General features: G+C 35.7%; 1 pseudogene across 1 annotated transcript; it reads right to left on the bottom strand.

Annotated features, from left to right (window-relative positions):
- Positions 1 to 38286: 38286 nt before the first annotated feature.
- On the bottom strand, positions 38287 to 39889 carry LOC149813280 (UDP-glycosyltransferase 75C1 pseudogene; annotated as a pseudogene). The gene has a single exon (XR_016428206.1). The product of XR_016428206.1 is annotated as a UDP-glycosyltransferase 75C1 pseudogene (transcript).
- Positions 39890 to 72089: the final 32200 nt, after the last annotated feature.

Below are 72089 nucleotides of genomic sequence, written 5' to 3'. Positions count from 1 at the left end.
CCCCTGCCTCTTTGTGCTTCTGACAGACAGGGGGGGCTCTGCCCCCCGCCTCTTTGTTTATCTGCAGGAAGAGGCCTTTGCCTCCTCCCGTCAGGCAGGGGCTGAGGCCCCTGCCTCTCGGGTCTTTCTAGCAGGCAGGGCGAGGCCCTGCCTCTTCTCGTCTGGCGAGGGCTTCGGCTCTACCGTTCGGGATTTCCGGCAGGGAGGGCGAGGCCCTGCCTCCTACGGTCTGGCAGGGGCCTCGACCTCTGCCGCTAGGGTTTTTCGACAGACAAGGGGCAAATCCCCCTTGTCTCTGTGTGTTTTTGACAGGCAGGGGGGTGCCTTTGTGATTTTTTGACTGGCAGGGGGGTGCCTCTGTGATTTTCTGACAAGCAGGGGGGTGCCTCTGTGATTTTCTGACAAGTAGGGGGGTGCCTCAATTTTTGTTTTGTTTTATTTTAATCTGTTTTAGCATTCAACTAAGTTTCTGGTGTGATTTTCAGCAGGTTTTACTGTTTTTTAGTAAATATAAGGAGCTTTGAGCATTGTGCTTGTAAAGGATTTTCGGTGAAAAGTAATTCAAATTAGGTAAATACCCGATGTGAGTAAGTGATGCAAGCGCATCACATGTTATTTAATTTATTAGATGCAATACTTTTTTGTTCACACACTCACTTAGTTGTGGATATCTAGGACTGTTTTGATGGAGTTTGGAGATCATGCTGAGCATGACTTTAATGTATGAGAATAGAAGTGTTCTTATTTTTGGAGTACGGATTCCATGCTAGGCATGGTAGTAGTTAGCGGGATATTGGAGTGTGTTTGCTGCAAGTACATGTTTGATATTGTTTTGATATGAATGTATTGCAATGTTTGATGTTTCTGTATCCATGCTTGCATGAAGTTATTTTCCATTTGATTATGCCTTTTATGTGAAATTGTATCATGAATTTTTTGTTCAAATGAATATATTTGTGTTATCATAGCATTATTAAGATTTTTTTTTAATTAATGATAAAAATATCTGTAATATTTTAAGACAAAATGGTTGTAAACCGTGAATGGATGTATCATAGGATAGTTGATAATGAGGTGTTGCATGAATATATGGATGGTGTTGACAGTTTTATTGAATTCGCAACGGCAAGTGTCAGTATAGTGGATCCTACCGGTCGGATCAGATGCCTTTGCACGATATGTAAGAACAATCGATTTGTAGAACCTCATGGCGTTAGACATCTCCTATACAGGAAGGGTTTTGTTAGTAGTTATCAAAATTGGACGCTTCATGGTAAAAGATTTTAGAATAATTATGATGTAAGGGTGGATGTGGTGCACGATAATCCATATGTGGATCTGATATTTGATGTCATAGGACCGAAAATGGGTTCTGTTGTAGGACATAATGATGCACCAACTGGAGTAGAGGAAGAAGCAACAAACGATGCAGCTAATATATTCTATGACTTACTTAGAGATGCTGATGAACCACAATGGAATGGTTGCGAGAGTCACACTATCCTGTCTGCAGTTCTTCAACTACTAAATTTGAAGTGCAAGTTTAATTTGAGTCAATCATGTTTTGATTGTCTGTGCTCTATTGTAAAGAGTATGTTGCCCAAAAATAAAAAAATGCCACAAAATCTCTACTGTGTGAAGGTTATGGTCAATGCTCTAGGTATGGGGTATCAAAAGATAGATGTTTGTCTCAATCACTGCATGTTGTATTTTAAAGATCAAGAAAAAAATAGATCATGTCCATCATGTGGACATCCTCGGTTCAAGCCAAAGACAAAGAGAAATGGTAGCACAAGGTCAAAAGAAGTGTCGTATAAGTCACTCTGCTACTTCTCTCTCACCCCTAGATTGCAACGTCTTTATATGTCTTCGAGGACAGCTAAACAAATGATATGGCATGTAAATAAAGTTTGACATGATGAAGACAAGATCACACATCCTGTTGACGCAGAAGCTTGGAGGCACTTTGATCGTACTCATCAGAACTTCGCTTTGGAAGTGAGAAATGTTAGGTTAGGTTTATGTACAGATGGATTTAATCCATTTGGGGGTAGATCAACCTCATACTCGTGTTGGCCAGTATTTGTCACCCCATACAACATTCCTCCAAGCTTGTGTATGAAGCGTCAAAATATTTTCTTGTCTCTATTGATCCCTGGTCCGACGTCTCCCAGCCAAAATCTTGATGTATATTTGAGGTCATTGATTGATGAACTAAAAATACTGTGGGATGACGGTATTCTAACGTACGATGCCCATAAAAAACAAAACTCCAATATGAAGGTTGGTGTTCTATGGACAATCAGTGACTTCCCTGCATATGGTATGTTATCTGGTTGGAGCACACATGGGAGGTTAGCATGTCCGTACTGCATGGAGGATACAAAATCATTTAGATTGACTCATGGAATGAAGCCATGCTAGTTTGATTGTCACTGTTGATTTCTACCCAACGATCATTCGTTCTGATGATAAAAGAATGTGTTTCGAGCAGGCACAACTGAAATGGAAGGTCCACCAACAAGGTTGTCTGGCATAGAGATTTTAAGAAGATTGTGATACTTTTCATGTGGACTGACAGATGCACGTAGGGCAACGCTCTTTATTGAATTTGAAAAGGATCACAATTGGACAAAAAAATCTATATTTTGAGAACTACCATATTGTCCAACCTTATTGATACGACATAATTTAGATGCCATGCATGTAGAGAAAAATGTGTTCGATAATGTATTCAATACAGTAATAAACGTGAAAGAAAAAATGTAGGATAATCTGAAGGCACGTATAAATTTAAAAGTGGTATATAAAAGATCAGAATTGGAACTCAAAGAGTACAATGGCAAAGTACTGAAACCAAAGGCAAGGTATGTGCTTGGTACAAATCAAGTAAAGCTGGTATGTCAATGGTTGAGACAGTTGAGATTTTCAGACGACTACGTTTCTAACATTGCTCGGGTTGTGAAAATAGATGATGAACAGTTATATGGGTTGAAGAGCCATGATTGTCATGTCATTATGCAACGATTGATACCCCTAGCATTCCATGATATGTTAGACAAACCTATATGGGGGGTACTTGCGATCATCGCAAAAATTTTCCTCTTGTATTTTCTCTCTCTTCCTTTCTCTTTTCCTTTCCAACCTCTATTTTCTCCTTTTTTAAGGAAGAAAATAAAAAGAAAGAAAAGAAGAGAGAAGAGGAAAAGAAGAGAAGAGAGAGAGAGAGGAACTCTTTTGCGGGGTCTCACTTGACCTTGATTTGAAAATATTTAGAAAATAACTCGCCTCTATTTTGAAAATATTTGCCGGAAAATGGGGAGACGGGATTCGCTCGTCGGTACGAGATTCGACCGGTCCTGGCGTCTTTACCAGGGGTAATCGAACCAAGGGTCGAATTTATGCCTTTTTGCTTTGCCTAAATATTATCTAAGAATTTATCCTAAGTCTAAAATGCACAAAGAATCATGCTTGTGCAATGCAAATGTAGAAATGTATGCTTTTGAGAAAATATTTTGGAAATTTGAGATTTTTCAAGTGATTTTTTTGAAGTGAATGTGATAAGGGAAATGAAGAAATGAATTTTTAAATAGTTGAATTTGACTTAGAACTTGAGATAGATCTGAAAAGATGTTTGAAGTTCTAAGTCTTTGAAGTAATCAGAGTTGAGAAAAGAATGATTTTGAAGCTGAGATAAAAGAAAGAGAAGTGAAGTTTCAAAGTCAAGAATGGACTTTGATTTTGAATTTTAAACTTGGATTTTGGAGAGAAAATGAATATTTGTGATGGAATTGAATTCCAGATTCAGAGTTTTGAGATCAGAATGGGATTTGAGAAATCCAAATTGAGTTTGAAAAATTGGATTTAAGAGATCTAGATGGAATGTGAAAATGAATTTGGTTTTGAAATCTGGAAATCAAGATAGAATTGGATTTGAAATCTGGAATTGAGAATGGAATTGGATTTGAAATCCGAGATCCAAGATGGAATAAAAATTAAAAATTTGAATCCTAAATGGAATTGGATCTGAAGTCTGAGATCCGAAATGAAGTTGGTTTCTGGAATCCTAAATGGGATTGGATCTGAAGTCTGAGATCCAAAATGAAGTTGAATTCTGGAATTTTAAATGGAATTGGATCCGAAGTCTGGGGTCCAAAATAGAGATTGAATCTGAAGTCTAAGATCCAAGATTGGATTGGATCTGGGATCTAGAACCTAAAATGGAATTTGGATCTAAAGTCTGAGATCCAAGATTGGATTGGATCCAGAATCTGGAACCTAAATTGAATTGGATCCTAATTTTGGATTTAGAAAGCCTAAATGAGACTTTTGAAGATGGATCTGGGTTTTTAAAATCCAAATTGAATTTAAAATTTAGGAAGAGTCAAATCTTGGGATTTAGAATCAATCTCAAAACCTTGATTTTGAACTAAGAAGCATTTTGAAGATGAAGAATAATTTTGAATTTGAAATCAGAAGATGAATCAGAAATTTCAAAGTTAAATTGAACTTTGAAATTGATTTTGAGATATTGATTTGAACTTGAATTTGGTTTTGAATTAGAAATTGAATTTTGAAGATGAATTTAGAATTCCAACGTTTGAATTGGACTTTGAAATTTGTTTTGAATTAGAATTTGAATTTTGGATATACAAATGAATTTCAAAGTCAAATTGGACTTTGGTTTTGAAATTTGAATTTGGAATCAGAAGATGAATCAGAAATTTCAAAGTTAAATTGAACTTTGAAATTTCATTTGAATTAGAATTTGAATTTTGGATGTACAAATGAATTTCAAAGTCAAATTGGACTTCGAATTTAAAGTTAGAATCTGAAGATGGTATTTGAATTTACAAGAGTTGAAAAATTGATTTGAGAAGTGAAGAAGATATTTGAAGGAAATCACTTGGATTTTGAGAAAAAGATTTTTTTTTTAAAACATGATGTAATTCTATCCTAAATGATGAATGAATTTAAGGAATTTGAATATGGATTTTGAAAAACATATTTCATTCTTTAGGTGAATTAAAATAAGATTGAAGATATAATACATCCCTGACTATGGTCATTGAATGTATAATATAATAATCTATATTTAAATTCAGGTGAAGAATAAAACATATTTTGATGCTTTTATAGAGTTTAAAATGAAATTAACTCTCAATATATCCTGACTATGGCCATTGATATATATATCTTGAGTTAATTTTAAGTTAATCCCTGATAAAAGAAGAAAATATTTAAAAATATGATGATTTTTTAAGAGGGATCTAGTGTGGATCCAATGTTATTCCATAAAAGATGAAAATCCTAAGTTTTGTTCACATCCTGACTATGGCCATTGATGCAAATCATCAACTTAGGATTTAATCACCTCTTATAAAAAGGGTGCACGTGGCATTCCTGAATTTTCAAAAATAAAGGAAAATGATGAAACAAATGATACTTACATACTCATTCATTCTATCTAAGACTGGAAATGTAAAGCTTTCATTAATATCTAGCTTATTACAATGTTGGAATTGGAAATATCAAAATTTCTAATCTAAGGAAAAGGATTCAAGCTTTTCACATATTCCTGCAAAACAGAGTTATTATTAAGCAGAATGCAAAAGAAAAAAAAAATGGAAAAGCACTATGTTTTAAAAAAAAAAAACATGCATATGGTCAGACCTAAATTAATGAATGAGTATGTATATACTTCTACCTAAGGGTGGTGTTTATACTAAAATGGAGAATACACACGAATTTACCCAAGGCAGTGTATGGATAATGTACTTAAAGTAGGGGGATTTATACTGACGAGACAATGCACATGCATCTAAGTAAGATATTTAGTATATCTACTATGTATTGGAGTGTTATGATGTATCTTAAATAATACAAGGCTTAGATATGTACATGGTATGGTAAAGCATATGAACAAGTCATGAAATGGAATAGGAGGAACATGGTACTGTAGCAAATATAATGTGAGAAATGATTTTACAGATAATGGGAGTGAAGAAGCCTCAACAACCATTGGGTTGCTGTGCTAGGCAATCACAAGGAGCCGCCGCAGGTAGTATATAGCAGGAAATATACGCAGTGAATAGGAGGCACTAAAAAAAATGGATATAGTGAATCTGTAGACAGATGGGGAAGGAATGCACTGGATGCTGAAAATACATTTTACAAGGTTAGCCTAACCGATAAATATGTTGTATAGTGTGTGTGCTTAAGTGAAGGAATGGAGTGACAGTGCGTGTTACGGCAGGTTTGCAGTGATGAACTGTGACTTTTGCAGTATGTGAAAAAGAGGGTATGATGCAAGTTGTTACAGATATGCAGCAGGAGGCAATTAGTATAACAGTAAATATACTAATTGTTGTGCTGGAGGTGGGGTGTTGTGTGAAGGAGCATCAGCAAAAACCCCTAGACTTGACATAGCCTGTGAAGATGGGGGTAAGCATGCAGCTGGGGTTGGAGTTGAGATGGGTGGCGTAGATGGAGTGTGCTAAAGATATAAGGGGCGGTGATATATGACAGTGGGTAATGTGTTGCGAGGTCCCTATGACAGCAATGAACTAGTTGGGGGTTTTGCACCATGGTGATCTACTTGATGTTACATACCCAACATTAAGGAACAATCAGTCTTGAGACAGCAGTTATAACTTCAGCATCTGTTACTGAAGCTACTGGAGAATTTCCAGTTTGTTTGACATGAGTGACAGCTACACTATGTTGGGGCTGACAAGTGAAGAGATGAAAACAGTAAAAGGGGCTTTACCTGGCATCCAGACAGTAGACCGAAAAGATTTTACAATAGCAACACCACTAGATTTCCTTTTCCTGATTTATGCTTCTGTTCGACTCTCTCTCCTATTGTTTCTAGCAACAATGTACAACATGCACAAAGCTCAGGTTTTCACCTGCATGTTATAGTATATTTCTGCAACACAAACCATAAGAAGACATCATGTGACCACCCTAGAGCTATTCCAAGGGTGGTAGCTTATCCTGTACCGCAAATCATGTTTTACTTTCATAGCCACATTCACTTGAAAAAAAAAAAACAATGTGATCAGAACTTTCTTAAGGGACCCTACTAGACATGATCCATTATAAATCTACCCAATAATATCTCATCTTTAACTAAATGAATGACATGACCAATTATTGCACTGAAACTCAGGTGTTTGCTCTAAGAAGTGGTTGTGGTATTTAATGCTCTAAGCATGACATTCTAGATTTTGATGGACAAATTCAGAGGGGATACGCTTGAGCGTCGAAGAGACACAAAAGACACCTGTTAGAGCACGCTGAATAACTTGACAGAAAATCAGGGAAAGCAATAAATTGAGATGGGCAAAGGCAATTCAGCAGTCAAATTTCAATATAAACAGCAGATAGAGCAATTCTGAGCACTACATACTATATATTGGTTGATGAAACACAAGTTTCTTAAACTACAAAAAAAAAACAAAGCAGCTTGGCTTAGAAGCACACTATCATCAACAAACTAAAGGTACCATTTTAAGACCAAGAAACCGAAAAAATATTCCTGCAACCTTTGAATCATGAACATGGGGAGCCAAGGGAGAGGTGTACTTACAGGAAGTTAGCAGGAAGGTGAAGTGAAGAATTATAATGGAAGTGTTATATATTACAAGAGTGGATATTGTAGTGACAAGTACGATGATAGAAGATGGACACTGGGCTGCAGCTGACTAAATGCTGATTCCTCATAAGCTTTGAATGGTTGGCAACCCAATGTAGTTAGCTTAGTAATTTTACTGAATATGCTATAAAACATGTTACAACAACCTCAAACGTTTGTTTGCATCAATGCTTTCAAAACCACGACATTCAATGAGAGAACAAACATATCAATGATATATATCACAAACATTGCAAAGTGCCATACCACCATGGCTACGAGGGTCATCTCGAAATAGCTTTAAACAAGGGTTGCCAACGGAACCTCGTTAAACTTGGAGTCTTTTGTGATTGATTTCTGTAAATTTTTAGAAACGAGATACAGGACACAAAGGAAAATAAAGATCTCTAAGAGAGAATTTACGAGCAACCTTCCAAATGACGAAGAGATTCTGATAGACATCGAGATAGAACCCGCCCTCTTTCTTTTTTTCTTTTTCTTTTTTTGTTTACATGATGCAAATTTCCTGTATATACATGCAATTTCTCATTTCACCAACAGAATGTTGTCAGGGGAGTACTGAGTGAATGGAGTTTCCACAGGAAACCCACAACTTACGCACTGAAAATTCATTTCCTTAAAAGAGCTTATCCTTTTCTAAACACTTGTCCTGCACCCTTACATCATTATCCACCATATGCTCAACCACCTTTTTGTTCTAAATGCCATCCATATAGCAACAGAGGAAGATAAAGGAGGGTAGATCAGCAAATGGACTTTAATAAATCCATGGGCACGTCGATTAACAAATTAATTTGTCAAGCTCTGGACATTAAGGTAACAGGAATATACAGAGGTAATTTCAGACATTAAAGGGGAATGGCAATACCCAGGCATGCCATTGTCGTCTTCTGAAAATATATTTGAATCGGGAGCATCAGCACTCATCACGAAAGCATTCAAACAATCAAATTAAGCCTCCAACAGACCCCCAACAGGCTAGAATCGGTTCAGAAATTGGCTTTATGTCAGAGATCGTTTGATCTGTCTTCTCAAAAATACTTATATAAAAAAAATGACAGACCATCATCCAACCAGTCCCTTTGATCTCGAAATTTCATCCCCGAACTTGTTACAGAGAATGCAAAGCAAAAGGATATAAAAGCATTGAGACGTTATGAAATGGGAAACAGGAAATCAAAATGTTAATGGCTAATGAAATCATATTTCGAATCTGAATGCAGACAACAATGCTAACAGGGAATTGAAAACTCTCAGAAGAATGGAAAAAAAAAAGAATAAAAGGATAAAAGCATATATCGAAAATCAGCAGACGAAGGATTCAAACGGAGGCTACCATCAGGATAAAAAAATATAGTTCTAGTTATAAAAAAATAAAAATAAAAATTGTTGGGATGCAAGCATCCCATTGATATCGCACGGGATGGGCCGATCCTGCTATATGCAGGTCGACCTCATCGATCATGCTTAGTAAAAAAAATCATAAAACAACAAAGAGAAAGTAAAGATAAAGGGGAGAATGCTGGAAAAGAAAATCAGAGAATATCAAAGGGGATAATTGTGGATGGGATTATGCAATGGAAGGGTGATAATTGTGGATGGGATTATGCAATGGAAGGGTGATGGTGGATGAGATTATCGACCCCCTGAGGGTCGATTTTATAAGAGGTTGCCGTTAGGCCCCTCTCAGATTGGGTCCCCCATTTTCCATCAAATTTCCTAAAAGGAGGCCTTAAAAAGATTTTTTTTCTAAAAAGTGTTTTCAAAACTAAATTTTCAAAAAGGTGCCTTTTAAAAGGCTATTTTTGTGTTTTTTTTTCGATTTTCTTATTTGTTTTGGTTTTTTTCTTGAAATTTTCTTTTTTTTTTTGTATTTTTGAAAACAAAATTCTAAAGCTATGGGATTTCTAAAAAGTTTTTCAAATATTTACAAAAAAAGAAGGCTTTTTGAAATTTTGAGGTTATCTTTTGGAATTTTCTTCAGAAAATGGGTTTATATCCGGATTTTGAACAAATATTCGAGGTTTAAACCTCGAACCAAGGAATATAGAGTCTCGAATCCAAATGGACATTGGATCGACTATCTGAGCATTATAGAATTTATTTTTGGTATTTTTGTAAAATTTAATATGAAAATTAGATAGTGAGGCTCAGATTCAGATTTTAACACTGGATCTGGATCCGAGATCGAGTCAGATATGTAAATGAATTTAATTTAAGTAAAATCTGAGAAATAAACTGGAATTTAGATTTAAGACTGACTTAATTACTCAGAAAATGGAATCAGGGGCAAAAAGGGAATATTTATAATACTTTTGAAAAATTTGGGGTGTTCACAGTACTGTCTGAGTTGAGTAGATTTTTTAGAACATTGTGTGACACTGAAGTTATAGTATCTGAGGTAAAGAATCTAGATGAATCTATCGTAACTACTATTTGTCAGTTGGAGAAGATATTTTCACCAGCATTTTTTGATGTTATGGAACATGTGGTCATATATTTGCCATATGAACTTAGGGTTGGTGGACCTGTGCAATATCGGTAGATGTACCCATTTGAAAGGTATATGCTTATTTAAATTTTTCTTTTCAATACTATTGAGAAATTTATTTTAATCTGAGATGTATATTGTTGACAGATGCATGTTTGACCTCAAAAAAAAGGTTCGGAATAAAGCAAGAGTAGAGGGCTCTATTTATGAGGCATACACCTTGGAGGAGATTTCAAATTTCTCATCTATTTACTTTGAACCTCACATTCCAACACGTTACATATGCCCACCTTGTAATGATGATGGAGAACAATTAACTGAAACTGATAAATTGTCTATATTTCAACCACTTGGACATGCATTTGGCAGTTGCCGGTCAAAACTCTGGGAAGATCGAGAGCAAGACGCAGCACAAATATATATATTTTTCAATTGCTCAGCAATCGACCCATACATTGAGTAAGTATAGTTAATACGTAACATTAAGTTCTATACGTGTGTACATGGTTCGGTAAAATATGTTTATGTTAAGTGTAGACGATTTGATCTAGAATTGCAAAGAAAACTTTCACAACTCACTGATGCAGAAGTACAGAAAGAATATGAAAATAAATTTGTGGCATGGTTGAAAGAGTTGGTAAGAACGATTGTATACATTTTTTCCTCTATACAACAATAAGATACTTGTCGTGATCATAGTCCTTGTTTGTACTTGTAGGTCCACCATGGTGATGTTAAAAATCAAGAAATATGTGATTTATAGAATGGTCCGTCTAAAGTTGTGCAATGTTACAACGGGTACATCGTAAATGGTTATCATTTTCATACAAAAGACTACGATATCAACAAGTTAACGATGAATAGTGGCGTGTGCGTCAAGGGTAGCAGCTATGGTGAAAATGAACATGACTACTACGGTGTTATAGAAGAAATAATGGAGTTGACTTACTTAGGCACAAATAACAGGTTAACTTTTTTCAAGTGTCAATGGTTTGATCCCACAGCAACTAGAGTCGACAAAGTCTCAAGCATTGTGAAGGTGAATGGTAAGTCAAGGTTTGGAACATATGAATCATTCATATTAGCCTCACAAGCTCAACAAGTGTATTATACATCATATCCGATTACAAGGAAGTCAGATAGAAATGAATGGTGGGTAGTTTGTAAGGTGAAGTCTAAACTATACCTCGAGTATGATCAGTTATAGGAAGACAAGATTGATGAAGAGGATGAATACTATCAATCAGATGATATGTATGACTTCTCTTATGGTCACAATGCCGCACATGGTATGCATGTCATAGCTCCATTGGTTGATGACACATGCATGGAAGAATGCAATCCAAATGATATACGAAATGGATGGACGCGAAATGAAGAAGAAGATGATGATGATGAAGAGGAGGAGGAGGAGGAAGAAGACTATGAAAGTAAGACAAGTGATGATGAGTCATTCACGAGCTAGTGAAATACAACTTGCAATATAATTTGATCTGAATGATCTAAATGATTAGAATGATTTGAATGTTTTGAAATGTAATATATTCATTTGAATATATTGAAATGTGTTGCATTGTTTGAATATCTTGCATGAAGTTTTTTTCAATTTGATATGAATGATCTAAATGATTAGAATGATTTGAATATATTGAAATGTATTGTAATGTTTGAATGTCTTGCATGAAGGTTTTTTCAATTTGATCTGAATGATTAGAATTATTTGAATGTATTTGAAATGTATTGTATTGATTTGAATATATTAAAATGTGTTGCAATGTTTGAATGTCTTGCATGAAGTTTTTTTCAATTTGATCTGAATGATTAGAATGATTTGAATGTATTAAAATGTATTGTATTGATTTGAATATATTGAAATGTGTTGCAATGTTTGAATGTCTTGCATGAAGTTTTTTTCAATTTGATATGAATGATCTGAATGATTAGAATGATTTGAATATGTTGAAATGTATTGCAATGTTTGAATGTCTTGCATGAAGGTTTTTTCAATTTGATCTAAATGATTTGAATGATATGAATGTATTGAAATGTATTGTATTCATTTGAATATATTGAAATGTGTTGCAATGTTTGAATGTCTTGCATGAAGTTTTTTTCAATTTCATATGAATGATTAGAATGATTTGAATGTATTGAAATGTATTGTATTGATTTGAGTATATTAAAATGTGTTGCAATGTTTGAATGTCTTGCATGAAGTTTTTTTCAATTTCATATGAATGATTTGAATGTATTGAAATGTATTGTATTGATTTGAATATATTGAAATGTGTTGCAATTATTGAATGTCTTGCATGAAGGTTTTTTTAATTTGATCTGAATGATTAGAATGATTTGAATATATTGAAATATAATGCAATGTTTAAATGTATTGCCAGTACATTTTAATTTGTTAGAATATGGTTTGTGAAGGACACAGTCATCGAGCACCCAGTGGTAGCCAGTCTGAGCCTTCATCTTCACGGGCTCCTTCAGTAGGTACATCATTTAAATAATTATATATTTGATTAGTTAAATTTTACATTATATGAATTTCTAACTCATTGTTCTGTAGGTGTTGTTTCGCCTACACATGACCCACATACGCCAGATGTAAAGTCTTCTCCGTGTGACACACGATAAGTAATTCAAATAGTGTATATCAATGGTCGACCGTAAGTATTTCATTGTCACTTGTTCAATATTTAACTTATAAAAAATGTATATTGACGATCGATTGTTAATGTGTATCTTTTCATGTACAGTGCGAGGTTTGAGCAGCAAGAAGTAATACGATGAATTACGAAGTTATTACTACATCATCTTTCAGGACCGGTAGTGCAATGGAAAGAGTACCCGAGAGAGGTGTTGGACAACTTAATTTCCTTATTCATGGTATGCAATCATTTATCATAACAAGCAGTGTTTTATTGAAATATGTGCTAACGTTCTGAAAGTATTTATAGGCCTCCCATCGCTTTGCGAGTGCAAACGAGGAGAAGGATGCGAGGGTAGTGTGGCAGAAGGTGACTGTCAATCGATTTGCCGACATGCTGCACAATATGAAGACTGCAGCAAAAAAAACAGCTGGTGGGATAGATGATCCACTGCAGTAGAAGGGCCATGGGTCGGCTACTGTCAGGAGAGATTATTGGGAGGGCATGTGCGACAAGTGGGCGAGCAATGATTTTCGAAACCGCTCAGCGAAGGCTGCACAAAATCAATCAGCGATGCCCGATGTGCATCTACATACAGATGGATCTAGGACTTTTGACAGCCACCAGAAGAAAATGGTAAGTCATTAATATATATATATATATATATATATATATATATATATATATATATATTGTCAAATTTGTGAGTATTTCTGCATACTTATTAATCAATTTTTTTTATCATGTCACATTGCAAGAAGCATAAAAAGGAAGCATTGTGCCTTACAAGGATGTGTTTGTTGAAACACATAAACGTAAGAGCATGGGAGATTTTGCATCAGAGAAGGCGAGAACGACAATGGTATGTATTTATTGTATTAATAAATATTGTAATATACAAGTTACTTTGAATTATGTTATCATAAACATTGTAATTCTTAATTATTAATTCATATTCTAATTATTATTTTATAGGAGTCATACGAGCAGCAAATGATACAACGATATGGCGATGACTCCACTCAGCATCCGTCTTTTGATCCTGCAGCATGGGTGACTGCTACACGTAAACCCAAAAAGGGTCGTGTGTTCGGGTTTGAGAGTAACATGAACACCACACCAGTCATTGCCTCCTGCAGCCCAGGCTCACAGAGTTCTCCCACCAGCATCAACTCTCAACGTCCTATTGACCTTGTTGTGTCTTGGGGTGGTGTTTATCAGCGTCTTGAGGACAAAATGCAACATTTTTTAAATAAAGTCATTCCCAACCTTGTCCGTAATGAGTTGTGCAACTTTTTCAGGAAAGTAGAACTTCACCTGCATTCAACATGAGCTCAGGTACCCATCAGGTATGCATGATTGAGTTGCTATAATTTTTTTCTTATAATTTTGTTAATGTCTTTCAGTTTATTACTAGACTATTTGTAATTCAGCCATTTACTTTATTGCATTAAATTAGATGGATTGCATATAATTTATTTCATTATGTTTTGTTTATAAATACTAACATTTTGGTTCTCTTTTGTAGGATGATGGAAATGATCAGCGTAGAGGAACTGATGGAGGCATTGAGGAAGGGGTAGATCGAGAAAATGAAGAGGATGATGCCCAAAATCTTGGCAAGGATTAGATTTTTTTGTTTAATTTGTTTGACAAACTTGTAACTAATTATAACTTCGCAAGGACTATACTTGGTAGTTAAAGTTTGCTTAACTTAGCATTTCTATTTAATTTGTATGCATTTTTTATTTGTACTGTTTTTTTATAAGCAGGATATATGAATTGTACGAGAAATTTTTCTCGATTTTCAAAATATTTAAAAAAAAATATTTAAAATTTTTATAACAAATTAGTGGCGGAGTAGCGACGGATAATATCCATCGCCAATTTGAGGTAGTCGTCGATTTGTGGCAGAATTTAAGTCACCGCTAATTAGCGACGGATATTCATCCGTCGATAAATGGTAGTGACGGAAATAGCAACAGATTAAATTTCGTCGCTTAACCAAATCGGACTCCGTTTAACGATGAATTCCTGACGTACATGATCCATCGCTAAGCTATTGCAACATAGTGACGGATTGGTGGCAGATAAATTCTGTTGCAATTTAGCGACTAGGGTTATGCGATGGATGATATCCGTTGCTAGTCCATCGCAAAATTCATCGTAAACATATACAGCGACAGATTAGCGACGGATAGCATTCATCGCCATTACGCATTTTTCTTGTAGTATTTCAAATGAAGTCAAAAGATCCATAAAAACATCCAACATTTTTCAAGAGGCACATAAACCCTCTTACACAAATTTTCTAGAAGGCTCTTTAGTGTGGATCCAAATCCACATGGGCCCAATAAATGCATTTTCTCAAGGTAGCCAATGTAGATCCAAAGTTTGAATTTTTGATCCCTTTCAAGATCCAAACTTGAAAATTGGAACTTTAGCAAAAGAATGGACCCAAGGTCCAGATCTAAAGCTGGATTATAAATAAAAACTACCTTTTTTTCAAATACAACCTCTAGTATCCAAAGTTAAGCTTAACGGATATCAAAACTATCCAGAGCTGTAGAATCTGGCACCCTAAAAAAATTAAAATAAAAAAATAAAAAATACAAACGGGTGATTCCAAAAGATACAAAAATGAAACCACATAACAAAATTAATTTTCTAAGATGGATGAACAAAAGTCCCAAAAAATTAAATCATGCAAAATGATCAAAATGCCCTTAAGATCCATTTGGACCCAAACACGTCGAATTATGCTTGGATCTTATGGGGTAAGATTTTCCAGATCAGGTCTTAAATGAAGGATCGCTCTCCTATTCCATGCTAATATCTGGATGCTCTACATCATCCTCCCAGGGTTTGGAAGGCTTCATCCTTGGAGATGGGTCTTCCTCAAGCGATCCTTGATTGTATCGTTCTAAATGCTTGACATTGAATATATCTGAAGTCTTGAAATAATTAACTCTCTTATAGTTTTTTATGTGCTTGTTCATGAATATCAAGTAAGAAAGAAATATGATCCTCGACAAAATTTAAAACATGATCAACAACAAGAATATGAGCTACATTTATAAGAAAATATGGGTTAGATCCAAACAAAATAGAAAATAGATTAAAACCAGTGGATCTATTAACAGACTTATTATATGCAAATTCAGTTTGGGCAAGTATATAGGGCCAAGACTTAGGTTTATCACCAACTAATGCTCTCAATAGGTTACCTAAGGATCTATTCAGACATGTTTGCACATACCCTTCTACATCATCTCTCATTTGTGGCCAATAGTAACCGCGCTCAAGGAATCCTAGGTTTGCTCCTGACCTAGATTACCAGCCCATAAAGTATCATGGCACTCCTCAAGCAACTCGCGGCGAAGGCTTTCCATAGTGGCATGAAGACACATCTCCCTTTAGTCACGAGGAGGTTGTCCCATAGCTAGAATCGTCGAGTCTTTCCCGCATGTGCCAAAGAGACAAGGTGTTGCACTATTGTGTTTTGTTGCATTCCTTCATGGATGTGGTCCAGCAATGCGCCCTCCAAGTGAACTTTGGAAGGCTCTACCCTTACAGCCGCCAGTTCTGCCTTGCAACTCAGGGTGTCAACAACAACGTTGGTCTTTCCCACCTTATACTCCAAAGCGAAGTTGAACTCAACTAGAAACATTTATCATCGAGCTTGCTTGGGTGTCAGCTTCTTCTGCGTTTGGAAATAGCTTGTGACGACATTGTCCGTCTTGACGATGAATTGGGAACCCAAAAGATAGTGTTGCTAGGTTCTGTGGCTGATCATGCATACATTTTAGGGTTTAAATTATATTAAACTGTGTATGATTTCATAGAAAAATATATTAAAATCCCAAGTTTGTTGTTAGTTTCGAGAAAATGTGTAAAAAAAAATAAAAATTAAAAAATGCTTGAAAAATGAGTTTATTTTGCAATTTAGTTCAAAGTTTATCATTTGTAATTAAGTTAGAAGGTTAGGTTAGTAAAATAATGAAAAAATGTGTTTAGAATATGTTTAGTCTTAGTTTTAATAAAAAATAGTGAAATGAAGTTTTTTAGCAAATAAAGTTTTGTTTAGAAGTGCGGTTTTTAGAATTTTCTAGAAATTATTGGAGTTGTGGTAATTTTACCACAATCCATTTTAAAAGCCCACTTAAAGGAGGGAAAGAGTGTCTTCTCTTCGATGTGCATGAGCCTTCTCTTCTTCCCCTTCTTTCTCCTTTGAATCCTCTTACCTCTTCTTCTCCTTCTCTCTTTTCCCTCTCTTATTCTTCTTTCCCTGTTTTCTTCTCCGGTGGAGTGACACAGTCCGGCGAGGGCACAAGGAGGAGGAGTCCAACCTTCTCTTCTCAACCAAAACTGTAAGTACTTCTTCTTCTCTCCTTCTTCCCTCTTCTCTTCTTTGTCTCTTATTCTTTCTCTCTTTTGATCTCACGTAATGTAGTAATCTGTTAATTCTGCATTTAGATCATTCTTTTACCATTGCATGTAGCATTTCATCTGCTTTTCATTGTCTTGATTCAACACTTGTTTTGCATCATACATCTGTGTGTTACCTCATTTGCATTTGCTGTGAAAGTAATCCATCATCCGGCAACCTCACGCAGACCTAATCATCTATGAATGATCTTCTGATTTGCATACAATCAGAGAGCCAGAGTGTAATGTGAAATCCAACGTCTGAGTTGGTTCACTGCCTCTGCTCCGACAGATCTCCTCAGATAAGCGATGAAATCAGATTGAATCTGTCAGAGATTCAAGCTTTACCGTGAACAGCAGACCTGTATTTGTCGTTCAGATCCAAATTACCGGACTTCTCATATTCATCGTGAGTTGCATCTGCATTGGCCGGATTCCTCTTGATTCGACAGATTTGCTTTCTGAATCTGCTGGAATGTGCCTCAAATCAAAATTGCCTAGATCGGACTTACGGCAGTTTACCGAAGTCCTACTGTAGTTGCTGGAAGCCTCTGTTACTGGAATACCTTTTCTTCACCATGAAAATTTGTTTCACGGTAAAGTGGTTCAAAAGATCTGATTGGATCTGATCAAGATGGATTTGGCATCCTTAAATCTATCATGAAAGTCCAGGCCGACTGGAATCACCCTTTATTTGCCAGATTCCCTTGCTTCAGCATTGCCGAAATCCTTTGTCCACCGTGAAAGCCTAATCCGGCAGCCTCCGTGAAAGCATCCATCGGGCTCCTTTGCCTCTGCAGTGAAAACAGATCGGAATCTGCTTCACGGCAGCTGTTTCGTTTCAAAGCTTTAACGATTTTCTGTTTTAAGAGAAAGTTGTTTTTACAAATCGTTTTCAATGGAAATTTGTTTTTACAAATCATTTTCAAAGGCAGATTATTTGTTTTTACAAAACGGTTTGTAACGGCAGATTGTTTTGAAAATCATTTTTTACGATAACTTGTTTTTAAAAAAATTCCTAGTAACTTTTTTTTAAAAGACTTCACGGCAGCCTTCTTTTTAACATTTTTCATTTCACGGCAAGTTTTAAAATCAAATTCATGGCATTTCTATTTCGCGTTTTATGGATTGCACTTTAAGTATTTTTTTTAGGCATTGCATTTTAGGAAATTTTATTTAGATTTTTACGTCATTGCATTTTAGGCAATTTAGGCATTTTTGATTGTCATGTTTTGCATATCTTTCATTTCGCATCATTTTATAGTATTTTATATATTTTTTAGTATAGCACTATTTGTTTCATCTTTCGTGTTTTGCAGGAAAGCGCAGAGCGAAGGCAAGCAAGCGAGATACATGGTGGCATGCATCTGACACGTGACACGAGGTGCGAGCGCAGAAGACTCTTTTACTTTTCTTTTAGAATTAGGAATTTAATTCAATTTTTGGGTTTGTAATAAAAGTATTATAAACCCTCTGCGTCGGGTATTCATTTGTTGTAATAGTTAATTAGTTTTACTTTCCTCATATTTTTCTTTAGTTTGGCAATAAAGAATAATTAATTACTTATTTGAATATAAAGTATTCCTCGTTCCCTGAGTTAAACCCAGTCCCTACCACTAGTGAGAACCGGTTTTATATTTGGTGTTTGGTTTTCACATTGCTTTTTCATATAAAAAAAAATCTTTTCAAAAATCATTTTTTCAAAAAAATAGACATCAAATTTTGGCTCTGTTGCTGAGGAACGGCGAAATACGACTATTCACTTTATTGCCTAGTGTTTGTTTACATATTTTAGGTTGTTAGTTTATTTCAGTTGATTACTTAGGATTGTTTAGTTTATTTTTCGTATTTAGATTTTAGAACCACGTGTTTGCACAACATAGAAGCTATTTACTTTTCCTGCACAGCCCACCTATAGGATTCTCTTAGAGATGACTGTGCACATAGATTTCATTTTTTTTAATCCATGCTATGTGCAACTACGTGGTGTTTTGTTTATTTCCAGTTTTCAGTATTTGCTTTTGTTTACTCGCTTTGTGGTTTGTGTGGTTTGGCTGCTAGCGCGTTAGTTAGGTAGAAAACCCAAAGTTAGGATGTGTGCTACACTGGTCTACTTCATGGTGTATGCAAGGGCGATGCTCGCTTGACCCCGAGCTTGTCAAGCCGATTGAGGACCCAGAGTCCCTTATCAGGAGAGCCCATAGATCTGCAATCATGGCTGAGGATCAGTAGATGATTCATCCTCTTTGGAAGTACTTCATGCCTAATACCTATAATCACGCCTCTTGCATCACGAGACCTGATGTAGGAGCGAACCACTTTGAGATCAAGGCCAGCATTATTCAAACATTACCTTCATTTTACGGCCTTAGCAACGAAGACCCATATCATCATCTTGATGAATTCCTTGAGATTTGCTCGATTGTACAAATCAATAATTTTGTGGATGATGCATTGAGGTTGACGTTGTTTTCGTTCTCCCTCAAGGATAAAGCCAAGCACTGGCTAAAGGCTCTCGACACGGTTCAAATTACCACTTAGGAAGGAATACAGCGCGAGTTCCTCAAAAAGTACTTTTCAATTGGTAAGACAAATCAGTTTTGCAAAGTCATCACCAGTTTTTCTCAGATAGAGGGAGATCAGTTTCACGAAACTTGGGAGAGGATGAAAGATCTTCTCTGTAAATGTCCCCACTACCAGGTGCCTCATTGACAACTGGTGTAGTATTTTTATGATGACCTGACCGAGAAGGACAGGCAAATGATTGATTCATCGTGTGGGGGCACATTCATGCTCAAGAGTGAGGACGAGGCTTGGTATTTATTTGAGACCTTGAGTGAAAACATGATGCATCATGCTTTGTCTTCACGGCTCGATAGGACCACATCTGTGTCTAGTGGTCCTAAGAAAATAGGAATTTCCGAAGTAGGATCTGAGTTAGATTTGCATACCAAAGTTGAACAGTTGACTAGGAAATTAGATCAATTCCTAGTAAATTCTTCACAAAGTCTAGTAGGAAGAGTGTGCGAGCTATGTGCTAGCCCTGCACACTATATTTCAGAGTGTCCGGCAGCACCGCTTTATCCTGAATTCGTTCAGGAGCAGGTGAATGTTGCCCAAGGTTTTGCTAAACCCATGCATGATCATTGGGCACCCACATATAACCCGGAATGGCAAAACTAATCCATCAGCCCTCCTAGACACAGCATACACAGAGTAACTTTTCACAATGTTACTCGTGTCCCATAGTTTTGAAATTCCACTAGAGGGGCGGTGAATAGTGAAATTTGATAATGATCGATAAAATAAAATAATTAAGCAATAAGGCACAACACATAAAACACAGAAGTTATACTGGTTCGGTCAATATCCAGACCTACATCCAGTCCCCAAGCAAACCACTTGAGATTCCACTATAACATCTGAGTTACCGGATAAATAGTACAACACCCTCTTCCCAAGAGGTCTTCTTCTCTCAACAGAGAAGGGGCACACCCTCTTCCCAAGAGGTCTTCTTCTCTCAACAGAGAAGGGCAACACCCTCTTCCCAAGAGGTCTTCTTCTTTCAACAGAGAAGGGCAACACCCTCTTTCACAGAGGTCTACTTCTTTAAACAAAGAAGGAATACAGTGAATAACAGAGTTACAATACTTCCTATAGAACCTTCAGAATGATATGAATGCACGAATGAAGGATTCTAAGAATGTTCTGTTTGTCACTCAGAGGATACTCTTTGTCAAAGAGCTGGACTTGACTTTTTCTCTTTTCTTCCTTTTTCTTTTTCTCTTTCTTTTTCAAGGCTCTCTTTTCAAATCACGAATAGAACTTTTTCTCTTTGTAAGCTCACACGTCTATTCCATTCCTCTTGTTTGAATAGTTTATGTGTGTGTGTTTATATAGCTTATAAAAAGTAGTCGTTACATTTTGGAATTGTAACTTTTTGAAATGTGAAATGTTATGTCATTTCAAAAATATCTTTTAGAGAAGATCGAGAATGCCTTTTTCCAGAAGAGTAAAATAGAGGTCACACTAGTCGTTGTATTGTTTTTAAGTAATACATATTTTATGTAAAAAGTCTATTTCTTACAATAGTACATTGAACGTTGGGTTGTAGTTTTGTCTTTATTCTAATTAATGATTTGAGGTACATTAGTACTTCTTTGCTTTAAATGAGTGTAAGTACTATGAGTGTTTTGAGATATTTATTTGTACATAGTCATGTCAAGTGTTTTCTTTATGTTGTGTATTTCAAAGTCTCCAGAGAGAATGAGGACCAAAAGGAAGGTCGACATTCTTTGAGAAGGATATTTAACAAGGATTTGTTACAGAAGGCATTTAATGCTCTGTAGAGAGAATGATGACTTCAAGTAAGTCGACATTCTATGGTTATGAAAAAAGGTAACTAGAGAGAATGATGACTTCAAGTAAGTCGACATTCTATGGTTATGAAAAAAGGTAACTAGAGAGAATGATGACTTCAAGTAAGTCGACATTCTATGGTTATGAAAAAAAGGTAACTAGAGTCCTTTTAAAACCATATTTTATTTGTTTTTCTTATGTGTAGCCGATTTATGTTTTTGTCTTTTTCTTGTATTAAGAAAACATTTCATTAGAGAAGATAACTAAGGTCTTTTAAAAAACATATTTTATTTGTTTTCTCCATGTAGTCGATGTTATGTTTTTGTCTTTTTCCTACATTCCTTTTTTCATGTTGTCTTGTATATAGTGTAAGGTACAATGATTATATGACAAAAAGTTTTTTTCATAAAAGGTTGTAAGAAGGTACACTTATTATATGACAAAAAGTCTTTTTCATAAAAAGTTGTAAGAAGGTACACTTATTGGTTTTCAAAAAAGAAGCTTTTTGAAACTATCGTATACTTTTATGATATAGAATGTATGAATGAGTATGTAATATGCAAAATGCAAGATCCTGAAGGTTCTGTTACATATGACTCTAAAGAAGAAAAAATCTTCATCTTGAGGTAGCCGATATCTTCATTTGAACTTTAGGAAAGCATGGCTCATCAAGCTTTTTCTTCAAGGAGTATGATTGCACCATAGTTGTACTTGAACAGGAAGTCTCCATCCTTATTGGGTGAGATATCTTTGCATCAAATACTCGTTAGATTTAAGGCAAAACATATTCAGTCATAATATAACATTATTTCAAGAGAACATATTATCATATCATACAAAATCAAATAAGACAGTGTATCATATTATGTGACATCAAAACCGAGTTTCTCAACATTCTCCCCCTTTTTGATGATGACAAAATATGCTCCCCCTGTCAAAAAGACATTATGCATAGAAATAATAATATGATAAAAAAGTGAAATAATGTTTGAAGAGAGAATATTTCTCCAATAATGGAGACAGGTTTTCTCCCCCTTTGTCATGGACAAAAAGGAGGGATCAGAGTAAGAAAAAATTATTACTGACCGAAAGTATTTAAAAGTTATTACAGACCAAATATAATAAAAAAATGAATCTTAGTCAGAGTCAGTGGTATTGAGCTTGCGGCGACGGCGACGTGAATCTTGGCCCATTGTCAAGGAGTCAAAGGCTTGTTGCAGAGAGGCTTGATTCCTGAGAAGTAGAGCCTGGGTATTTTGGATGTCGACGAGGGTAGAGAAGATGTCGGGGTCAGAGCTTGCGGGGGGATCAGCTTCACTGGTGCTTTCATCATCAGAGTGATCTCGAGGGGACCCTTCCTCTGGGAGGTATGAGTCATCGAAAGCATGATCAGACCGGTGAATGATGTCTTGGTGGAGAGGCACCTGGAAGTGCTGAAGGATATGGGTGATGAAGTACCCGAAAGGAAGAGAGTGGAAGGCTCGAAAATTGATCATGTTATTGAAAATGATACTAGACCAGTTGATGGGAAAGTTGCAGAAGATTGCATATAGGAGAAGGGAGATTTCGTTTGCCACTAAACCCTTGGAAGGAAGCTTTGGAAAGACATTGGATGAGAGGATGTGTGAGAGGATTAGAGCATGAGGTTTGAGATTGCTCGTATGCCATGGGAAATGGGTGCAGCGAGTGGAGAGAAGGACTTTCTTAAACACAGTTCGATCTATCGGAACTATGTTAGGAAGCTCAATGCCATAGGAGGAAAGGTTTAGAATGCAGCCTAGTTGAGAGATATTGAAGGAGATGAGTTTTCCATGTACCATGGATGTAATGGTGGTGTGGTCACGGTCTACAGAGAGGTTGGTATAGAAAATTTTGATGAGATGAGGATAGTAGGTCATGGAGTTAGTCGTTCCTAAGATGGGAACAAAATCTTGAAGAGAGGTATGGAGATCAAAGGATGTGAAGGCGTCGAAGTTGACTAGTTTGCCAGTTTGAATTGGCAAGGTGCTAATGTACTGAAAGTGGTGAATAAGGTCGGGGTATCTTAGATCTGCGGAGGTGATCACATTGGTAGAGGAGGAAGCCATTTTCGAGTGTCTTGAAAATGAAGCACTAGGAGAGAAAGGAGCTAGAACCGAGAGAAAGTTTGTATAAGGATAGAAAAGTTTGAATGGAATGGTAAGAGATGAACCAATTGATTAAATAGAAGGAAGAAAATAATTGTTGATATGAAATGAATGACATTGGAAGTGAGTAATTTTTAGATTTTAGTCAAATAAGGAAATCCGTGAGGAGTAAGTTAATAGACTTGTGAATGACAAATCAAATCAATGATGGAGGATAGTGTATTATATTAGATTGAGGAGGACATAGTTATTGAAATATATAGATTTTACTATGGGTGAGTTTATCGACTAGTGAGAGAACCCATTAATAGAGTATGGGGTGTCATGTTGAATAACAAAATGATTGATCTTTGAGAATAATGGCCTAACAAGACAAACAACTTGTTATTCTATGTGAAAGGATTCTAAATTCGTGAATGGAGAGTTAAAGACATAAAAAAGATGATGTGGATATCTAGAGAGGAAAGAAAGAAAATAAAGGACAACATTTACTTGATTTAGATATGACATAAAGTAAAGATAGAATAAATAAAGGTTCTCGATTTTAGAGAGATATACAATAAGAGAGAGACAAGGTCACGGATGGAAAGAAAGGTCATAGGGTGATCATGTGATGTTGTACTTTGAAAGATATGACATTTTAAAAAAATGTTTTATGATTAATATTTATAATTTTTTAAGAGTATACGTGGATATGAGAAGGACATATTTGGACTTAGACTAGTGGTGAGAGAGATGATGAGACAAAAAGGAGAAAGATTTAAAAAATATATAAGAATTGAAATAAGAATAGACATGTAGGAGTCGGATTCAAAAATGTATAATAAAAAAACGTATTCGAGATAAGAAATGAGGAGACAAAGAAATATTTATGAATGAAGAGTAATAAATGTGAGTTGTCATAGAGAGAGGTGAGATGACATATATGGATTTTTGTGAAGGATAAAGAAGTAATAAAAAAAGGTTGATGAAAGACATGAGGTTATGATTGATATGAATTATTATTTATATTCTTAAAGAAACTCGACAAGGTTAGGTTAAAACAAGAGTTGACAAGAATGGAGGCTTAATATGTATATGAAAGAGATGATAATAGATAGTTTCTAGGGCTATGATATAACATATGATATAGTAAAAAATAATTTACGTGAGAATATAGCAACTAGATCTTTTAAAAGAACTAAATAGTCATTCGATTTTAACTAATGAAGAGTAATAAGTTCTCATAAACTAAGTAGGACCATTTATCGTAAGGAAAGTTTTTATAAAAGGACAAAAATAATAAAGGAGTAGAGTGATGTGAACATTGTTATGATGGCTTTTAATATAATTAGTTCTTATGGATATGAGAGAAAGGAGATAGGACAAGGAGTTATAATGGATGTGTACTTGAAAGATGACAAGTTTGAATGACATAAAGAATGTGTCTTATAAGAATACGTGAATATGGAAACTGAGTTTGACTAACTAAAAACGATAATAAGGAAAGCAATTTAAAATACGATTTAAACAAGACTTATAAGAAGTATTATATTAAGTGTAATTAATTTATAAGTCACTTAGTTTGCATATTCCTAGTTCCCTTCTAATTCGTGTGAAGTCTTCATGTTTTAATGGTTTAGTGAATATGTCTGCTAACTGTAGATTAGTGGGTATGAATTCTAGTTTAATTATGTTGTTTAAGACTTGTTCTCTTAAGAAGTGGTGTCTTATTTGAATGTGCTTAGTTCGTGAGTGTAAAATAGGATTCTTAGATAGGTTTATAGCACTTGTATTATCACAAAAAATAGTTGTATTTTCAACATTTAAACCAAAATCTTTTAATGTTTGTTTCATCCAGATAACTTGAGTACAAGCTAGGCTAGCAGCAATGTATTCGGCTTCAGTAGTTGATAATGATACACAATTCTGTTTCTTACTGAACCATGATATCAGTGAGTGCCCTAGCATGTGACATGTTCCACTTGTGCTTTTTCTGTCAGATTTACTTCCAGCAAAGTCAGCATCACTGTATGAGATTACATCAAATGTAGAGGATTTTGAATAGAATAATCCAAAATCAACTGTGTCTTTTAAATATCTCATTATTCTTTTTACAGCTTTAAGATGTGATTCTTTTGGATTTGACTGGAATCTAGCACACAAGCAAACACTAAACATTATATCTGGACGGCTAGCAGTTAAATAAAGAAGTGATCCTATCATACCTCGGTATACCTTTGTATCAACAGTCTGACCATCTTCATCTTTGTCCAACACAGTAGTAGTGCTCATAGGAGTGGATTTTGAAGCAGTTGAGTTCATGTTGAACCTCTTCAGAAGTTCATGAGCATACTTAGATTGATTGATGAAAACTCCATCCTTGGTTTGCTTAATATGCAGTCCAAGAAAGTAGGTGAGTTCTCCCATCATACTCATTTCGAATTCCTTCTGCATGGACTTAGAAAAATCTTCACAGAGAGTGCTGTTAGAAGATCCAAAGATGATGTCGTCGACATAGATTTGAACAATTAGGGTATGATTATTCACTACTTTGACAAATAGTGTAGAATCTGTTTTGCCAACAGAAAAACCAGTTTTTAATAAAAAGGTTTTAAGTCTTTCGTACCAAGCACGAGGTGCTTGTTTTAAACCATACAAAGCACGTTTGAGTTTAAAAGCATGATCTGGGTATTGTTCATTTTCAAATCCTGGAGGTTGTTTTACATAGACTTCTTCATTTATAAAACCATTTAAGAAAGCACTTTTAATATCCATTTGAAATAATTTGAAATCCATATAGCTTGCATATGCTAAGAGCATTCTAATAGATTCAAGTCTAGCAACAGGAGCAAATGTTTCATCAAAGTCAATACCTTCCTCCTGGTTGTATCCTTGAGCTACTAGTCTGGCCTTGTTTCTTATAACATTACCTGTTTCGTCTAGCTTGTTTCTGAAGATCCATCTTGTCCCAATGATTGGATGATCCTTTGGTCTCGGCACAAGATCCCAAACGTCATTTCTTTGGAATTGATTCAGTTCTTCAGTCATGGCTAGCATCCAGAACTCATCAATGATGGCTTCATCAATCTTCTTTGGTTCAAGTTGAGAAATGAATGCCATGTTTGCAATCCGTTCTAGCTGAGCTCTAGTTTGAACCCCCTTTGTTAGTTCTCCCAAAATCTGCTTTTGAGGATGATCTTTGATATCGACAAAGGTTCTTTGGTGATCATCTTCATTAGACTTAGCTGTGTTATCTAAAAATAAATCTGTACTTTCAACATCATCATCATTAGTTTGTATATGAACAGATTGATCAATAGATTCACAAAAACTAACATGCATAGATTCTTCAATAGTATTATGACACTTATTGAAAACTCTGTATGCTTTACTATGACTTGAATATCCTAAGAATATGCCTTCAACAGATTTAGCATCAAACTTATCCAGGCTATCTTTTGTGTTTAGGATAAAGCATTTACATCCAAAGACTTTGAAGTAGTCTATTCTTGGAGTTCTGTCATAGAATAGTTCATAGGGAGTTTTATTTAATAAGGGTCTAATGAGAACTCTATTTGTTATGTAGCATGCAGTATTAACAGCTTCTGCCCAAAAAGATTTTGCAAGATTATTGTGTTGGAGCATAGTCCTGGCAGATTCCTGAAGGGTTCTATTCTTTCTTTCTACTACACCATTTTGAGGTGCAGCTCTAGGAAAGGCAAAGTTATGAGAAATACCATGCAAGTTACAAAAATTTTCAAAGAGTTCATTTTCAAATTCTCCTCCATGGTCACTACGGATTTTAACAATAGAACATGATTTTTCGTTTTGTAATTTTTTACATAAGATTTCAAACTGACAAAACGTGTCACTTTTGTTTTTCAAAAATATTACCCAAGTAAATCTTGAGTAATCATCTACAATGACAAAAGCATATCTATTTTGATTAAGGCTAGCTACCCTAGAAGGACCAAAGAGGTCCAGGTGGAGAAGCTCTAAAGGTCTTTTACTTGAAATGACATTTTTTGATTTGAAAGAAGATTTTGACAATTTTCCTAATTGACATGCATCACAAAAATAATCCTTTTTAAAAGATATGTTGGGTAACCCACGTACTAACTTATCTTTAGCTAGTTTAGACATGTATTTAGAGTTGACATGGCCCATTCTCATGTGCCATAGATGTTGAGTGTCATTATTAGCTATGAGGCAATGTTCTGTGATGTTTTCTAGGTATAGTTCATATATATTATTCTTTCTTATACCTTTTAGGATGATGTTTTCATTTGTGTCAGCTATGAGGCATGCATCATGATTAAAGCTAACATTATAACCTGTGTCACACATTTGACTGATACTTAGTAGGTTATGTTTTAAGCCTTTAACAAGGAGAACGTCTTTGATAAGAGGTTTGTCTATGTTACCAATATTTCCAATACCAATTATCAAACCTTTGTTGTTATCTCCAAAGGTGACGGTTCCTCCTTCTTTATGGTGAAGAACAGCAAAAAGGTCTGGATGTCCTGTCATGTGCTTTGAACATCCACTATCTAGTATCCATCTGTTCTTCTTCTTTGGAGCCTGCAAAACATTAAGTAAATCTTCTTTTTGGTACCCAATCGGGTCCTTTTTTGTTAGACTTTGGAACCCATATCCATTTGGATTTGGGTTTGTCTATCTCTTTAGAGGAGTTAAAAAGATTATCAATATAATACTCCTTATTTGGTTCAGATGAACTTTTCACAAACGTGGTCTTTTGATTTATACAAGAAGGTTTTTTGAAATGAGAATAGCCAATCCCATTCTTGTAAAAGGAGACCTTCTGAGAGGATAAGAGTTTATCCAAGTTCTCTTTACCTTCAGTAAACTTGAAAACCGTTTTCATGAGGTTCTCAGTTTTACTTTTTAGCTCTGAAATTTCTACTTGCATATTTTTAGTTTTGGAGCTAGTAGAAGAAATTTCAGATATAAGTAAAAGATTTTTCTTTTTTAACTCAGAATTTTCACTGCTGAGTTTTTCATTCTCTTGAGAAAGCTTTAAATTTTCAGATTTTAAAACTTTATTTTTGAAACTCAATTTTCTAGATTCTTCAAATAGATCTTGAAAAGCATCTAGAAGTTCTTCAAAGGAAAAATCAGAGATTTCACTTACCGAACTTTCGTTTGCCATGAAGCACATATTTGCAGTTTCGGCTTCATCATCACTTGACTCTTCACTAGTGGATGGTTCTGAATCATCCCATTGAGCATGCAGAGCCTTTTTCTTGAAGAACCTCTTCTTTGGTTCCTCAGTCTTGGACTTTCTTTTGAGAAGTGGACAGTCACATTTTAAGTGGCCTGGCTTATTACACTGAAAGCACATGGGATCTTCTTTAAGATCTTTTCTTTCCTTGTGCCTGTTTGGAAGCCGGTTCCTTCTCATGAAGCACTGGAATTTTCTGGTAAGTAGCGCAATTTCTGATTCTTTATCTGAGTCTTTATTCTCAGATAGAGCTGGGAAAGCTAGAGTTTTCTTTACTGGTTGCTCTTCTTCCCTTCTTTCTTTCATGTGGACTTCATAGGCCATAAGATTGCCTATTAAGTCGTCCAATGTAAGTTTAGATAAATCTTGAGCTTCTTCAATAGCAGTAGTCTTTTTCTCCCAATCAGTTGTGAGAGATCTCAAGATTTTCTTCACCTTTTCAGTCTGGGAGTATGTTACACCCAGAGATTTCAGATCATTGGTGATGTTGGTGAATCTGGTAAACATCTCTGTGATGGGTTCATCTTTGTTCATTTTGAACAACTCATATTTTCTAACAAGAGATGATATTTTGGCTTCTTTTACTTTGTTGGTTCCTTCATGAATAACCTCCAAAGAATGCCAAATGTCATATGCAGATTCACATATAGATATTTTGTTGAATTCATTCTGATCAATGGCACAATATAAGGCATTCATAGCCTTTGCATTTAGGTTTGCCATTTTCTTTTCTTCATCAGACCATAAGTTATAGTCTGCGGATGGAGATGTGTATGGATGCTCAACAATTTTCCATACAGCAAAGTCTATGGATTTGAGAAAGATAGCCATTCTGCACTTCCAATATCCATAGTTGGAGCCATTGAAGAAGGGAGGACGAGATGCGTGTTGACCTTCAATATCACGAGCATAAGAGGTAGATGTCATTTGTGCTGGAAGACTTGTTACGTCGAAACCAGCAAACCTGCTCTGATACCAAATGAAATTCCACTAGAGGGGGGTGAATAGTAAAATTTGATAATGATCGATAAAATAAAATAATTAAGCAATAAGGCACAACACATAAAACACAGAAGTTATACTGGTTCGGTCAATATCCAGACCTACAAACAGTCCCCAAGCAAACCACTTGAGATTCCACTATAACATCCGAGTTACCGGATAAATAGTACAACACCCTCTTCCCAAGAGGTCTTCTTCTCTCAACAGAGAAGGGGCACACCCTCTTCCCAAGAGGTCTTCTTCTCTCAACAGAGAAGGGCAACACCCTCTTCCCAAGAGGTCTTCTTCTTTCAACAGAGAAGGGCAACACCCTCTTTCACAGAGGTCTACTTCTTTAAACAAAGAAGGAATACAGTGAATAACAGAGTTACAATACTTCCTATAGAACCTTCAGAATGATATGAATGCACGAATGAAGGATTCTAAGAATGTTCTGTTTGTCACTCAGAGGATACTCTTTGTCAAAGAGCTGGACTTGACTTTTTCTCTTTTCTTCCTTTTTCTTTTTCTCTTTCTTTTTCAAGGCTCTCTTTTCAAATCACGAATAGAACTTTTTCTCTTTGTAAGCTCACACGTCTATTCCATTCCTCTTGTTTGAATAGTTTATGTGTGTGTGTTTATATAGCTTATAAAAAGTAGTCGTTACATTTTGGAATTGTAACTTTTTGAAATGTGAAATGTTATGTCATTTCAAAAATATCTTTTAGAGAAGATCGAGAATGCCTTTTTCCAGAAGAGTAAAATAGAGGGTACACTAGTCGTTGTATTGTTTTTAAGTAATACATATTTTTATGTAAAAAGTCTATTTCTTACAATAGTACATTGAACGTTGGGTTGTAGTTTTGTCTTTATTCTAATTAATGATTTGAGGTACATTAGTACTTCTTTGCTTTAAATGAGTGTAAGTACTATGAGTGTTTTGAGATATTTATTTGTACATAGTCATGTCAAGTGTTTTCTTTATGTTGTGTATTTCAAAGTCTCCAGAGAGAATGAGGACCAAAAGGAAGGTCGACATTCTTTGAGAAGGATATTTAACAAGGATTTGTTACAGAAGGCATTTAATGCTTTGTAGAGAGAATGATGACTTCAAGTAAGTCGACATTCTATGGTTATGAAAAAAGGTAACTAGAGAGAATGATGACTTCAAGTAAGTAGACATTCTATGGTTATGAAAAAAGGTAACTAGAGAGAATGATGACTTCAAGTAAGTCGACATTCTATGGTTATGAAAAAAAGGTAACTAGAGTCCTTTTAAAACCATATTTTATTTGTTTTTCTTATGTGTAGCCGATTTATGTTTTTGTCTTTTTCTTGTATTAAGAAAACATTTCATTAGAGAAGATAACTAAGGTCTTTTAAAAAACATATTTTATTTGTTTTCTCCATGTAGTCGATGTTATGTTTTTGTCTTTTTCCTACATTCCTTTTTTCATGTTGTCTTGTATATAGTGTAAGGTACAATGATTATATGACAAAAAGTCTTTTTCATAAAAGGTTGTAAGAAGGTACACTTATTATATGACAAAAAGTCTTTTTCATAAAAAGTTGTAAGAAGGTACACTTATTGGTTTTCAAAAAAGGAAGCTTTTTGAAACTATCGTATACTTTTATGATATAGAATGTATGAATGAGTATGTAATATGCAAAATGCAAGATCCTGAAGGTTCTGTTACATATGACTCTAAAGAAGAAAAAATCTTCATCTTGAGGTAGCCGATATCTTCATTTGAACTTTAGGAAAGCATGGCTCATCAAGCTTTTTCTTCAAGGAGTATGATTGCACCATAGTTGTACTTGAACAGGAAGTCTCCATCCTTATTGGGTGAGATATCCTTGCATCAAATACTCGTTAGATTTAAGGCAAAACATATTCAGTCATAATATAACATTATTTCAAGAGAACATATTATCATATCATACAAAATCAAATAAGACAGTGTATCATATTATGTGACATCAAAACCGAGTTTCTCAACAAGTTTCACAGGTCCACCCCCAGTATAGTCTGCCTTCTCCTCAAGAGCCCATATCGAGCACATCGTTTCAGGAGAAGATGTTAGCAGCTTTTTCTGACATTAAGGTCACTCTTTGTTCCCACACGCAGTTAATAGCCAAGCTAGAGACTCAAATGGGACAGTTGGCTGAGACCTTCAGCAGGCAAAGCAAGAAAAATCTATCAAATGGGACAGTTGGCTGAGATCTGCAATCATGGTTGAGGATCAGCCTATTGTCATCCCAAAGAGAGAGGATTCCATGTCATTTGACATGCACTCCATAGATTCACACCTTGCGCAGGTCAAATCTGTTACATCCCTTCAAAGCGGGAAGGCGTGTCACCCTATTCAGGAATCAACTCATGAGCCCAATGTCATACCCACTGACGAGTTGATCTCTTCCATTAGGCCTCAGGAGAAAGGGCAAGGCCTGTAGTGTGCATTATCATCATATATTCATCGAGCCCCAGTCTCCCAGGCATTAGGATCATTGATTGCTTTTAGCAAGCAAGATGGGTATATAAGACTCTAATTATGTTTTGATTATGTAATAACATGAAATATTTGTAAAAACAAAATCTTTAATTACCTACTAGTGAAAATATGTAATATTATGCATACATGATAGAGATGTTTGTGGGTAGCATCGCTGCAAACCCTCATGAGACCTTACTCGTCCACTGAAGTAACCCAGGGGTTGAAAGGGCTAGTTGCATAAGCTAAATGCAACCGTGATTCCTACGAAAGTGAGTTAGTGATAGTTGTATTTCTTGCATTTTTCTAGTTTGCTCGATAAATTTGGTTGTATTTGGTTTTCTAAAGTCCGTTATGCTGGAATGCTTCCATGTGACAAGGAGTTGAAACTTTCAAACCATTATCTTGTCTCTCCTCTAAAGATAGATAGGACATCTAGTAAATATCTGGTGTATTATGGCATCCACACTTTTGCTTGCAGTGAGACTATGAAGTGTGGTCATGTGACATTTCTCAAGAATGAGAATGCTGAGATAGATGAATTTTTTTCTTTTAATGCTAGTGACTTATTTTTCTGAAACTATATTTGAATTGTCGCATGGAAAGCATAATGAATATTTTCTTGCTGATGAATATTGGTTCAAAGGCAAATCTTTTCGGTGGGCAACAGAGGCAAATAAATCATTTGAGATGTTGAAATTTAAATTGTGTTCAACTTTTGTTTTAGCACTTCTTAGTTTTGATTATGTGTTTGAATTATTATTCGATATTTTTAGTAGAAAATCATTTTTTTATTTGATAAGTTAGTTGATAAACTATTTTCATTACTTGTAGATGATCTAGATTTTTCTAGAATTTTGTTAGCATCATCTTGAGGTCAAATTGTTAAATACTCTCTTATTGATGAAATTTTGTGTATAGAAAAACTCCTGCATATTTTAGATTATTCTTTGCATTTTAGTATTTTTGTAGAAGTAAAAAGTAAAGATAATGTCAGCATGAACAACACCCATTTTATCTATTTTAAGTATTTTTGAAAAGTCTACAGGTATTATGGCAACTCAACTAACAAGGAGCAGGCTTCAAGGATGATCATCATCTCTTGAACATCATTGAAAGTCCCATTAACCATATATACAACATAGATATTAACATCATAATTAGTTTGCTATAGGGATCTCATATTGTCTTAATTACTTTTAACAAAAGTAGCTGCTCTATGCTTTGAAGTTCTTACATTTGCAATAATCCCCATGGTCGCCTTCCTCCTTAACACTTTCTTTCTGCATCAGCCATCTCACAATCATGTTCCAAAAGGATTTGATGTCCTGAAAACATGGACCTGGATCTTTGGAAAACATATATCACCTACTTGTGATGTGGTAATCCAACCTACTCAATCTATCATGGAATAAAAGCTGATCACGATAGCCCTAATGTAGCAACAGCTCAACGAACATTTACCAAATAGTCAAGAAAGCATGAAAATGAACCAAAAAGATCGCAGAACATATATTGCAGTTAGGGGTGTCAATGGGTATGGTTTGACCCAGATCCGACCTGTACCAAACCCTATAGGGCCAGGGTTTGGTGATAAATAAAAAGGTCGGATTAGAATTGGGGTCAGACCCAAAGGATCCAATTAATATATGGAGCCGGGTATGGTTTGTGAAATTTTATACCAGACCCTGAACTGACCCGAGTTCCAACAAAGATCCGCTATTTTTCATTGTAAAAAGACTAACAAAAATTATTTTACTGTGTATATGGTTCGGGTTTGGTTCATGTAATCCTTATAGGATCCGGGTATGGTTTCTCTTTTGATGGATCCGATTGGACCCGGGTTCAAACCCGGTACCAGCATCTCAAATCAGGTCTGGGTCTGGTTCTACATGGGTTTGAACCAAACCTGACCCGTTGACAACCCTAATTGCAGTAAAATGCTACAAACAAGATTGGGATTGTGATGGGACTATCGGTTCTGGATTGTGATGGCCATCATTTCTTCTGTACTTCGGCTCATTAACATTAAAACTATGTCAATAATTATAGCTCTACATTTGTTGAAAGGGATACAAATGGGTCGGATTCAATTCGATGTAGGTCATATCAAGTCAGACTAAGCCCCAAGGGGGGTTGTCGTAGTGGGGTGGTGCCTTGGCTGCTAGACCGGTAGTCAATGTTCGATTCTCATGGGTGCCGCCCCTCTGCGCAAGCCAACGTGTAGCATAGGCCCTGAGGGCAGGGGTCCTAGCCTCGGAGTTTTACGCTGCTGAAACGTCGACCATAGGTATGGCAAGCTAAGCAAGTGCGACCAGGTCTTTGTGCCGGGTGTGGTTTCTTTGGGTTATAAATCCAAAAAAAAAGTTAGACTAATTATCCCCCCACCCCAAAAAAACAAAAAAAAATCATATTTTCTTCACTTGGATTAGGTATCTGTATTGGAGTCAAATGTAAAATTACTTCAACTGATCTCAAATCTGATTATTAGAATAAAATCCAAATTCCTCTAAAAAAAAGAATAAAATCCAAATTCAACTGAAATCCATTAAGATAATTCAATTTGGTCGGAACCAATAACTACTATCATCTGAACTCAATGTTTATATCATTTATTGCACTTAAAAAGTGAGGTAAATAGATCCGGTCCAGTGTCACAAATATCATTTTCTAAATGCTATAAATAAGAAAATTCTCTGAATAGTAAAAGAAATTGTGGTTAGGGAAATTCTCTGTGATAATTAAAATAATTAATATTAAAAGCAGAAAGAAACTAGAACAACTTGAAAGGCATTCATGAGAAAAATCATGATATATTCAAATGACAATTATAAGTTGAGCCTTTCTTTAGGATCACTAAACAAATAACCTGGATTCTTTACATCAAATTTAACATGGCACAGGGTTACATAACAAAGGTCATGTGCCCAGCTCACATGCATAGGACCCACACAGGTTGGCAATGAAGTGAAAAATGATTATAGCACAGAAGGAAGACAACCTTAGACACTAGTCTGGATTATTCACAGGCAGACCTATCTGCAATCTGAGTTGAAAGTGTACGTGGGATTCTGGATAGTTTTTATATTTTATATTTTTATTTTTATTTTTATTTTCGACAAAATTGGATCCACCCTTGGATGGGCTCGGATACAGGCCAAGCTTGACCCATTTTGGATCTTCTAGTTATTGGACTGAAGGACCTGCCCCATTGGGACCTCTTTGGTGGCGCATGAAATCTAAGGGGGAACTTCTTCGTCCTCCCCAACATCTTTTCTCTCCTTTGTTGATAAAACCCCTTTCTGAAGAGGGGTTTAGGAGTTTTCTCTCATTCGCTAAGTTGTATCCCTTGTAATCTTTTCCATGAGAAGATGTTGGAGGAGAAGACCTCTCTCTCTATCTCTTCATTGGTGAACCTCGTGTAGGCACTACTGTGTGTGGAGCGACTGTTCAAGAAGGTGGCTGGCTGCGTGACCCTTGGCCTGGTTGAGCTCTTGTTGGAGTTGAGAATGAGCCTATTGGCCAGAGATCCATTGCTGGAGCTAAGGACATCTCTACCTTGGCCGACCCCTTTTATTTTGTCTATGCGCTAAATTTTCTTTTGTTTAATCCGTAGCTTGTGGTTGGTTGTCAAAACCTTATTTTGTTAAAATCATATATATATATATATATATATATATATATATATATATATATATATATATATATATATATATATATATATATATATATATATATATATATATATATTTGAGTTGCTTGATAAATGGTTTGCTGATTTATGTTGTTTCTAGAAAATCTGATTTATGTTATTAAGAATCTCGTGTTGGACCGGTCCCCTAAATGGACTGTTTTTACGTATTTTCAAATTCATTCATGTTCATAGTTGATTGAATATCTCTTGTATGGAATCTGGTTGTTAATTTGATAATAAAGTATTGCTAGATGGGGTTTTCATGTTTCACAAAAATTTTGTTTTGATTCATTCACATTAAGGTAGTGTTTTTGTGTATTTAGTAGGTGCTCACCAAGTGTTTTGCAAAATGCCTATCAACTAGCGTTGTTTGAATTTGATATTTTTAGAGCTTATTTAGATTAATTTCAGTATCTTCATTGCATGTATTTGGTGGTTGTTAGGATCCATTTGGATACCCAAACCGTTTCTCTGAAATCAGCCTAATCTTATTTTAGTTTAGGTCTTATTAATGTACACGTGTTTGTTGCGTTGATTTTTGTTGCCGTAGGATATGTTGTATTAATTTAAAACATTAATTGCTTATGACTGATCGTGCATCACTTCTGTTAGTTTTCAAGTCTTTGTCTTTGCGTTTGGGAATGCCTCGGTGGACCATGTCCCCTTAGTGTTTTGCGTCAGAAAGCGACACACATAACACACAAGCCTGAAGATGAGGATGGTAAGGTCCTCGAAGATCCATTAGTCCATAATAAGATATATTAACAAAAATGGATATAAATGATAAAGCGAAATAGACTATGGCCCAAAATAAATAGACCCACATGGTTGAATCTGGAGTTAGCATGAAAGCTCTAGCTAGTGGATTAAACGGATTAAATATTAACCTGATGTAAAAGTATATATTCATTGTTCCGGTTCTGAATATGAACTTGTGGGAGCCTTACTGGATCCATTTATCTATACTTGGTATACACAGATTCAAGTTAAAAGCATTCAGATCAATTTATGGCCCAACTGGGACTTGTAATTTATAAGGTTGCGAACAGATGGGCCAGATCATGCTGATCCAACTCAATCTAAATTTTGAGAAATGAGTGAATCCGGATTCACATCTCAATGCCATCCAATATTGACGTAGAGGTGAATCAGGATATCCATAGTTTGTATTGTGTTATTGGATATGGCAAAAATAGTTGAAAATAAGCATTTTATGTGAAAAAAAAATATGAATGGATCTGATTTCATCAATAAAGATTCAACGCAAGTTATTAATTAATCTGGAACTAAATCTGAATCGAAAAGGTACGACCACAAACCTCGCAATCTGATCCGATTACACATCTGGGTCTTATTTTAAGTTCATGTCAAGGAAAAATATGTTAGGCCCACATTGGAGGTCTGACTGAATCCGGTGCATCTTCTCCATACCCAGGCTCAGGTCGTGTCTACCTGTAACCTGGTCAGTAATTTATAATCTACTGGGTCCAATAAGGAGATTTGTTGGGTAAAGCAAGCAAGTAAAAAATGCCCCTCCTGGACCTGGAAATTTTCAATGTGGCTTAGAAACAGAAGTTTAACAGAGGCAACGGGGTTCTACTTGAAATTAGATCCAAGATTTTTTTTTTTTTTAATGACCTGGACCCCTTACCGAAGTAAGGAAATCCCCAGGTGGCACCACCCTACCTTACGTGGCCTACCTCTAAAAGCTAGAGACACACCCACGTGCGATCCAAGAAAATTAGGGATTCAAACCAGAACTCACTCTGATAAGTAAGAGTTGACTCTTGGCAGTGCATTAACTTACTCCAGCGGCGAGTGGCAGCAAGTCTTGGGAGAAGGTGCTAACCCCTTTCATCCCATGTTCAACTCTCACCTTCTGCCTTTCACTGATAGGGTCCCCGTAAGGGCTTGCATACGTGTCGGTGACCTAGCTCACATGGAGATTACCTGCTTTGGCGAAGAACTTCGTCGTATAAAAAAAGACTGCATCAACCAAAGCAGGCTCAGCTTGTTTGGTAGCAGCTGTTAATTCACGTCACCATTGGGACGTTGCAAGTTCAAAACCTAATGGTGTAACCGGTGGGTCTGCCTAACCCCAACTTGCCTTTAAAAAAAAAAAAAGAAAAGACGACTGCATCAACTTGAACCCTATGAACACGTGTTCAAACCTCATAGCTTGCCAACAATGAACTGATATTATATAAAAATATTTTGAACAATCACATGCAAATTATTATTTTCCTTTAGAGTGACATAAATCTGTAGAAGAGCAAGATAAAATGGTGGATTCATCATGATAATCCCATGATGTAGCTCAGAACTTTAAGTTGACACTGGGATCTCTGATACAGGGGTTGGAGGAGGTTGGAAAGCATCTTCTTCCTTATAGGATAATTCTAGGCCATCGATGAAATCTTGGATGTTTCGATCGGACGAACCACCTTCATCTGCAGCAGCCCTAGCTTGGTCCCTCCATTCCATTGCATTCTTCCTCATCTCATTCCCAGTCTCCCCATCCATTACCAGGCTCACACACCTCTTCAATTCCTCCCTCCCCATGATTCCACCTTCACTCCTTTTTGCATGCACACCGGTCCGCCATACTTGTGAGACCAGCTTGGAGTTGGTCGGTTGGTCACTCCATTGAGGCACGCAAACCATGGGCTTCCCGCAAACCAATCCCTCGAGTGTCGAATTCCACCCGGAATGGGTTACAAAGCATCCTACAGAAGGATGCGCCAAGACTTCCACCTGACTGCACCATTTTATTACCATCCCTCTATTGGCCATCGGCATATCTTTGAAACTATTAAGAAGACCTTGGTAATCTTTTGGGGGTTGCACTATCCATATGAAGTAGTGCCCTGCCTCTATCAACCCATATGCAATCTCATCAATTTGAGTGGGTGATACCGTTGCCATGCTACCAAATGATAAGTACACCACAGAAGCAGCTGGTTTTGAATCTAACCAATCGATTATGGAGCTGCTTTGTTCGTTCAGCAAGTCTCCACCAAAGCTAGAATCATTGAAATCTTTTTTACTAACAAACGCCGATGGAATCAACGGCCCGATGGTGATGGGATTAATGCCAAGGTCTTTCATGGAAGATATGATATCAGCCTCGAGAGATGTGAAGGAATTGACAAGAACCCACCTAGATTTAGATTCCTTGATCCCTTCAAACATGTGACTAAAAATTGGCAATGAATGGACAAAAGCATTATTAGGAAAGAGAAACGAAGGTAGAGAATCAGAAGTCAAGGGCAAAGGAAATCCTGGGATTTCGATTTCCTTAGAAAGGTCATGGAAGAGATGGGGAGATTGAAGCAAAAAATGGTAGTAGATGGCGAGGAGGGAGACTGGTTGGATCCAGAGGAGCGCGGCGGGGATACCGAATTCGGAGGCGACATCAGCAACCCAAGGAAGAAGGAAGTTGTAGACTATGCAGTCGACTGGTTGGCCAGAGGATGCAAGAGAGTGGAGAAGATGGGCTAGGGAGAGAGGGCCGTGGCGCTGGAGTTGCTGAGGGTAGTTTGGCTCCATGATGTCGACGGTTGCAGGGTCATATCCGTCGGAGATGGGAGCAAAGCAGACACCCTTGCTGTTTTTGGTGGCAGAAATGCTGTTGTGGGCATGAGTAGCAGTGACAAAGGTAGCGTGAACACCGCGCTGAGCTAGCAGCTTGGCGAGTTGGAGGGTTGGGTTTATGTGGCCTTGAGCTGGGAAGGAGACTAGGAGGACGTGAGGCATTTTGGTTGTTGGGTATTTCATGTTAAGCTGCGATGCTGCTCCCCTTTGCCTTATATATATACACGAGTCACTAGAATACGACAACTATTGTGTAAACAGTGATTTTCATGAATTTTTTGGTTATTTTCTTTTGAATCTAATTGTAAGAATGTGATCTACATGCTTGGTGAACCTGCTCTTGAATCATCTCATTTTGAAGCAGAAATGAGATTTTTTAAAGCTTTAAAATCAATAGCTCATAATCTTCATAAATATTCAAGCATTCAAAAATGCATATATATATATATATATAGAGAGAGAGAGAGAGAATCACTAGAATATAAGAACTAATGTGTGAACTGCAAATTTCATGGATTTTTTGTTCTTTTCTCTTGAATCTAACCGTACAGATGTGATCTGCATGCTTGCTCTTATAAGAACCCGCCCTTGAATCGTCCGATTTTAATGCATAAATGAGTTTTTTTAAGGTTTTAAAATCAATGGCTCATAATCTTCATAAATATGTGTTTATTCAAAAATCATATTTTTTCATCAAAAATACACGATTCAATAGTTGATTCCTACCAAATTCATCTTATCAAGCATATCCACATGATTGGATTTAAAAAAAGTGTTGAAAATGCCCATACTTCTAGTTCTTATATTCTAGTTCTCATATCTATATTGTGGTGGAAATGCCCATATTTTTAGTTCTCATATTCTAAATGACCATATATATATATATATATATATATATATATATATAGAGAGAGAGAGAGAGAGAGAGATTAGTTTTTTCTTTCTCTATTAATTTTAAAACGTTTTTTTTTTTCTTGGAAATTTTGAGTAGCCTTCTTTCTTTCTTTTTTTTCTTTTCCGCTGGCTTGTCCCACCCTTCGTGTGGTTAAGAAGGTGGCAACGTGTTGGGAAGGATTGAGGTTTTCGACTTATGGGTTAGTCCATCGTATGGCTATGTGAGGCTTAACGTGGCCTAACTTGGCCAATGCATGCTTGGTGATTTAAGACTACAGTTTCAATTTGTCGCAGCATGTTTGTTTTGAGGAGAATATTGCCGCCCACGAGACATGAAATTTCCTATAAGGGGTCCACCAACATTGAGGACGTACGGTCCAGTGTTCGAGAGAGAATACATTATAAGTGTTCGCTCCTTCTAATAGGGAGGGAGACGCATATGGTAGGCAATGTTCGAGAGCGAATACTGGGGCCCCCTTTTTAATCGGGGCGTCCAGCATTTGTGGCATTTATCAACACCATTCGTTGAGTAAAGAGTTGGGTGTGCCACGTTACACAAAAATGAAGGCTATGGACCACACTGACACTTAGGGGTGGCAATCGTGTCGGGTCGACCCGATGGGTTGGCGGGTCAGCATACCTCAACCCGAACCTAACCCGTTTATTAAACGGGTCAGCTGTGTCAAACACGAACCCAGCCTGTTTAATAAACGGGTAACCCGACACGACCCGCCAACCCATTTAATAAATGGGTTGGGTCGGGTAAACGGGTTCGCGGGTCAGGATGGCGGGTCGGGTTGGCGGGTTGACCCACCTGCCTAACCCGTTTATTAAACGGGTCAGCCGGGTTGGCGGGTTGGCATACCTCTGATAATTGTTATATACAAGGTGGAACTGTTCATTGACGCCCCCAACCGCCACCTTTTCCACCATAGCTGACTAGGTTCAGTCCAGATTTTAGGACCCTTGTTTGGTCCATATCCAGGCCTAGTCTGATTGAGCGGCTGGATATAACACAATCACTTGGCACCTTATTTTTACAAACCTTGCTAATATGGGTGGATCTGGTTGGGTTATATGGGTTGTAAGTGCAATACTCAAACCAGGGTCCTTCACTCTGACCCCTAGGGCTAGCAAACGAATAGAGCAGCACGTGACTCAGCTTGGTTTGGCTCTTCATGAACTCATTCTTGATGGGTTTGTATATCGGGCAAGCCAAGCCACAATCTGCTTGTTTAGCTTAAACAAGTCGAATCTGAACACCAGTGTTCGGCTCGGTTTAGGGATGGCAATGAACCGGAAGGAAAAAGGGCCCCGTCTCACCCCATTTGTACCAGTGATGGAGGACATAAAACAGGGATGTAGGTGGGGATGGACTTATGCTTTCCCACACCCCGCCCCACCTCATTCTCAATCCCCGTTAGTAAAATAACTAAAATATCTTTAATGATTTAATAAAATTCTATATAATTTCCTTATATATTCTTAATTTCTAACCCTAAAACTAAAATGACCCTCTCCTTCTTTGGGTCGCCACTTCTTCAGTAAGCACTTCTTTCTCTCCTTTCTCTGATCGGTGTGATCGATCTTTCGACGGTTCAATCTCCTTCTTTAGGGATGGCAGTAGACCAAAAAGAAACGGGCCCCCTCCCCACCTCGTCCCATTTGGATCGAGGATGGAGGAGGGATGAAGGCAGAGATGGAGGTTAAAATCAAAACCCATGAGGGGATGAAGGTAGGGATGGAGGGCATAATTTTAAGATGGGGCAGGGGTGGAGACCTTATCTCCCACATCTGCCCCGGTCCACTGCCATCCCTAGCTCGACTCAGCTCGGGAAACTCCATATAGTTAAAAAATATTTTTTATGTATAATATCTATTTTGAGTATAATTTTTATAAAAAAACATTACATGAGTAAAGTCACGAGCTCAGCTCAGCTAAAAATGAACATGAGTAAAGTCACGAGCTCACTCCACTCTAAATGAGGCGAGCCTGAATATGCCATTTTCAGTTCGTTTGGATCGTTTGCCATCCCTAATTGCCCCTAGTCATTCAAACTAAATTAATAAGCCTAACAAGTGTGCTTATGTTCTATCAGCCAGTCCAAAGCCATTGTAGGGATGTCAACTGACTAGTTTTAGGTACAACTGCCGCCTAGAGCGCAAATGGATTGGATACATGCTGGATCATGATTGATTTGAACCCAAGTCTGCATTTTAAAGTAACTTGACATTCCAAATAGATGCAACAAATGGTAGATTGGAAATGTGAAGGCAGTGGTGGAACCAGAAAATTCATACTGGGGGCCGTATACACACAAATGAAAATCTAAAGTAATTGTGTATGTATTAGTAATGATAGGTGCTCTCTGAGCACCTACTCCCTTTAATAGTTGTTTAAGATCCAATGTGCATGCAACTTACTTAAATGCTACATGAATTTTAGCATTTAAAATGCAGTACTTTTTTAAATGAATCTCTCTCTAGAGAGAGAGACCATGGTAGACCATGCAAAATTGCTGAATGCATTTTGTATCATTTATTGTGACTTTGAGAGAGTGAGTACATTTATAACATAATCCAGCACACTTGAAAGTTTTATATCTTGGGGTGCAAATGGATCTGAAACTGAGTTTTGTGCATTGGATCTGAATCCAAATTCATACCTAAATAAGATCCAATATGTAGGACTGAGTCCAGATCCAAAATACCAGTAAAAGAAAAATGATATCAAGGATTACATATGAAAACTACAAAGCGATCTGATTGGATCTGAATTCAAACAAAGATCCAATTCAAATCTTTGATCCAAATCCCGTCTGAAACCAAAAAAAATCCAGATATGCAAATCTAGTCGGATCTTAATGTACTTTCATATCTGATCTTAAGAATCTGTTGCTGAACTAATGTGTCAGATCTCATATCATAGGTCTGGCCAAATCCAATACATTTTCACCCTTGGTTATCTTTTCCACATTAGAAGGGCACATATGACCTCATGTTAACCATAGTTAGAATAACGTGATTATGCACAAGCTGGGTCCAGAATCAACATGACAATCGCAAATTTATAGTTTTATTAATCGAGATAAAAACATTGACTCACCCAGGATTTTACTTGGTAGGGCAGACCTATTAGGTGACCGGTGTCCCTATAAAGATTTCCATGTCATAAACAAATTAAAACATTCACACTTTGCACAAAATTAACATAAGCATCAATGTGGCATGTGTGTGTGTGTGTGTGGGTGGGGGGGGGGGGGAGAGAGACCAGTAGCAGCCAAGAGGACGAGTGGAGCTCTCGTCCAGCAGTGCAGAGAGAGAGAGTGTGTGTTTAGTAAGCTAAGAGGTGTCATGCATGGACATGGATGCATGGGATAGCATGCCATCATCCATGTCATGAGAGAGATCCACTTATGCATGTGTGAGAGAGAGAAAGTGCCATATAAGTAAACTATATCTTAAATGCTAAAATTCTTCTTTAATGGAAATTTGGAAAGAATGCATCTACCTTTTAAGTAAGTTACATGCATATTTAAAGAGAGAGAGAAAATGTAAACCATCCAGAAATGAATGAGACATGTAAAATACATGTCAATAATACATAATAGAATACGATACTAAATGACAAAAAATTAATTATTTGACCCGGTGGTCCATGAATGTGAAATGCAAAGTGAAAGTCCAAATGACCAACAATAAATCACTTGGTTAGTCGATTTGGTAAGATAGTACTTTTCTATTTTGTTGTGGCAAGAGAAATGAAGAATATCAAAAATGTGAAATAGAGCGGTGCGTGTATGCCCAGATTTCTGTGTCGGTGCCATTGGATTTTGTGTCCAAAGCACAAATTGAGATTGTGATCCTCAATCGCTGCATGTTCACGCAGGATATGGTATATGAACAGAGAATAAAATATTGTTCTCTTTGTGGTTCCATGAATCATTCGGCTACTGCCTGTCCTGTCGGATGGTCATCTCCTTCAATTCAACCCGATCCTCCATAGCAAGATGAGTGAAAGCAAGTTTGTTTGCATTGGCATCCTAAATCCTCCCCAATTCATATTATATTCATCACTCAGATTCACCAGGTATCACGTTGGTTTCTCAACCCCTCCATGTGGTATCATGGCACTCAGCGCGAAAAACAAAATGGGTTTCATGGATGGTACTATTCTTAAACCAACTTTATTAGTTATTGCCTGAGAAAGGTGCAACAATATGGTGTGGTCTTGGATTTGAATGCACTTCATAAAGATCTAGCTTTGACTGTTATATATGCCCAAACGGCAGAAGAAGTATGGTCCGAATTGAGAGAGAGATCCTCTCAATCTAATGCTCTCCGAATCTATCAAATTCAACAGGAAATCATTAATTGCAAATAGCAACATTCTTCAGTTGTCGTCTATTTTACCAAAATCAAAGGATTATGGGATGAGTTGTCTTCCTATGTCACATTACCGCCATGTACTTGTGGCGCAATGAAGTATGTTCATGATATGCAGCAACAAGACAGGCTAATGCAGTTTTTTATGAGACTAAATGAGAGTTATAACCACATTAAGAGCCGGATACTTTTGATGGACCAAATACCTACGGTTGCCAAAGCATACTCGCTCATCACTCAAGAAGAGAGACACCAAGAATTGAATATCATGACTCCATCTGATTCTATTGCTGCTGTCGATTTTCAGTCCAAAAAGCACCCCAAAAAATTGGCAACAAGGGGTCAGATAAGACCATGTCATCGCTGTGATAATTGTGGTAAGGTAGGGCACATAAAATCTAAGTGCGACCAGCTGGTGGGATTTCTAAATAAGTTCAACTTCAATGAAGAGTCAAGGCCTAAGGCCAATGCCGTAAATAGCTTGGGTCAAGCATCCCATTCAAGCCTGAACTTTTTCAAAGGTTTGTCGAGAGTCCTAGTCGGGTCAGAACTCTACTTTTTACTACTTTTTACTACCTTTTCTACCTGTTTTTGAGAAAACCTATCAAAATCCTTTGTTTTGGCCAAAATCTCAGAGTCCTAGTTGGATTAGGACTCTTCTTTAAGAATCTCAGTCAAATTAGGACTCTTCTTTAGAGTTTCAGTCGGATTAAGACTTTGTCTTTTGTCACTATTTTTACCTGTTTTTAACCAAATCTTTCAAAATGAGTCAAAAACTCAGAGTTTTAGTAAAAACAGAACTCTGTTCAGAGAGTTCTAGTTGGATCAGGACTCTGGTCCTAATTTCAATTTTGAGAGAATCTTTCAAAAATCTTTCCATCTATCAAAACTGTTACACTTTTATCAAAGAATTTCAAAATTCTGAGGTTTTATCCCAGAGTCCTGATCAAATCAGGACTCTACCCTAAAGTCCTGATCGAATCAGGACACTATCCAAAATTGGTTTTCTCACTCCATTTTCACTGGTTTTTAAAAGCTTTGCTTAAATTTCATCATTTGCTTATCAGAAAACCAAAATTTTTAAAGTTCTGATCGAATCAGGACTCTTTCTCAGAGTCCTAATCAGATCAGAACTCTGAACCAAAACTTCAATTTCATCATGTTTTTAACTGATTTTCAAAATTCCCTCATTTGTTTTCTCAGAAAATCCAAAAAACTGAGAGTCCTAGTTCAATTAGGACTTTGTCCCCAGAGTCTCAGTTGAATCAGAACTTTGTTTTATTTCAATATTTGTCATTATTTTCACTGTTTTTACAAGTTCTTTCATCTTTTTTTCAGAAAATACCAAAAAAATCTAGAGTTTTAATCCGATCAGGACTCTGTCCTAGAGTCCTAATCCAGTTAGAAGTCTATCCTGAAGTTTGTTTTCACTTCTATTTTCATTTATTTTCATTTGTTTTTCAAAAATTAGGTCATTTTACAGAGTCTAGTTAATTCAGGACTCTATTTCAGAGTTTTAGTTGAGTTAGGACTCTAACCCTGACTGTATTTTTTGTCTTATTTTACCTTTTTTTTTATAAAATCTTTCAAAAACTCCTTCATTTGGCTTTTAAAATCCAAAATCTCAGAGTCCTAAAAATTCAGGACTCTAGCCCAGAGTTCCAGTTCGCTTAGAATTCTATTTTCAAAACTTTGAATTTCAATTGTTGATTTTAACCCTTTTTTAAAGCCATTTTTAGTATTTATTTCAAGTTTTTCAAAACTTCGATGTGGGGCCCCCTCAATTGGAGCCATATTCAGAGGAGTTCTGACTCAGTCAAGACTCTGTACCACTTCAAACCTTTCAATCTCAAAGTCTACTTTTGAATCTCTTTTAAAAAACCTCTCATTTTCAAGTTTTAAAATTGTTTTTGAAAATTCAAGTGGGGCCCACTCGGGGTGGCACCACATTTGAAGAAGTCAAGGTTAGACTAGAGTTAATCATTGTCCTAGTTAGGCTAGGGGTTTATAGGAGTCAAAAGCAATTTTAAAAAACCATTTTATTTAAGTTTTAAACCATTGGTTTTTAAAGGTTTTAAATTCAAGTTTTAAAAACCAAATGTGGGTCCATACTAGGTGGTGTCACATTTGGACTTTCTAAGGTTTAATTAGGTGTTAATTATGGATTAATTAGAGTCCATTTAGGTTAGAATTCTCCAAAAAAACCATCCTCTCTATGTGATTTATCAAAAACAATTAAAAAGAGTCCAAAAAATCAAAACTCTTCCTAAACAAATCCAAAAAAAAAATCTATAAATAGGGGACCTAAAGAGGGTCAAAGGGAGCTATTTTCTCTCTCAAATTTTTGTGGCTTCTATATCCTCTCCACTGCAGCTGCAGCCCCAAGGTGAGTTATTTAATATTATTTTATTATTTTTTATTAGTTTTTTATGATTTTATATTAGATTTCACCATTGGCACCTCCCCTTTCATGGATTAAACCATGGATTCAACCTCAAAAACCTCAAGTTCAATTTAAGAAGATGATATAACCCTATTCCATGTTGTTTTTCATGATTCTAATCTATTAGAATCATTTATTGCATTGTTTTTTATATTCTTAACCAAGAAAACATGAGATTTATCCAATTAAATAGATTAAATCCATGGTTTCAAGGGTAAAAGTAATTCTAGTCATAGATTCCCTGTGTTTTATTTATTTTTTTAGCATATTAGTGTTTATTACATGTATTCCATCATTAAAATCAATTTTGTTTTGCTGTTTAGATAAATTTTATGGTTTTTCATGGTTAAATCATATTTTTTTTAGTGTTTCTTAAATTTCTGTAGATTTTAATTTCAGATCAGTAGAAAGCATGTTAGTTTATATTGAAATAATGGTTAGAAATTATTGATTTTTTTATATGTGATACATGGATATGTCAGTGAACTACTGTAAAAATTTCAGATGTTTTGGGATTCAGTAACCTTGTTAAAAAAATAAAAGATTAAACCATGATTTTCAATCATTTAGAATCAATGTTGAAATTCATAGGTAACTTGCAGTTGTGTTATTTCAATCATCCAATATTTGATTCGAGATCCGTAAAGGGAAGTGGCTTCATATTGATGTGAACTATTTAATGTGAAATTTTAATAATTTTTTGCTTCTGTTTGGTATTTTTCCTTTCTCAAAGAATCAAATTTAAAATTTAAAACTCGTTAGGGTTTACCAAAACCCTAATCTGACTTATGTTGATCATAGATCTCAAGCCGTAGATCCGATTTAAGATCTGTAAAAAAAAAAGTTCATTATCTTTATGTTTACTATTTACTGCTGAAATTTAATAAATTTTTTGTTAAGTTTGCTATTTATTTCTGTATTTTCAATCGGAAGTACATGTTTTAACCAATTGTATATTCATTAAATTTTAGTCCAGATTGCCGGAAGAGTTTCTCCCTCATCGAAGATGATTTTTCTGATATGTAAAAGGGATATTCTTTGTTTTTCTGTCTAGTTTACCTCTGTATAATTTCAGAAATTTCTATGGTGATTTGCCACTTGATTCAGGTCTCACTCTGAAACTGGTCTGTGACCATGGACAAAAATAGCTTATTTTAGGGTTTTAATGCAATTTTTGAGTTGGAATAATGTCAAAAATATATTTTTATAATTCTAATCTGATTTTAGGGTTATAACAAGTGCAGGTGATGATTTTTATGAATTTTGGAATCCATTTGATGCTTGAATGGATCAAATTGCAAAACAGGGTACCTGTAGGATCCAGAAACAGTGCAAAAATTGTGATTTTCATGATATTTTTTTTATTTTCGTGTATAAGTTCATGTTTTTAGGGTTTGTTCGTATTTAGAATCATATTAGGATGTTTCATGATCAATTTTGTGCTTATTTGACTTCATTTAAACCCTAAACCCAAAGTTTTTACCAAAATTTATTTCAGAAAACCCTCATTTCAAGGTCATAGTCTTGCTATCAAAGGCATTTTGGTCATTTGACCTCAATTTCAAAATTCTAAACCCTAGTTTTCATATTTTTAATCATGCTCTATCATTTTTTGTTCAATTTATCCTTATTTGAATTTTAAAACTTGCATTTTGCAAAATATCTTTCTGAAAACCCTGATTTCAAGGCCATAGTCTTGCTATTAGGGGTATTTTGGTCATTTTGACCCCAAATTCGAATTTTCAAATCTCATCTTTGTTTAGTTTTATTTCATGTTTCATTAAGTTTATATCAGGGAATCATGGAAAGAGGCTTGTATCTTGCAAAATCCAGCAATTTCCAGATATTGCTGGATAAACCTAGAAAAGCCAACATATCTTTACTAATCTATTTTTCTAGTTTTGCAGAGATATTGAAGACTTTACTTTCCTTTAATTTTTTTATTTAAATTCAATTACTGATGTAAATTGTAATTAAATTTGGAATAAGAATTTGAATTTCTGCTTAGATTAGGATTTGCATTGCATATAGTTTTAAACTTTAATATATAACTGCTATGTATGCCAATTCATGCACATTCTTTACAAATTCACTATAGTCTACATGAATGGCACGTGCACTAGCTCTTATGGAGTTGACAAACTCGGTGGAATTCGTATTTATGGACATAGTCAGAATACGAATGAGACCCAGATTTGTGATCTTTGTATTAGCCACATTCAGCCTACACTATTAGGCTAACTTCGAAATGCACTGCATTTCTCAAAAATACAAAAGGATTTTCTCAATTCCTCAAAATCAAGCCTTTCAAATCCATATTCATTCATTTGCAAATCTCAATTCCAACTCAGAGAAATCGATTTTCTTAAAATTTTCTAAATCTTTCTCAGAAATCAATTTTCTCAAAACTCTAAGCTTTCAAATGATATTTCAAGTATTTATCAAGTTCAAATCATGATTTTCCAAGTTATATATTCAATTTCAAAGTCTGAATTCATAGAAAACAAGTTTTTCTTAAGTTATTTGAAATTCCTTAGAAATCCATTTTCACAAAACACTTGGATTCTTCAGAAATCGATTTTCATTTTCCTCAGAAATATTCTTTCACCATGATTCACGATTTTCCAAATGACATCTTTTCCAAGAATTTTCCAAGTATTTCAAATCTCAAAAGCAAACATCATGTTTTCAAATCTGCATTTTTTAGAAAATCATAGCAAATGCCTGATTCTTTGTGCATTTAGGAAATAGAACACGATTTAGACAAGTTGAGCAAAGTTAAGCACACTTTTGATCCTTGGTTCGATTACTCCTGGTAAAGGCGCCAGGAACGGTTGAACCTCGTACCGACAGGCGAGTCTCATTCTTCGAAATTATCTTCATTTTAAAACGAAGGCGAGTTATTTTCAAAATCTTTTTCAAATGTCAGTTTGACTCGCAAAAGTAAAAATTTTGCGATGATAACAGGTTTGGTGACTGTGATTGGACCTGTCTTCACCTGATCAATTGTGTACTTAACTTAGTTCAAATTGTCAAAATCATGTTCCATGGAATGTCAACTTTTATTTCATGATATCATGTGAACCTAGGAGCCAGCTGACATGGATTGCATATAGACTAAGTATGGTTTGGTAGGACCATATTGAGAAGAATTATTCATGCTCACATAGACTTAGGTCTAATACAACACTCCTTAATCTAGGAATTGTATGAAAACAATGCTTACTTCTTCAAATATTTCAAAATTCTATCTCTTCAAGACTTAGAGTCATTTGTTTGCTTGCATGTGCTCATGTTTTCAAAAACCACCCCACCTATCTTTATCTGGTCTTCACGTTGCTGGGCTTTCTTCCAGAACCATAGATTGGAACAAAGCCTCACAATTGGGCCACCTATTTGGGTGAAACCCCCCTGCCACGTACCAAGGGTCATAGTCCAACATATATCGACAGGTGCTCAAGGATGTTGAAAAACTTGAACCTAGAACTGGAGAAATTGATTTTATGCCACGTACATCAAGCCTCGGCTCGAGTATATAGGCATAGCATGATTGGACACAGATGATCTGAACCTTAGAGTTAGTATTAAGGTCCTAAAGATATTTCAAAACTTGTGCATCTAGAGTCAGCTTTTAGAGAATGTTGTATATGCATACTTGTTTGTACAGGATGTGATTGAATGTTAGTTTCTTTCATTACATTTTTCCATAAGTTTTTCTAAAAACATTGAACAATTTTCAAAAAATCCCTAAATTTTTTCATCTGTTTCCATATACTGTCTAAAAATTCTTGTTTTACTCAAACCCTGGACGATTTTCCAAATTCTCATATATTTCTTTCAAAACTCCAGGTAATTTTCATCCTTTCAGTCTTCTGGATCTCGAATTTTCTGCTTCATTTTTATCCTACCTGCATTTTTTCAAAATTCATGTATTTTTCTGAGTCTTATTCCAAATTTTCCTTGTTTTTCAGTCTGATGGCATCCAGTCAACTTGATTCGGTCTTCCTTGAGGGTCACATCTCCTACGAGGTGCGATAAGGTCTTCCAGAACATCGAGTCCTCAACATCGGATCCTTCCTTCCCCAGTGGTATTATTCATGGCTCAAGAACTTCTCTCATATGTTTCCGAACCATTTGAGCGATTGTGGATTGGAACTGGCATCCGCAGTGAGAAAGCAGACAGTCAACGGCAATTTGATCCACGCACTGACAAAGCGGTGGAACCCAAGTACTAGTACCTTCTGGTACCTGTGGGGGGAAATGACTTTGTTGATGGACGAATTCTCAGAGATTATGGGATTGCCTGAGCCAGCTGGTCAGCCTGAAGATCCATTGGAGAAGCAATTTTTTATCAATGTCAAGGGTCTGGATCCCCGAGACGCTTTAGCCCTGATGACAGGATGCAAGTCTTGGCCATTGGTGGAGGAGAATGGAAATGAATATGCGAACCTGCTCAAAATCTACAGACAGTATGGGGCATTTGTGGAAGTCAGTTCTTTATCTTGAATAGCTCGAGAGAGAATCCAACATAAGATGGTCTTATACACTGTGGGATTGGCTCTCTTTTCAGATGGACGAAATTACATGGATATCAAGATAGTTCAACTTCTACGAAGGTGGGGAAGTCAACAGACCAGCTGTCTCTCTATAGCTATGGCCGCACTCGCTTTTCTGTACCAAGGGTTGACCCGTTTCACACTCAAAGAATCAATTCTAGTCGAAGGGTGCACCTATGCATTGCAATCTTGGTTCCTCCGGCATGTGTCAGCCCGAGCCAGTTCATTCAGATATAATGGTGAAAAGCTTTTTTCAGTTGCGCGATATTGATTCTTGATCGATAACCTTCAGGAGGAAGAAGTCGTGTGGGACTATTTTGATCGTCAGGAATCACCTCCCAGATATAATTACGCATACGGCAAGCGGTTGAGGCTACTTGCCCATTCTTCTGCGTATACTACCATCCAGAGCGGTGTGTGAGGCAGTTCTCTTAGAGACAGAAGCGCATAGAAATTTGTCTACTATCAGGGATCTTGCCAGAGTTCGATCTCACATCAGATCAGTGGTCCGGAGCATACCATTTTGCCAGACATGGCTGGGATTCTTTTGTTACTCTCACTATTTTTTCTGGTTCTCGAGTGTCCTCTGATTATCAGGAGTGGTGGAAAATTATTTGTCCCCCTCCCTTTTGTCAAGTGTATTATTAATAAAATCATGTTTTTCCTTCAATAAAATTTCTTTAATTTTCATCCTATCTTGGTTTGACGAGCTCGCCTAGGTAACAGGGCATAATTTTCAGTTGTTTATTTTCTTTGCAAAGGAATGACAACGCAATTGTCGTAATCCCAGCAACGACTTAATCCCTAGTAATGGGATAATCTTTCAATTGTCTACCAAAATTTCCAGCAAATATTTTCTCTCAATCAAAATCTCTCTCAAAAACCTAACCATCAATTTTACCCTGCAGAGAGCGTTCGTGATATTTGAGATGAGGACAGGAAAGAGAGCTGCACCAGTTGAGGGTATCGTATATTCAATCGCTTCAGAAGAAGAAATGGATTTCCCGCGATCATTTAAAAGTCAAGGAAAGCAAGCGGATGATGGCATCGATCCTCAAATATATGCCATGTTTAAAAAGATGATAATCAAGATGCTGGCAAAACAAGCTGAAGCCAATACAGAGCAGACCCAGGGCAAACAGAAGGGCAAAAAGGTCTTCACGAGCAAAGACTTCTATGAGAGCATCACCCCCGTCAGAAATAATCAGGATTCAAAAAGGAATATAAATTTTGCCTTCTTTGCCAATGCCAACTGCAATGATTGCAAAGATAACAAAAGCAACCATACAAATCAGAAAGAAAAATCTTCAAAGCAGAGTGAAAATTTGAGTCGACATAAAGAGAATATAAAACATGACGGTTGGGGTTACGATCGCGAATTTACCCCTCTAGATCAGCCCCTCGAAAAGATCCTTGAATACATGTTGGTCAAAGAAATGGTTAAACTCCCAAAGATTGTTAATCCTCCTGTCACAAAAGGCAAATGGAAAGATCGATTCTGCAAATTCCACCGAACAACGGGGCACAATATTGAACATTGTTTCATCTTCAAGAACATCATCCAAGACTATATCGATAAGAATTTCTTCGTTGAGGATAAGAAAGAATGCCAACCAATTGTCTCGGCCAAGTCTCAGCAGAACTCAAGCACTCGACAAGAGGTACAACGAGACAATCGAAACCAGGATCGTAAGATGGCCCCATTGGATCGAATGCTTAAGAGTTTCTTGGAATACATGCTCACAAAAGATATGGTTAGACCTTCAAAGGCATACTTCACTCTTTCTATCAACAATAGCAAGGGTAACAAGAAAAATCATGATGACCATTCAGAAGGATCTGAGGACCAAAAAGAAAAGATCTCTAACAATGATAAGCTTCTTCAATCTAGTCCTCAGAATAAGGAGAAAGATCAAGAGAAACCAAAACACAAAGACTGGAGCACTGATCAAAAGTTCACTCCTCTGGACCAGAAGCTCGAGACTGTTCTAGAAAATTTGCTCACAAAAGGCATGATTCATTTACCAAAAGTCATTGATCCATCGGCAATCATGGGTAGGTTCAAAGAACAGTTTTGCAAGTTTCATTGTGTAATAGGACACAACACAAAAAATTGTTTCATCCTCAAAAACATTATCCATGATTACGTTGATAAGAATATTCTAGGGGAAAACAAAACAGCAGACCAGCCGGCTATCCTAGCCAAATCCCTTCAATCCTACTCCTAGCAAAAGGCAAACACTCAAAAGAAGCCAAAACATGAAGGTTGGAGATATGACCGCCAATTTACCTGCATTAGATCAGACACTCGAGAGCATGCTTGAGTATATGTTGCCCAAAAATATGGTCAAACTTCCAAAGGTTGTCGATCCTACTGTCACTTCGGGGAAATGGAAGAATGAATTCTGCAAATATCACCGAGCATTAAGGCATGACATAGAACATTGTTTTGACTTCAAGAACATCGTGCAGGATTGCATCGACAAAGGATTGCTTGTAAGGGCTAAGTCAGAAAATCAATCAGTTATCTTACCTGAACACAAAGAAGAATGATGATACTAATGCTCTCATCCTTTCCATCTTACTTTTGTCATTCTAAAAAGAAGATGTAGCCTCAATTCTCTTATCAGTTATTTTTTCAGTACATCAATAAATCATCAATTTGCCTTATTTCTCTTGCAAGATATCTCTCATAAGGAATGACCTCTTCAGAGTCCCTCTAGAATCAATCAAAAGTCAGAGAACGTTCTTCAAATATCAATTATCCATCCTTTCGTCCAATATCTTACTCCACCATTACACTGGGGCATTATTCTGAAAATTGTCTTCAAAACTTTCTGTATGCAGGCAGGATCAAATAAATCTCTCATTTTGCATGCATGTGTATCCATTTACATCATTTTGCATTCATTTACATACATTTGCATTTACATGCATCCATTACGCATCTGTATCAAATACCCATTCAGGATAAGGGATAAATCCTTGAGACCCCGACAGTTGTCCAAGTCATCGTGAGGGTGAAGACTAAAAATCTTCTATCAAAGTCAATTGGTAATTTTTCAAAAAATCAATGTTCCTGCTGGTAATTTTTGAAAATCCATTGTTCGTGCTGATAATTTTTCAAAATCCAGTGCTCATGCTGGTACTCTTTCAAAATCCAGTACTCATGCTGGTATTTTTCTAAATCCTATTTTACTAGTGCAAACTCTTAAATCCAATTTATATTGGTCTAATTTTTTCTTCCTTCAGATCCTAGAATTGGTCTAGAAAATTAGAGTTTCGACTCGAATTTTCTTTCAAATCCAATTCAAATGTCTTGAATTGGTCTAGAAGATCCGAGTTTCGACTCAAATTTTCTTCCAAATCTAATTCAGAATTGCTCTAAAACATCTGAGTTCCGACTCGAATTTTCTTCCAAATCCAATTTATCTAGTTTTCTTTCCTTCAAATGTCTTGAATTGGTCTAGAAGATTTGAGTTCTGATTCAAATCTTCTTCCAAATCCAATTCAGAATTAGTCTACAAAATCCGAGTTCTGACTCGAATTTTCTTCCAAATCCAATTGATCTAGTTTTCTTTGCTTCAAATGTCTTGAATTGGTCTAGAAGATTCGAGTTCCGATTCGAATCTTCTTTCAAATCTAATTCAGAATTGGTCTAGAAAATCCGAGTTCTGACTCGAATTTTTTTCCAAATCCAATTCATCTAGTTTTCTTTCCTTCAAATGTTTTGAATTGGTCTAGAAGATTTGAGTTTCGATTCGAATCTTCTTCCAAATCCAATTCAGAATTGGTCTAGAAAATTTGAGTTTCGACTCGAATTTTTTTTCAAATCCAATTCATCTAGTTTTTTTTCCTTCAAATGTCTTGAATTGGTCTAGAAGATTCGAGTTCCGATTCGAATCTTCTTCCAAATCCAATTCAGAATTGGTCTAGAAAATCTGAGTCCCGACTCAAATTTTCTTCCAAATCCAGTTCATCTAATTTTCTTTCCCCCAGATTCTAGAATTGGTCTAGAAGATCCGAGTTTTGATTCGAAGCTTCTTCCAAATCCAATTTAGAATTGGTCTAGAAAAATCAAAGTTCCGACTTGAATTTTCTTCCAAATCCAATTCGCTTAGTGTTCCTATAAAGGTTTAAACTTCTACTCAAACTATCTTGTAAATTGGTCTAGAAAATCAGAGTTTCGACCCGAATTTTCTTTCAAAATCTAATTCATCTAGTCTTTCCTTGAAGATTTGAATTCCGATTTGAACTTTCAGACCGAACCCAGTCTTACACCAGTCCGGTTAAATCCAAATTTCAAATTGGTCCTTTTATGAAATCCATCCTCACCTTGGTTGCCTTACCAAATCTCGTATTGGTAATTTGTTAAAATCTAGTGCTCGTACTGGTAATCTTTTTAAATCTAGTGCACGTACTGGTAAATCTTTTGAAATTCAATGCTCGTATTAGTAATCTTTCAGAAACCCAGTGCTTGTACTGGTAGTCTTTTAAAACCCAGTGCTCAAACTGGTACGTTCTAAATTAAACCAAGGTCGTTCTTAGGCTGAATCCCTATTGAACACTTGTCATTCTTAACTGAACTAATATCATTTTTAATAGAACCAATGTCGTTCTTAGGCTGAATTCCTATTGAACCCATATTGTTCCCAGTAAACCAATTCTCAATTTCGGCCCTTGGGTCATCCAATTACCACTTCGGCCCTCGGGCCACCCAATTTCCAAATTTTTAATTTCGACCTTCGGGTTACTCAATTTTCAATTTCGACCTTCGAGTCAATCAATTTCCAATTTCTAATTTTCAATTCCCAATTTTTAAATTCCAAATTTCCAATTTTGACCTTCGGGTCAATCAATTTCCAATTTCCAATTTCCAATTTCCAATTTCCAATTTCCAATTTCCAATTTCCAATTTCCAATTTCCAATTTCCAATTTCCAATTTCCAATTTCCAATTTCCAATTTCCAATTTCCAATTTCAAATTTCAAATTTCCAATTTCGACCCTTTTTGGTCACTCAATACCAATTTCAATCATTTCTCTTGCAAGAGACCCTTTTCATAGGGAGAGTTCGAGGGAGCTCATTCTTTTCGCATGCTATCTTTTGTTCACTTAGCCCCTTTTTAGGGAGAGTTTGAAGGGACTCGTGTCTTTGTGAACCGTTTGCAAAACAAATTTCGAATTTCATACAAGAAACCCTTAGTTCAGGGAGAGCTTCGATGGAAGTTCGCTTTTCTTGTGACCATAATTTCAAACTAGGCCATTTCATCATGAAGGACCCTCTTTTCGAGGAGAGTGTGATGGACTCGTTCCTTCATGACCAATTCACCGACCTCACCATTACCGGGCCCCTTTCCATAAGAGAAGCCTAATGTTAGGAAGCTTTGGCGAAAGCTTAATTTCTCTTCGAAAGTTCATTTTGCAAACACCTCCTCTTCAGGAAAGAAATGAGTAATTTCTATTTCCCATTTCCGAATCTCTTCCTTTGGGGAAAGGAGAAGAAAATTTTTGTCATGGATGCGTTGAGTCGTGCTTCAAATGCTCGCTTCCATAAAGGATTTCAAGAAAATTCTGCCAATTTGTCATTAAATATTTGTTGATTTCAAAAGTCTTTATTACATAAAAACATTACCTCATAATACCTTTGGTTTTATTTCCGAAAGGACAAAGCTTTCGCGAAAAAGTATTCAAAATTCAAAATCTTTCTATTGGCCAACCAAAAGGATGAAGAATAAATCCTCGATATGGCCGGCAAAGAAAATTCAATATTGTTGCAAAGCCATAAGTGATTGATATTGATCGCAGTCAATGGCATATTTTTAAAGATCATTCTTGGAAATTAAAGCAGTCTAAATATCCTAGGTGATACAAAAAAATTCACTCAATCTTCATATCTCTTCAATCACCTAAGCTGCAATTAAATATCTGCAAAAGGGATCTTTCAATTGTCGTCAAGATGAAGACAAATTAAGCGAGTAGTCCCTTAGGGCCAAAGAAGATTTGAATCATCTTTAAGATGACGGAGTTTGTGATGGATCCTTCCAAGAAAAGTTTAGAGCACCGTCAAATGAAGGCGACTGCGATGAGCCTCCTGACAAACCCTAAAAGATATTTAATTTCTGCTATCACCAAGAGATTTCCAACCCATGAGCCAATAACCGTCAACATAATCCCTGAGTGAAAAGAAGGATCTGAACATCTCTGAGATGAAGGAGTTTGTGACGTACCCTTCCAAAAAAAAAAGGAGAGAGAAAAGTCATGACATCTTCAAAATGAAGGATGATGTAATCCCCAAAAATACAAAAGAACTCTAATTCTGCCAATAAAAAGAAAAGAAAAAGTGGGCAGAAAGATCATCATGAGAAAAGAATCCCAGGATATCAAGCTGCCAAATCTACCAAGAATCTTCTTTAATTTTGTGAAATTGTATTATCAATATTCTTTCACCAATGATTTTTGCAATATCAAGAATATTTTCTTTTCTGCTCATATCAAAGAAATTGATAGCTTTCTTGAAAGAAAGTCAATTGCAAGCAATTTGAATTCGAATCTTGACTCTACGGAGTTTAAACCCAGTCGAATGTAATACTTCAGGTAGAAAAGAGGGAATATCTTCAAAACAATGTGTATCATTTTCAGTTACTTTGAATCAACAATAATTTTCAACATTTTGACAATATTTTTTAGCCATCCTGACGTGAAGCGAGAGCTTGAGGTTCATCTTTGGCGCATCCTGACATCAGTTGTTATCCCTTTTAAGACTTAATAACAGGAGTTTTCAAGATTCCTTCCCTTCTTTGGTATAATCTAAGCGCCTGGGCTCTCAGATTTGCACACTTCCCTGTGTCCCCACTGTCCCACCATAGACAGTCCAATTTCGGCTTGAGGTTAAGCCACCAATCATTTTCTCACAAAAGGTCACCAATTTCAAAAGTTATTTAGTCTCAGCAATGAGGCGCCCAAGATCAATCTCTTTTCAAGCTTTAGGGACCTCATTTTCCTTCCTTTTGCAAAACCCCTGTCGGATTTATTGTGCAAAATCTGAAGGTTCCATCACGGTCTCTTCTTTTGAGGATTTCGTTCATTTCCGCCCGATCAGGTTAAGGGTATAAACATGAGCCTCATTTGATGAGGTATTTCATTTCCGCTCGATCAGGTTAAGGGTATAAACCTGAGCCTCATTTGATGAGGTATTTCATTTCAGCCCGATCAGGTTAAGGGTATAAACCTGGGCCTCATTTGATGAGGTATTTCATTCCCCGATCAGGTCAAGGGGTTAAACCTGAGCCTCATTCTGATGAGGTATTTCATTTCCCGTCCCATCCAGGATAAAAGCAAAACCTCAACTTCAATCTCACAGAATAAATCTTTCATCTTTACTCTCTATTTCATACCAATCATGAACACCGTCAGAGTTAATTCTGTCACACCCAGTCGGATTCTCCTAACTGGGGCATTTTTTTTATATAGTCCAAATTTGGTGTGTTTTTCTTTGCCCCTAAGCTCGGCTTTCAATCGGCTTAGCAGCAAAGAGGGGCATCTGTAAACACCCCAAATTTTCACTCACATCCAGTGCTTACATTTCATATGTCATTGCATATCATTGCAAGCATTCGGCATACCATTTTATTGCATTGCATGTCATTACATCTCATTTTCAAGATCCAGCACTTTTGTTTTCAAAATATTTAATCCAGATTCGGGTTTTAAAACTTTTCTTTCAAAAACAATTTTAAAACCTAGGTTTTAATCAACATTATGTCATTTGCCAACCCCCAGTGAAATTCCACTAGAGGGGGGGTGAATAGTGAAATATGATAATGATCGATAAAATAAAATAATTAAGCAATAAAGCACAACACATAAAACACAGAAGTTATACTGGTTCGGTCAATATCCAGACCTACATCCAGTCCCCAAGCAAACCACTTGAGATTCCACTATAACATCCGAGTTACCGGATAAATAGTACAACACCCTCTTCCCAAGAGGTCTTCTTCTCTCAACAGAGAAGGGGCACACCCTCTTCCCAAGAGGTCTTCTTCTCTCAACAGAGAAGGGGCACACCCTCTTCCCAAGAGGTCTTCTTCTCTCAACAGAGAAGGGCAACACCCTCTTCCCAAGAGGTCTTCTTCTTTCAACAGAGAAGGGCAACACCCTCTTTCACAGAGGTCTACTTCTTTAAACAAAGAAGGAATACAGTGAATAACAGAGTTACAATACTTCCTATAGAACCTTCAGAATGATATGAATGCACGAATGAAGGATTCTAAGAATGTTCTGTTTGTCACTCAGAGGATACTCTTTGTCAAAGAGCTGGACTTGACTTTTTCTCTTTTCTTCCTTTTTCTTTTTCTCTTTCTTTTTCAAGGCTCTCTTTTCAAATCACGAATAGAACTTTTTCTCTTTGTAAGCTCACACGTCTATTCCATTCCTCTTGTTTGAATAGTTTATTTGAGTGTGTTTATATAGCCTTTAAAAAGTAGTCGTTACATTTTGGAATTGTAACTTTTTGAAATGTGAAATGTTATGTCATTTCAAAAATATCTTTTAGAGAAGATCGAGAATGCCTTTTTCCATAAGAGTAAAATAGAGGGTACACTAGTCGTTGTATTGTTTTTAGGTAATACATATTTTATGTAAAAAGTCTATTTCTTACAATAGTACATTGAACGTTGGGTTGTAGTTTTGTCTTTATTCTAATTAATGATTTGAGGTACATTAGTACTTCTTTGCTTTAAATGAGTGTAAGTACTATGAGTGTTTTGAGATATTTATTTGTACATAGTCATGTCAAGTGTTTTCTTTATGTTGTGTATTTCAAAGTCTCCAGAGAGAATGAGGACCAAAAAGAAGGTCGACATTCTTTGAGAAGGATATTTTACAAGGATTTGTTACAGAAGGCATTTAATGCTTTGTAAAGAGAATGATGACTTCAAGTAAGTCGACATTCTATGGTTATGAGAAAAAGTAACTAGAGTCCTTTAAAAAAACATATTTTATTTGTTTTTCTTTTGTGTAGCCGATTTATGTTTTTGTCTTCTTCTTGTATTAAGAAACATTTCATTAAAGAAGATAACTAAAGTCTTTTCAAAAATATATTTTATTTGTTTTTCTTATGTAGTCGATTTTATGTTTTTATCTTCTTCTTATGAAAGAATATTTCTTTAAAGAGGGAAACTAAAGTCTTTTCAAAAACATATTAAATTTGTTTTCTCCATGTAGTCGATGTTATGTTTTTGTCTTTTTCCTACATTCTTTTTTTCATGTTGTCTTGTATATAGTACAAGGTACAATTATTATATGACAAAATATCTTTTTCATGAAAGGTTGTAAGAAGGTACAATTATTAGTTTTCAAAAAGGAGCTTTTTGAAACTATCGTATACTTTTATGATATAGTGTGTATGAATGAGTATGTAATATGCAAAATGCAAGTTCATGAAGGTTCTGTTACATATGACTCTAAAGAAGAAAAAAATCTTCATTTTGAGGTAGCCGATCTCTTCATTTGAACTTTAGGAAAGCATGGCTCATCAAGCTTTTTCTTCAAGGAGTATGATTGCACCATAGTTGTACTTGAACAGGAAGTCTCCATCCTTATTGGGTGAGATATCCTTGCATCAAATACTCGTTAGATTTAAGGCAAAACATATTCAGTCATAATATAACATTATTTCAAGAGAACATATTATCATATCATACAAAATCAAATAAGATAGTGTATCATATTATGTGACATCAAAACCGAGTTTCTCAACACCCAGGACCTTATATTTTGAAATGTTTTCTCAGAAAACAATCTGGATTCATTTTAAACTCAATTTTCAACTGATTTTAATCCTCAGATGAGACCCATTTAGGTGGTGTCGCTTCTAGATTCCTTCATTTATCAAATTTCTCAAAAATTTCAGAGTTCTAGTTGGATCAGGACTCTATCTTTTTATCTTTTTAAAACATTTTCAAAACTCTATTTTGATTTTAAACCAGTTATGGTCATATCCCTTGTCCATTTCATCCATTTTGGCCAAAATCTTAGAGTACTAGTTGGATTAGAACTCTTTTTCTAGAGTCCTAGCCGGGCCAGAACTCTACTTTTTACTACTTTTCTACATGTTTTTGAGAAAACCTATCAAAATCCTTTGTTTTTTGCCAAAATCCCAGAGTCCTAGTTTGATTAAGACTCTTCTTTAAGAATCTCAATCAGATTAGGAGTCTTCTTCAGAGTTTCAGTCGAATTAGGTCTCTGTCTTTTGTCACTATTTTTACATGTTTTTAACCAAATCTTTCAAAATAAGTCAAAAACTTAGAATTTTAGTAAAAATAGGACTCTATTCAGAGAGTCCTAGTTGGATTAAGACTCTGATCCTGATTTCAATTTTGAGAGAATCTTTCAAAAATCTTTCCATCTATCAAAACTGTTACACTTTCATCAAAGAATTTCAAAATTCTGAGGTTTTATCCCAGAGTCTTGATCAAATCAGGACTCTACCTCAGAGTCCTGATCGAATCAGGATTCTATCCAAAATTGATTTTCTCACTCCATTTTCACTGGTTTTTCATAAGCTTTGCTTAAATTTTATCATTTGCTTATTAGAAAACCAAAAATTTTAGAGTTCTGATCGAATCAGAACTATTTTTTAGAGTCCTAATCAGATCAGGACCCTGAACCAAAACTTCAATTTCATCCTGTTTTTAACTAATTTTCAAAATTCTTTCATTTGTTTTCTCAGAAAATCCAAAAATCTGATAGTCCTAGTTCAATTAAGACTCTGTCCTCAGAGTCTCAATTGAATCAGAACTCTATTTTATTTCAATATTTGTCATTATTTTCACTGTTTTTACAAGTTCTTTTATCTATTTTTCAGAAAATACCAAAAAAATATAGACTTTTAATACGATCAGGACTCTGTCCCAGAGTCCTAATCCAGTTAAGAGTCTATCCTAAAGTTTGTTTTCACTTCTATTTTCATTCATTTTCATTTGTTTTTCAAAAATTAGGTCATTTTACAGAGTCCAGTTAATTCGGGACTCTATTTCGGAGTTTTAGTTGAGTTAGGACTCTAACTCTGACTGCATTTTCTACCTTATTTTACCATTTTTTTTTATAAAATCTTTTAAAAACTCCTTCATTTAGCTTTTAAAATCCAAAATCTCAGAGTCCTAAAAATTCAGGACTCTAGCCCAGATTTCCAGTTCGCTTAGAACTCTATTTTCAAAACTTTGAATTTCAACTGTTGATTTTAACCCTTTTAAAGCCATTTTTAGTATTTATTTCAAGTTTTTCAAAACTTTGATGTGGGGCCCCCTCAATTGGTGCCATATCCAGAGGAGTTCTGACTCAGTCAAGACTCTGTACCACTTCAAACCTTTCAATCCCAAAGTCTACTTTTGAATCTCTTTTAAAAAACCTCTCATTTTCAAGTTTTAAAATCGTTTTTGAAAATTCAAGTGGGGCCCACTCGGGATGGCGCCACATTTGAAGAAGTCAAGGTTAAACTAGGGTTAGTCATTGTCCTAGTTAGGCTAGGGGTTTAGAGGAGTCAAAATCAATTTTAAAAATCTATTTTATTTAAGTTTTAAACCATTGGTTTTTAAAGGTTTTAAATTCAAGTTTTAAAAACCAAATGTGGGTCCATACTAGGTGGTGTCACGTTTGGACTTTCAAGGGTTTAATTAGGTGTTAATTAGGAATTAATTAGAGTCTATTTAGGTTAGAATTCTCCAAAAAAATCGTCTTCCCCATGTGATTTATCAAAAACAATTAAAAAGAGTCCAAAAAATCAAAACTCTTCCTAAACAAATCCAAAAAAAAATAATCTATAAATAGGGGACCTAAAGGGGGTCAAAGGGAGCTATTTTCTCTCCCAAATTTTTGTGGATTCTCTCTCCTCTCCAGCACCTCCACCTTGCTCCATTGCAGTTGCAGCCCCAAGATGAGTTATTTAATATTATTTTATTATTTTTTATTAGTTTTTTATGATTTTATATTAGATTTCACCATTGGCACCTCCACTTTCATGGATTAAACCATGGATTCAACCTCAAGAACCTCAAGTTCAATTAAAGAAGATGATCTAACCCTATTCCATGCTGTTTTTCATTATTCTAATCCATTAGAATCATTTATTGCATTGTTTTTTATATTCTTAACCAAAAAAACATGAGATTTATCTGATTAAATGGATTAAATCCATGGTTTCAAGGGTAAAAGCAATTCCAGCCATGAATTCCTTGTGTTTTATTTATTTTTTTAGCATATTAGTGTTTATTACATGTATTCCATCATTAAAATCAATTTTGTTTTGCTGTTTAGATAAATTTTATGGTTTTTCATGGTTAAATCATATTTTTTTTAGTGTTTCTTTAATTTATGTAGATTTTAATTTCAGATCAGTAAAAAGCATGTTAGTTTATATTGAAATAATGGTTACAAATTACTGATTTTTTATATGTGATACACAAATATGTTAGTGAACTACTGTAAAAAATTTAAATGTTTTGGGATTCGGGAACCTTTGTTAAAAAATAAAATATTAAACCGTGATTTTCAATCATTTAGAATCATTGTTGAAATTCATAGGTAACTTGCAGTTGTGTTATTTCTCTTATTCGATATCTGATTTGAGATCCGTAAAAAACAGTGGCTTCATATTTATGTGAACTATATACTGTGAAATTTTGATAATTTTTTGCCTTTGTTTGTTATTTTTCCTCTGTCAGAGAATCAGATTTAAAATTTAAAACTCGTTAGGGTTTACCAAAACTCTAATCTGACTTGTGCTGATCATAGATCTCAAACCGTAGATTCGATTTAGGATCTGTAAAAAAAGAAGTTTATTATTTTTATGTTTACTATTCACTGCTGAAATTTTAGAAATTTTTTGTTAAGTTTGCTATTTATTTTTGTATTTTCAATCGGAAGTACTTGTTTTAACCAATTTTATATTTATTAAATTTTAGTCAGGATTGCTGGAAAGGTTTCTCCCTCATCAAAGATGCTTTTTCCGCTCTGTAAAAAAGATATTCTTTATTTTTTTGTCTAGTTTACCTTTGTAAAATTACATAAATTTCTATGGTGATTTGCCCCCTGATTCATGTCTAACTCTAAAACTGGTCTGTGACCATGGACAAAAATAGCTTATTTTTGGGTTTTAATATAATTTTTGAGTTGGAATAATGTCAAAAATATATTTTTATTATTCCAATCTGATCTTAGGTTTATAACAAGTGCAGGTGCCGATTTTTATGAATTTTGGAATCCATTTGATGCTTGAATGGATCAAATTGCAAAACAGGGTACCTGCAGGATCCAGAAACAGTACAAAAATTGTGATTTTTATGATATTTTTTTTTATTTTCATGTATAAGTTCATGTTTTTAGGGTTTTTTCATATTTAGAATCATATTAGGATGTTTCATGAGCGATTTTGTGCTTATTTGACTTCATTTAAACCCTAAACCCAAAGTTTTTACCAAAATTTATTTCAGAAAACCCTGATTTCAAGGCCATAGTCTTGCTATTAGAGGCATTTTGGTCATTTGACCTCAATTTTGAAATTCTAAACCCTAGTTTTCATATTTTTAATCATTCCCTATCATTTTTTGTTCAATTTATCCTTATTTGAATTTTAAAACTTGCATTTTACAAAATATCTTTCTGAAAACCCTGATTTCAAGGCCATAGTCTCGCTATCAGGGGTATTTTGGTCATTTTGACCCAAATTTCGAATTTTCAAATCTCATCTTTACTATTTGTTTAGTTTTATTTCATATTTCATTAATTTTATATCAGGAAAAAATGGAAAGAGGCTTGTATGTAGCAAACTCCAGCAATTTCCAGATATTGCTTGATAAACATAGAAAAGCCAACATATCTTCACTAATCTATTTTTCTAGTTTTGCAGAGATATTGAAGACTTTACTTTCCTTTAATTTTCTTTATTTAAATTCAATTAGTGATGTAAATTGTAATTAAATTTGGAATAAGAATTTGAATTTCTGCTTAGATTAGGATTTGCATTGCATATAGTTTTAAACTTTGATATATAACTGCTACGTATGCCAATTCATGCACATTCTTTACAAATTCACTATGGTCTACACGAATGGCACGTGCACTAGCTCTTATGGAGTTGACAAACTCGGTGGAATTCGTATTTATGGCCATAGTCAGAATACGAATGAGACCCAGGTTTGTGATCTCGTATTAGCCACATTCAGCCTACACTATTAGGCTAACTTCAAAATGCATTGCATTTCTCAAAAATACAAAAGGATTTTCTCAATTCCTTAAAATCAAGCCTTTCAAATCCATATTCATTCATTTCATTCATTTGCAAATCCCAATTCCAACTCAGAGAAATCGATTTTTTAAAAATTTTCTAAATCTTTCTCAGAAATCGATTTTCTCAAAACTTTGAGCTTTCAAATGATATTTCAAGTATTTATCAAGTTCAAATCATGATTTTCCAAGTTATATATTCAATTTTAAAGTCTGAATTCATAGAAATCAAGTTTTTCCAAAGTTATTTGAAATTCCTTAGAAATCCATTTTCACAAAACACTTGGATTCTTCAGAAATCGATTTTTATTTTCCTCAGAAATATTCTTTCACCATGATTCACGATCTTCCGAATGACATCTTTTCCAATAATTTTCCAAGTATTTCAAATCTCAGAAGCAAACATCATGTTTTCAAATCTGCATTTTTTAGAAAATCATAGCACATGCCTGATTCTTTGTGCATTTAGGAAATAGAACACGATTTAGACAAGTTGAGCAAAGTTAAGCACACTTTTGATCCTTGGTTCGATTACCCCTGGTAAAGGCGCTAGGAACGGTTGAACCTCGTACCGACAGGCGAGTCCCATTCTTCGAAATTATCCTGCATTTTAAAACGGAGGTGAGTTATTTTCAAAATCTTTTTCAAAGGTCAGTTTGACTCGTAAAAGTAAAAATTTTGTGATGATAACAAAATTCCATCTGTAGGTTGAATTTCTACTTATCTATACTCTTTTGCGGTTTTTAGGTTGAATTCTTATCGAACCAAATTCATTTTTTCAAAAATTTCATCTGTAGGTTGAATTCCTACTGATCTATATTCTTTTGCGGTTCTTAAATTGAATTTCTATTAAATTAACTTTATTTTCTCAAAAATTCTGCTTGTAAGATGAATCTCTATGGATCAAATATTCTTTACGGCTCTTAGGTTGAGTCCCTGTTGAGCCAATGTTGTCTGATAAAACCAATATTTTCACGTTATTTCTTCTAAATTTCTGCTAAAGGTCCTACCAAAATCTATATTGAGTGATTATTTCACAAAAGATTCTTGAAAACTTTGCCAATTTGCTAAAAATATGTGTTGATTCTAATATTTTACTGCACAAAAGAATCACCTCAGATTACCCCTAGTATTCTTTTTAAAAGGGTGAAGCTTTTTGCGAAAAAGAGTAAAATTCAAATCTTCTCTTTGTTGATCAACCAAAAGGATGTAAGAAATATCCTTGGTATGATAAGCAAAAGAAATATTCAATAATGTTAAAAAGCTAGAAACGAATCGATATTGATCATAGCTATGGTGCATGTTTAAAGATGACTTTCTGGCAATCAGGCAGTAGAAATATCCTGAGCGATAAAAAGAATCCACTTAATCCGTATCTCCTCATTCATTTAAGATGCAATCAAATATCTGCAAAAGGGATCTCTCAATTGTCGTCAAGGTGAAGACAAATATGCGACCTAGACCTCCGGGGCCAAAGAAGATTTGGATCATCTCCGAAATGAAGGAGTTTGTGACAGATCCTTCCAGAGAACGTTCAGATCACCGTCAAGATGAAGGCGACTGCACTGAACCTCCCGACAAACCTTAAAAGATATTTGATTGTTGCTATCATCAAGAGATTTTTGACCAATGAGCCAATATCACCAGTATAATTTCTGAGAAAAAGAAAGATTGGAGCATCTCCAAGATGATGGAGTTTGTGACGTACCCTTCTCCGAAAAAAAAAAAACAGGACATCTCCAAAATGAAGGATGATGTAATAAACTTCTCCCAAAAACCCAAGAAAGCTCAATGTCGCAAAAAGAGTGCCAGAAAGATCATTATGGAAAAAGCCTCAGGATATCAAAATTGCCAAAATTACCAGAAATCATTTTTTCTTATGTGAAATTCTTTTATCAATATCTTTTCATTACTTGCTTTTATGAAATTAAGAGTATTTCTTCTCTATTCATATCAAGAAAATGGATAACTTCGTTGAAGAAACTCAACTGCATAAAATTTTAAATCTGACTCTGGAATTTGGGAAGTTAACCTCATTTTGGAGGAAATACTCTAGGTAAAAAAAGGGAATATCTTTTGCACATACGTGCATACTTTCAAGCATTTGAATCAATTGCAATTTCATTTTATTGGCAAAATTTTCTAGTTATCCAAAAATGAGATAAATGCTCAATATCTATTTTGATGCAACCTAGCGTTGTTTATATTTCTCAAAAAGAGTTGCTTCATTCTGATGAGGTATTTCTCTCAGTCCCATCATGTTTTTCCCCCATCAAGGATTTCATGCTTTGTATATCCATTCAAATAAGAATTATACTTGAACCTCGTCTCACGAGCTATTTTTCAAAAATGTCCCATCATGGTTTTTCAAATATCTTCGTCACATCCAAGTTAAGGGCTAAACATGTGTCTTTTCAAAAAAAAATTATCCTTGTCTCAGCCTTGAGACTTCTTCAAAATCTCTCCTTTTTACCATTTCGGGATATTCATCTGAAAGTCCCACCATGATTTCCTCATTTTTCTTTTGTCCAAATTATTTTATTCTCGAGGATTTCTTTCTCTTCCCAAAGCCATTCAGGATAAGGTGCTAAACCTAGCAAATAATGTTTTCAAAATAATTCTTTCACACCAAGTTCAGACCTTCTAACTGGGACATTTTAAGAAAATTTGGCATGTCTTCTTTGCCACTAAGCTCGGCTTACAACCGGCTTAGCAGCAAAGAGGGGTATCTGTGAACATCACAAATCTTTCAAAAAATTCAAAAAAATTTCCTTTTGTCCCTGGCTCCATCTTCTGAATAATCGGGTCAATTTTTAATCAAATTTCCATTCATTTCTTGGATTTGCTGGAATCCAGATTCAATTTCCCTATTTGACCCAATCTTGGATCCAAATCGGATATCCGAATCCAATTCTAATCCTGGATCTTTTATTTCTTAAAAAATAAAAAAAAAATAATTTCTTCATATTTTCTCGAGGTTTTCTCAATTCAGGGTCCGAACTCAATTCGAAATCCGAATTCCAATATTTTATCGAAATTTCTAGACCCAGAGCCATTTCTAAAATTCTTTTCTCAAAAACCTCATTTTGAAAATTCTTATATCTCAAAATAAAAGTTTTTTTTTGCAAAAATACTTCAAACACCTCGTCTTTTAAAAATTCTCATGTTTTCCTTACGCTTTCGGAGTTTTTCTTTCAAAAACTCGGAAAAAGACAGTTTTTAAAACCTCTCTTTAGCTAAAAACCAATTTTCTTACCCCTTTTTATAAATAAACAATCTTTTGATTTTTTTTTTAAAAGGACCCTTTTTGAAATTTTCTTAATGGATTTCCGTTAACCGCAGGAGCCCCTCTCGATCCTTCTTCTCGACTTATAAAAATCAACCGCAGGGGTCCTCTCTCCTTCACCGCTTTTCACCCCCTCACCCTTCTTCATCCTCTCAATCCTTTTGTTTTCTACTTCCCCTTTTCCTCTTCTATCCCCTCTTCTTCACCTTTCTGAAAGAAATCATACAGCGGAGCCCCATCCCTCCTCTTGATTGCTCTGGATCAGCCGAAGAAAGAAGATTATCAACTACAGCAAGCCCACGGATTGAATCATCTCCTCCTTTCGCTCTTCCTTCCCCTTTCCTTTGTGCTTCTCTTCCTTTTCTGAAGGGGCCCGATCTGTTCAGCATTCAGAAGAAAGGTTTCTTCCTTCCAAGGCTCCATTACGGTGAGTAGCATATCCCGCCTTATTTCCCTGTTTTCTTTTTTTTTCTTTTTTTTCGAGCATTTTCCCATTTCTTAGTTTCCTTTTGATAATTATAGCATCGACTTCATGTCTTTGCTTCATTAAGGCAGGATATGCAGTGGTGATTTGCCTGTAGCAGTATCAACCTGCATTGTGCAACAAAACATTGATTCCCTTTGCTTTGATTCTTCTTTTTTTTTCTCCTTTCATAATTCGTTGTTTATTTTTGTTGATTTATTTACTTACGTTTCCAATAATTGCTTCATCTGATTGATGATCTCTCTGTTCTGCTAAATTTTTGTATAAAGGTTGGTTGTTCATCATGCCTCTTGTCCAGTTTATTTACGGTATATCACTATCACCTTCACGTCATTTTCATAGCATGATGATCCTCCTACATTTCAGCATTCATCTGCATCTGTAGCATAGGCTACATGGCACTCTCTAATCTTATCTTCCTGCATCACCAATCAATAAAATTATGTTTAAAGATCGTCCAATCTGATTCGTCCTCTTTAAAATAAGACTGAAGCAGCATAATGTGATCTATTGTGTATGGATCCAGCAGAAATTGATTTGCTATGATTTGATTGATTCACCTCCTAATGGAGGTTAAGCAGTTGAAACCATATCTGGATTTACTATGGCTCTGCTAATTCATGACCCAGCAGAATTTCAATATACATTCTGGTTGTTCACCCATTCATACCTATCGTTACTTTAAATTTGCCTTGGTTTTGATCAACGTTTGCATTCTCGAGCATTATGGCTTGTAGCCATAGAATCGTTAGCGTTACTTTCAAGTAATCTAGTATCATATGTAGTTTCTATTTTGTCTCGTGTTCAGTATAAAATCCTGCGCATTATCTTTACAACATTTGTCAAGTTTCGTTTGATGCACGTCATATGTATGTTAGCCAAAACACCTAAGAGTTTGATATGCACACATTGTAATTATATATATTTCATTAGTCACAATAGTAAGTGAAAGTTTACTTGTTGGTGCTCAGATTTAATCACATCTGATCCGTCATATTCATGTTGTAACTCTTGTCTAAAGATGGTCATCGTGAAATCTCCATGGATTTTCTGGTTAATGAGAGATAACTCTCAAAATCCCAGTCATCTCTCCTTTTAACCCCCATTTCTTTGTAAGTTTTTGTATTTTCGGAACTCAGTAGCTCTTCAGAAGGTAATGATTAGATGGGACTCAGCATGGTTTGTTTATCATTCCCATTAGTGGAGGAAAGTAGTCTTTCTTGATCAGAAGACTAGGGAATATCTCTGTAATCTTCTATTTGAGAACTTTTTCTTTTTCTTTTCTTTTTTTAGTGTTTATTACCACCTTCATTATGCACTTGCATACAATACCTGCATATTACCTGTCTGCTACGGTGATTCATTCCACTATTCAAATCCCCAGATAACCACTGCAAAGGCAGCACCCCCTCCAAATTCCCTAAGTCCATGTTTGTTCTCAACACCCCCCCTCCCCTGCAGAAGCTCCATTTACAAGTACTGCAACTGTTTGAACATAACCAGGTGCAGCATCTGCCCACTCAAGTTGATGGCATGCCACAGATTCAGCAAGAATCTGGATTGTCGTTTCAGCCTCATTTCTTTTCTCCTGAAGTGATTCAATCCTTGTTGAGAAATCAAGATAAACTCTGCCAACTTCTAGAAGAGCATCCAAAATTAATACAGATGTTTCTGGAGCAGCTGAGCTAACTGTAGGGAGATGAATGGATTAGTTGCCTAAGTAAAAGTTCTCAAAATTTTAACAGGATCTATTTTCTTCAGGTCCTAGTTGTCCTCGTTGTTGCGAGCCATGAAGCAATATACAAAGTAAATGGATGACTTAAGGGCGTGAAGTTTGTGTTTTCTTACTGTTCTTGAGTTTTCACATAATCTAGTATGCTTGGAAATGTTTTATAGATGCTTTCCTGCTTTCCTTTTTTTTTGTAAAACGCAGGAAGTCAATGGTTTCAATCTATAGGAAAAGATGGCTGAAAATTAAAAATATTATGATTGGTAAGAAGGCCTCGAGGATAGCAGCTTAATGTGGATGCCTAGAATTGGCCATCCATGTAA

The sequence above is a fragment of the Nuphar pumila genome, chromosome 16, assembly GCF_984573655.1.
Source record: "Nuphar pumila chromosome 16, dmNupPumi1.hap1.1, whole genome shotgun sequence".
NCBI lineage: Eukaryota > Viridiplantae > Streptophyta > Magnoliopsida > Nymphaeales > Nymphaeaceae > Nuphar > Nuphar pumila.
Note: the sequence above shows the minus strand (reverse complement) of the source record. Positions and strands in the feature narration are given on the sequence as shown.